The sequence below is a fragment of the Sminthopsis crassicaudata genome, chromosome 2 (assembly GCF_048593235.1).
Source record: "Sminthopsis crassicaudata isolate SCR6 chromosome 2, ASM4859323v1, whole genome shotgun sequence".
Classification (NCBI taxonomy): domain Eukaryota; kingdom Metazoa; phylum Chordata; class Mammalia; order Dasyuromorphia; family Dasyuridae; genus Sminthopsis; species Sminthopsis crassicaudata.
In genome coordinates this window covers 123,271,256-123,343,344 of record NC_133618.1, presented here as the reverse complement: position 1 = coordinate 123,343,344, position 72,089 = coordinate 123,271,256, and the positions used below count along the sequence as shown (strand labels likewise).

Genomic DNA, 72,089 nt, shown 5'->3' with positions numbered 1-72,089 from the left:
AAACCACAAAGAATCATAAAGAGTGGAACATATCAGAAATGACTGAACAACCACAGCAAATATATACATGATATCAAGTTTGTATGGCCCCACTAAAAATCACATTAAACAGCTACTTTATCCCAAGGGAATTTGCCCTGAAATATTTATTGTAAAGGTAAAATTTTTATATGCATAAAGGGAGAATGGAAGTTGAAGCCTTGTACTTTGAGTCCATAGAACAAATTCAATCAGTAGATGAAGTTGATACTTATAGATACCATAACATTCTCCAGGCAAATAAAGAATAAGGTTTTCATTAAGGTGAAAGTTGAGGTTGTATGTATCAATAACTTAACTGGCATCCTAAAATAAAAGTTTAATAAAAAGAAAACATTTAGAGCAATTAATACCTATGCCACTTCGATCTTAGCATATATTTTTAAGCACACTAAAAATGTATGACAGATTTTTAAAAAATTTACCATGCTAAAATACAAATAAGGCTCATCATTTCAAAGTAACTATAGACAGGATAATTTCAGAGAGACCTGGAGAGATTTACATGAACTGATGCTGAGTGAAGTGACTAGAACCAGGAGAACATTGTACACAGCAACAGCAAGTTTATATGATGATCAATTCTGACGGATATGGCTCTTTTCAATAGCTAAGTGATTCAGGCCAGTTCTAATGGTCTTATGATGAAGAGAGCCATCAGCACCCAGAGAGAGGACTGTGGGAACTGAGTATGGATCACAACATAGTATTTTCACTCTTTTTGTTGTTGTTTGCTTGCATTTTGTTGTTTTTTTTCATTTTTTTCCTTTTTTGATCTGATTTTTCTTGTGCAACATGATAATTGTGAAAATATGTATAGAAGAATTGCACATGTTTAACATATACTGGATTACTTGTCTGGGGGAGGTGGGAGGAAGAGAGGGAAAAAATTTGGATCTAAATAAAAAATTTAATAATAATTAAAAAAACAAAGACTGATGTTTCCCCCTGAAAAGAAGGAAAATAATTTAAAGTATTGTCAGAGTAAATTATAAACAGATTAAAAATGTACCTAAATATTTCTGAAAAAATGCCACCAGAACCCATTTCAAAAAGCAATAATAAAAGCTGACAAGTTATTTGTCTAGATTTGCCACATGGAACCAAAAGTCTTTTCTTTCGAGTTGGAGCCTATGAAATGACAAAATTCCAAAAAGTGCACACACACACACACACACACACACACACACACACACACACACACACACACACTTTGTGGTCAACACCCACATTGACAGAATCAATAGTAAATAGAATAAAAACTTATCAAATAAATGCTAAATCATGCTAATTTCTTTGTAGAAATCAAGAAGTTAATGCTACCAATTCAAGATCAGGCCAGGAATTATAGAATAGCTACCTTTAAGAGAAATATATTAATCAATACATATTTTATAAAGAAATGTTAGAAACTGGTTGCATCTTTGTAGGATGTAACATTTTAGGGCCTATTAAATATTTAGCAAGATATAGCCTGGGGTTGGATATATATTAACTTTGATAAACTAAGAGATCAAAAAAACTTATATTACAAATACAGACCTCACCCTTTGAAGATTCAATAAATAAAATTGACTTTAACTAGACCATTGTCATAGACCAAATTATTCTCCATAATTGCCCAACATAACATTGATCCATCAAATACTGTCATCACAAAAATACTTATATTTTTAAAGCTGTATGGTGCAAAGTACTTTAAAAATATAGTGAAATAGCAGAAGAAACCAAGAATATATAGGAACAGGATAAATTCCAGAGAAACTGAGGCAAGACAGAGATTGGAGGTTAGAGGTTAAAATTAAACATTTTAATAGTGGAGAGTTTGGACTGACAGTCAAATGGGATCCATGTTGACCTCCAGCTGGCTGAATTGGATTCTTGTCTCAAAGCATCAAGCAATGAGCAGGGGGTTCCAGAGACTCTTATAAGGCTCCAGAGATCAGGAAAACAAAGGCAAGGTGGGGGGCAGAGCACTGGTGAGCAGAAACTCCAGGAGGGACCATAACTTTTAAATTCTGACAGATTGGGGGTAAGGAAGGAAAGATCATAAATTCTGATAAATTGGGAGTGAAAAAGCTAGGAGCCAAGAAGTCTGAAACAGAAGATGCCCAAGCATCTGAGATAAGCTATCTGGAGTTTTATGACTCTTTGGAATGTCAGAGTGGCCAGGGCTCCGCAGCCCTAATGATATCAGTCCTAATGGCCAGGAAATAGGGTTGTCACCAGGGAAACTGAAGCAGAATAATATAAAATCCCAACTATCCTATCTACTGCGGGATTTGTGCTGGGGATACTTTCAGTGAACCCACTGAGAAATAACTTAAAACTACCCACTTTATTCAATTACAAAAAAAGTATTAATTTTATTCACTTAGAATATTTATCCATTCCAAAACATTCAATATAAAGGGAAAAAGAGGAGGATAGCAATTTCTCACAGTCATTTCTAACTTAACTACACACACACACACACACACACACGATGAAGAAAACTAGATGAATAAAATAGCAACAGCTATAATAATAAACATGTCAGTTGTTTACCATATTCTAGATGGATCAGAAAATTTGGGGATAGTTTTATGTGACTTAAAAGGGCATGGGAAATATGAACCATTAATTACTATACTCATTAGAGTTTTTTATTAGAGGATTTCCTGAAAAATTGAAACCCTGCAGAAAACATTACTTGATGTGCTTGCTAATCAAAACAATTCAATGAATGTGTTCTTTTACTGAAAAAGTAATTATCTGGCCTGTAACGTGCTCTCCTGGCAGTTACAATTACTAGTCTGTCCTAGACCCACCAGAGCACCTTTGACCACTGTCCTTTGCAGTGTGAGCTCTACCCGGCTCGCCTCCTCTGAGGCCTTCTAAGGTCTCTGGCCACAATCTCTTGAATCTATAGCTTAGTAACCGGTAGCGCACTCAAGAACAGCCACGTGTAATCTTAAAAGCCTTTATTATACCTACTCCCATAATGCCCTAACTGATGCCCTGACTTGTTGGTTCCCGAGTGAACACCTGGTCAGAAGACCCATGTGTTCACTACCAAAACCCTTACCTCTTTTGGCTACCCATCTTGGCTTGGCCACCCAGGCTGGGGAGCCAGGGTGAACAGCACGAGGTTAAAGAGGGCGGTTGCTGCCTGCAGTGGGCTTACATAGGGCCTGTGAGGTCACACACACAGCCAATCAGCGAGAGAGTCACCCATTACGAAGCTATCTCAATATGGCCAGGATCCCGCCCAAGGGCAGTCCTAATATCCACAGAAATTATTTCTGGGCCTCAATCTCCCGATGCACTGTGTCCGCCCATTTAAAGGGCCCTTACACTGGCCTACTCATTTGGGGTCAGAGCATTGTATTATAATCAGAGGAAATGCATTGACATTAAGGCTTTATCTCTGCATCAATTTGCCATCCAAGACTCAAATGGGAATAAGCAGAACTTTGAGAACCATAAGAGCCCCACAGATACTTTTCTTTTATTAAAGAGGAGCAAGTCACCAAAAAGCTAGTGTGGAGGCAGGTCATAGAACCATTTAGGACTCTTAAATAGTATTCTCTAGGGCTATTCCTTAAAGAAGTTAGACCATACTAGCAGAACAGAGAGCCTAACAGTACATTTTTGAGCACAGAGAAAGCAAGACTAGCCCCTTAAAGGGCTCACAAAGAGTGATCTTTGCTTCCTTTTTGTATTTTATTTATTTGGAAGGGGGTGGGGGTGGGGGTGAAAGACACAACACTGGTTGTTTCCCTGCAAAAGTACAACATGTCTCTTCATCAGATAATGCATTCAGCCACAGCAAACTGTGATTGAGTCACACACAAAAAAGAAGGAATTCAAAATCCTTAATCTATTGCTAGGGGTTACATGAAGTTCCCCTTCAGAATAAATTAAACTATGAACATTCTCTTGTCATTGAGAAGAGATATAGAAAATCCAGATTTAAGTAAGTAATTTAGGTGAAAGTATTCTTTTACAAAAATATTATAAAATCCAGTTTTATAGTGGTTGTTTCAGTATTTTTTCATAGGAAAGATCAGCACAGAATGTTATGGTTCTGTGTCAGTGATCTTCTCTAGGGGATTTAAAATATTTCATATAAAATATTTCAAGAAATACATAAATGTACACATATTTGTATATGTGAAATAGTTATATAAGTTATAGGGATGACAGAATCCCAGAGGTCATATTACCAGAAGTTAGAATATCTCAAAACTGGGAAGAGATTTTTTATATATACATATATAAAGTACTATTCTTTCACTTGAGGGAATTATGACCAATTCCACTTATAAGCATATGGTTCACAATGCTCAAAATATGAATATATTGTTACTTCTACTCTACTGTTATCTAGGGGCATGTCTCCTGTTAAGGCTTTTCCACTGAAGGTCTTTACAACTCTGGCCATGTCTCTCATCATTCCTCTTTGGCAACATAAATCTCCTAAACACTTTACCTATTGCTTTTCAGGAGATGATATCATTTTTCCTCTGCTATCTGTTATGTGGTATTCCTCCTACAGATTTCCTTGGCAGTCAAATGATGTTTATTATAATTTTTTGATACTTTGAATTTTGAGTTTATATTTAATCCTGAAGATAACAGGGAGTCATTGGGGCTTATAGACAGGTGCAGACATGGTTAGACTCACACTTTAGAAAAAAGAAAAAGCTTTTACAGTAGAGAGGCAGAGGGGGCAGGAAAGGAGAGTGAATGAACTTTATTCTCATGGGTTTAGAAACCTATCTTACCCTGCAGGAAAGAAGGAAGGGAAGGAAATACAAGAAGGGGGAAGGGTGTTAGAAGAGAAGTCGTATTGAAGAAGGGAGTGATTGGAAGCAAAACACTTTAGAGGAAGGATTGGGTGAAAGGAGAGAGAATAGAATAAATATGGGGGAAATACAGTGAACAATTGTAATTGTGAAAATAATTTTGATCTTTATGTAGAGAAACTTGCTTGAAAATTCTTTTTTATATATATAAATGGGGGAAATTAAAATATTAAATTAAAAAGAAAAAAAAAGTTGCCTGGAATGGGGACTGGAGGTAGGGAAATCAGTTAGAAAGCTAATCCAAGAAGTGATGACAGTCAAAACTAGGATTGTGGCTATATAAATAAAAAGAAGAGGATGATGCAAGTGATACGAAGGTTGAAGCAGCTATGTTTGTCAATAGATTAAGTTTGGTGGAAGTGAGGAATGGAGGATGATACTGAAGAGGCAAGCTTCATGGTGTCCTCTTTGGAAATAGGGGAGTTTAGATGAATGGAAAGTTTGAAGGGGAAAATAATGTATTCTATTTTGAATATTTTGATTAGAGATGCCTATGGTACATCTAATTTCACATGTCTAAGAGGTGATATTAATGAGGGCTTAGCCCCCTTTCTGATTTTCAACCCCCATTGGGAGTGACTTTTGATTTACAAGATCTGGTCAAAACCACCCTTTTGTATTCCAAGGAGAGAGATCCGGATCTGAGCCAGTTTGGGCTGTACCCAGCCCCCATTCTAATGATCTGCTCAGGTTTCCCAACCCCTACCTGGTGGGTTCTGGCCCTCAAGGAATCATCCTGGGACTCCACCCATAGGCCCCTTCAGGCAAATAAAAGAGCCAAGCTGGAATCATCTCTTGGCAGAGAGTTGAAACATGCAAGCAACATGCTTTGCATCACAGACTCTCTGTCCGCCACTTTTGGTGTATTTCTTCCTCTATCTAATATCTTTTACTAACCAGATTTTAACTTTACTTCCAAACCCTACAATAAACCTTTTTTTATCAGTCTAGGTTTTCGGGCCTGTAAATTCATTTACAGGGGACTCATTTAACTCTGTATGCCGAATCCAAAGGGGTTGCAGGGGAGCTCCATTTGACTCCCTGTACCCCAAACCTGCCACTAGACCTCAATTAATCCTAATTTTATTTAGGTATCCTTTATCTGGACCTCATCAATATCATATTGTATTTCAAAGAGAGATTAGAGATAAATATATAGATTTAGGAATTATCTATATAGAAATGATAACTGAATCCAAAGGAGTTTATGACGTCAACAATTGATCATGGTGTTGATTAGAATTCCTAAGTTTTCTTAAACCATATTTTATTTTAATCAGTGAAGATGCCTTTTCTCACATTCTAATCCAAAAGAAAAAACAAAACCTGCACATACATAATATATAGATATAGATATAGTCAATCAAAAAAAAATGTCCACCTTGACTACGTCTTAAAAGATATTTGTCTACATATTCTACATTCTGAGTTTTTTACCTCTTTATCAAGAGAGCATGTTTCATTATTCATCTTCTGAAATGCTGGATGGTCATTACACTAATAAGGGTTCAGTACAACAGTTATTTCATCACATTTATGTATCATATGGGTATCCATTCAGATTTTTGCCACCTTAAAAGTTTTTTAACATTTTTAGAATTTGTTTCAGTTAAGACTAAACCATACCTAAACCTATCCTCTTAATTTTCGCTTCTCTCCTTTCCCTCCTCTTTCACCATTGAGTAAAGTGTGTATATGTGTGTATCCTTCCTTCTACTGACCAGTTTTTATTTTTAAAAGTCCAAATATTAGTTGCTCCCCCTGATTTCCTCATCATTTATATAGCTGTCTACTTGTGCATCCTCATTATGGAAGACAACTTTCCCTAAACTTCCTTTCCTTTTCCCTAATCTTCCCCTTTCTCACAAGACATAATAGAACCATTCCAAGGTTTTGGCTAATTAGATTCCCTCTGTGAACTCTGAAGATGATAGGAATTAGGGAAGAAACATTATTTTCTTGCCATATTTTAGTGTAAATCATTTATCCTTGGTTAATTTTTTTTATCATTGTTCTTTCAAATTTATCTTTTTATGTTTCTTTTCACTCCTATGTTTGTACTTCAGTTTTTCTTGGCAGCTTTGTTCTTTTCATCAGGAAGTCTTTTAATTCCTTAAAGATTCATTTTTTTTGGTCTCTGTAGCATTATTCTCTCTCTTTTTTATTTTTTCTTATTAATTTTATAATTATAACTTTTTTTGACAGTACATATGCATAGGTAATTTTTTACAACATTATCCCTTGTACTCCCTTCTGTTCCAAGTTTTTCCCCTCCTTCCCACCACCCCTCCCCTAGATGACAGGCATTCCCATACATATTAAATATCTTATAGTATATCCTAGATACAATATATATGTGCAGAACCAAATTTTGTTGTTGTTGTTGTTGTTGTTGCAAAGGAAGAATTGGATTAGGAAGGTAAAAATAACCTGGGAAGAAAAACAAACCAAAAAAAATGCATACCTTCCGAATCCAATTCTTCCTTTGCAACAATAACAACAACAAAATTTGGTTCTGCACATATATATTGTACCTAGGATATACTATAAGATATTTGATATGTATGGGAATGCCTGCCATCTAGGGGAGGGGGTGGAGGGAAGGAGGGGAAAAATTCGGAACAGAAGGGAGTACAAGGGATAATGTTGTAAAAAAAAAAATTACCTATGCATATGTACTGTCAAAAAAATGTTATAATTATAAAAATTAATAAAAAAATCTCCCCCCCCCCAAATGCAAACAGTTTACACTCATTTCCCAATATTCCTTCTCTGGGTGAAGCTAATTCTGTCCATCATTGATCAATTGAAACTGGATTAGATCTTCTCTTTATTAAAGATATCCACTTCCATCAGAATACATCCTCATACAGTGTAGTTGAAGTGTATAATGATCTCCTGGTTCTGTTCATTTCACTCAGCATCAGTTGATGTAAGTCTCTCCAAGCCTCTCTGTATTCATCCTACTGGTCATTTCTTACAGAACAATAATATTCCATAACATTCATATACCATAATTTACCCAACCATTCTCCAATTAATGTGCATCCATTCATTTTCCAGTTTCTAGCCATCTTTAGCATTATTCTCAATTCTGCTGGGTAAGCTATTTTTGACTATAAGCCCATTTCTTTTGCCTTTTGAAATATATTCCAGGTTCTCCATTCTTTATACTAGTGTCTACTGTGTGTATTTGTGTGTGTGTGTGTGTGTTTTGTGTGTGTGTGTGTGTGTGTGTGTGTGTGTGTGTGTGATATCCTAACAAAAGCTTTTTTGGGGGGCTGCTTTCAATATTTTTTCCTTTCATCTGAAAGCTCTAGATTTTGGCTGTTAGGTTCTTGGGAATCTTCATTGGGCTTTCTTTCAAGGACATAACTAGTGAGCTCTTTCCATTTTCACTTCACCCTCTTGTTTTAAGAGATATGGACAAAAATTATTTTAAAATTCCTTGAAATGTGGTGTTCAAATTTTTTTTGGTCACAGTGTTCGGACAATTTAATAATTTTAAATTTTTTTTCTTCCATCTGTTTTCCATGTCAATTGCTTTTGCTATAAGATAACTTACGTTCCCCCCCCCCCAGCCTTTTTACTTTTTTAGTATTTATTTCCTCATGAAATCATTAACTTCTATTTGATCCCTTCAAATTTCCAAGGAGTTTATTGCTCAGGTCAGTTTCCTTAAGTGCTTTTATGTCATTTATAAAAACATTTTTAAATTCTTGCTTCATTTCATCCAGGAATTCTGGTTGAGTTTATGCCCAAATTATGTTTTTCTCTTAGACAATGTTTAAAGATATTTTGGAATCATTCTCTTCTGTGTTTATGTCTTAAGCTGCTTTGCCACCATAACAACACATCATGTTAGGGTTTCGTTTTGTTTGTTTGTCTTTGTCTATTCTTCCACTTACGTCATGATTTAGGATTTGCTATTAGGACTGGGCTCTACCACATTTCTAGAACAAAGATCTAGACTAGTCCTGTTGCTGTTTTCCTAGAATACTGACTATTGTGTTATTCCACAATTTTAGATATGATGAGAACCAGTTAGCTTTCAGTGTTTGCAAAGGGTTCTGATCTAGGGCAAAGTTCATTTGCTACTCTTCCTAATCTGAGATCTGGATTTGGGTCTGTTGAAATGAGTCAACTTAATAGTACAATTGACAGATGGTAGATGCTGCCTCTATGAGCCGCTTGAAAAGCGCTGTTAACTGAGAATGGCAGAATTTGTGTCTGAACCCCAACCCTATTGATGTTGGCTTCTTAACTTCCTCCTTTCTCTTACATTAATTAGAACATCCTTTGCAGGTTCCCCTTTTTACTCCATGATGGTTCTGAGACCTGGGCTTGGATAGTGGGCAATAAAGCTGCCAATTGGCACATGTCCTGATTACAGTGATTCAGTGTGGATTTGGAAGTGCCTTATTAAAACTCTGACACCTCCTTTTATTTTGAAGCATAGACTTTTCCCTAGTAATGGAGTATTCCACCCTTAAAACAATCTTTCAGCATATTCCTTCCCCCATCTCCTCCATTCTTTGATCCAGTGTAAGTGGCTTCTTTACTGTTTCCTAAACAAGACACTCAATCTCTCAGCTGAGCATTTTCTCTGTCCTCTGTTAGAATGTTCCTCATCATCATCTCTGTCTCCCAGCTCCCTAGCTTTCTGAAAAATCCCAGCTTCTACAGGAAGTCTTTCTCAGTCCTTCTTAATTCAAATGCCTTCCCTCCAGTGACTTTTTTCTATTTTTTTTCCCACTAATTTATGCATGGCTGCTGGTATGTATTCTCCTTCAGTAGATTGAGAGCTCTCAAGGGTAGGGGATGTCTTTTGCCTTTCTTTGTATAATCCATATTTAGTATAATACCTAATACATAGTAAAGGCTTAATAAATGCTTTTTAACTAATTTGAAAGGACTGAGGAAGAAACATATTACCATTCTCCTGATAGAAAAGTGATAAACTCAAGGTGTGGAATGAAATATGTATTCTTGGTTCTAGGTTCATATAGGGATTGTACATACTTCATACATATAGTCTATTTTTATTTTTTTCAGTGGGAAGGTGGGGAAGAAGTGGAAAGAGAAGGATTGTTTTTAAGTACTTATTTGGTGTTGATTAGTTTCAAAACTGAAAATAAAACTAGATAAGCAAAAATAACTGGTAATTTTTGGCATTATATATAGTCTCAGAATTTAGAAATGACAAAACAAAATTTAAAATGCTGACTCCTAGAGCATCTTGGTGGAGGAAAAAGCATTGAATCATAACAGTGCATTAGCTTCAGGAGTGATATCCATCTGGGATTTTTTTGTCAATTTAAAAAAAAATTAATATTTTAACTTTGTGATAGGGCAAGGTTCACCTGCTGAGGTTGCATTGTTTTTTCCTAACTAGATTCTCTAGCTATAACGGCAAAGTTGTAATTCCATTTTCTCCAGTCAGTTCTTGGACTGAGGGCAACTATAGGAAATGTGTGTGCACATATACACACACGCACACACACACACAACACCTGTGTGTTATTCCAAGGGACTTCAGTGATCTAGACAGAGATCCAAATGGAGATCATCTTTTGACAAAGAGAGATCAATAACATTAAAAATAATAATAATAATAATAATAATGTTCAGTTATATTTGACTCTGTGATCCCATTTGGGGTTTTCCTTGCAAAGATACTGAGTGGTTTGCCATTTCCTTCTCCAGTTTATTTTACACATGAGGAAACTGAGGCAAACAGGATTGAAGGAATTGCCTAGAGTCATATAGTTAGTAAGAGTCTGAGGCCATATTTGAACTAAAGAAGAGGAGTTTTCCAGACTCTGAGCCTGGTACTTTATCTACTGTGTCACCTAACTGTCCCTAATAATAATAATAATAATAATAATAATAATAATAATAATAATAGGTAGCATCTATAGAGCACTTTAAGGTTAGCAAATCACTTTACAAACATTATCTAATGTGATCCTAACAACAGCTCTGGGAGGCAAGTGACATAATTATTCTAATTTGTAGATGGGGAAACTGAGGGAAACAACTAGTAAGTAATTTGACCAGATTCACACAATTAATAGATATCTGAGGCTTGATTCAGATCTGTGTTCCCAATTCCAAATCCAACCTCCCATATATTGAGTCATTAAGCTATCCTCCAGAAAGTTGAGATAGAGCTTGTGACTTACCTAGAGTAAGTAAAACATTACCAGTGTTTCACTTGACATTTGAGTCTCCCTGGCTCCAGGTTCAACACTCTATCACTGAGGCATAACCTCAGAGGACAGAACTGATAATGGGGATGGAATTTGGAGTTGGTCAAATTTAGGCTTAGAAGAATTCCTAATGAGTAGAAATACTTCAAAGTAGAGTAGGCTATCTATTTCTAGAGATAATTGTAATAAAAATAATCATACCTACTATTTATATAAGTGCTTTACAAATTTTATCTCTTTTTATCCTCACAACCACTATGCTATTATTATTACTAATGTCTATTTGGACAAGAATCCCCTGTGACATCTCCAAATGGAGGTCATCAAGTAAAGTTAGCTGACTTTCATGGAAACTGTTCACAAACCCAAGAACTAAGACAATGTGAAAAGTTTTTTTTTTTAATAGTAACTGAACTCAAGCCCTTTAAAATCCAAAATCCAAATATCCCCCCCAAAAAAACAGTACATGGTAAATTAAAGAGTCCCATTGTAATTGAGCTTTAAAATTTTTTCTTAAAGTGCTTGTAGCAGCCCCTTTTTGTAGTGGCAAGAAACTGGAAATTAAATGGAGACCCATCAGTTGGGGAATGGCTGAATAACTTATGGTATTTAAATGTAATTTTGTTTTATAAGAAATGATGAGGGGGCTGATTTCAGAAAATCATGGAAAGACATTAGCTTCTGCTGAGTGAAGTAAGCAGAACCAAGAGAACATTGTGCATAGTAACAAGATTATGTGCTGATAACTGTGATGAACTTGGCTGTTTTCAACAGTGAGGTGATTCAAAGCAATTCCTATAGACATGTGATGGAAAAGGCCATTATCCACATTCAGAGACAAAACTATGGAGATTGAATACAGATCAAAGCATAGTATTTTCACCTTTTTGTTTTTTCTTTCTTGCCTTTTTTCCCTTTTGGTCTGATTTTTCTTGCACAACATGACATATGGAAATCTATTTCAAAAAATTGTATGTATTATTTAACATGTATAAGACTGCCTGCCATCTAGGGGAGGGGGTGGAGGGAGGGAAGGGAAAAATTGGATCAGAAGTGAGTGCAAGGGATAATGTTGTACAAAATTACCCATGCATATGTTCTGTCAATAAAAAGCTATAATTTTAAAAAATTGTATGTATTTAACTGGTATCAGATTACTTGTTATCTTGGGGAGGGGGAAGGAAAGGAAGGGAAGGAGAAAAATTTGAAAAACATAGTCTAACAAAAACAAATGTTGGAAACTATCATTACATGTATTTGGAAAAATAAAATATTATTTTAAAAATTTTGCCTTGATGATTTTCAATAACAGAGAGAGAAAAAACTGACAACTCCCACTCAGAGGTTTGTTTGCCAAGCAGGGTGAAGTTGGAACTAAAGGTGTGAATGATATTGAATGGACTTGGTGATTCATCTAACATGGGCAGGTCCCAAAGATCTATCTGTGAATGGTAAGTAATACCTTCTTCCAAGTTTCTATGTCCTGGTAAGATTGGGAGATGAAGGCTTCTTTTCCATTTACTGCTTCAGCCCAAATCCATTACAGTTCTATGAACATAGTTATTGCAAAGATAAAATGAAATAATATGTGCAAAAGCATTAGGCAAAGACAAAAAATTATTATAATCATTATTAAAATATTAAAGAGTCCCATAATTCATCTCATCTATCAGGTTGAACTCAAAACATTTCCTAAGCCCCAGCTATATTAAGTTCCCCAAAATATATTTTTAAAAAATAGAAGATGCCTTCCATATAACTCTAAGTTTAGATAGGGCATAGTCAAGAGTATGATATTCACCAAGGGGGAGATATGATACAGGACGCTACAAGCTCCTCAGCCTGGCATTTAAATCCTTCCACAGCATGCCTCCCGCCTACCTTTCCAAACATTTAACACAATGTTCCATTATCTGTTTCTATGCTTTTTTACAGACTGTTCCCTGAGTTCTTCCTCACAACCACCTCTTCAAATCCCTTCAAGGCTCAATTGAGGGAACACTTCCTACAGAAAGTCTTCCCTGAATCGCCCAGTTGTTACTCCTGTATCTTTCTTCATATGATCTTAAATTTAGTTAAATTTATATTTTTTCCCTTACCTACATTTTTGGTTTCCTATTTTCAGTGCCTAGTAGGATGTCTTGCATACAGCAGGTGCTTAATAAATGAACATTGCAAAGATTCAAAGCTAAGTGGGGTTCTCGGAAGAAAATTCTTACTGATTAGAATTTCATTCATGGTTGAGACAGGGTACTTTTCATGGTAAAGATGGTAACTGAGTGAAATTTTAAAAGGTAGGTTCCAAAGGACCTTATAAGTATAGTACATATAACTCTAGACAGTAGAAAGTAATTCTAAGTTAAGCTTCTTACTTAACAAATGCTCTCTTCTATCATTTTGCACCTTCCACTGTCCTGTCTTCCCCCTCTCTCCTCTACAGTTGTTTCCAATTTTTCAAGACTTCTTTTGGGGTTTTCTTGACAAAAATACTGGAGCGTTGTTGTTGTTGTTTTTTTAAACATTTCATTTTACATATGAGGAAACTGAGGCAAACATGGTTAAGGGACTTGTCCAGGGTCACAATACTAAGTATCTGAGGCCATATTTGAACTCGGATCTCCCTGACTCTAGGCCCAATGTTCTATCCATTGTGCCACTTAGCTGCCCTCTGCCTCCCCACATGCATTTAATAAACTCCAGTGTCTCTAGGAACAAATATAAAATCTAGTCTTGATAATTTCAAGCTTTTTGCAATCTTGCCGCTTCTTATCTTCCAAATCTTGCATTTTTTTTCTCCCTTCAAATTGGCTTTCTTGCTATTTCTCACATGGGCTACTTCATCTCCCAACTCCTTGCCTTGCAAGAGATGTCCCTCATGACTGGAATGCTAATTTTCCTTTCTTTTGACTAGCTGGCTTCCCTGGTATCCTTCTACCTTCCCGAAGACTCCTTTTCCAACCTACCTTCCCTTCACCATCCTTCAATGCTACTGTATCTTTCAGAGATTACTTTCTATCCATTTTGCCCATTTTGCATGTACATAGTTGTGGTATGTCCCCTTTTAGAATGTGAGCTTCTTGAGAACACAGTACCTTTTTTTTGCCTTTCTATACAATTTCATTGCTTAGCACAGTTCTTTGAACATAGAAAATGTTTAATAAATGCTATTGACTGACTGTCCCAAAATTATTAATAATCTCTGATGGATTTAGTAGCCAAATTTTGATCTCTCTGAAATATTTGATCTTGATAGCTGTAGTCATCCTTTCCTTCTTTCCTCTCTGGGTTTTTATGACTGCTTTCTCCTAGCTTTCTTTCTATCTGACTATTCCTTTTTGGTCTCTTTTGCAGACTCATCTTTATTCCACTCTGTATCTGTGAATTGTGCTCCCAAAGTTCTGCCCTTAGCTCTTTTGTCTCTCTACTCTCTGTTGGGGATTTCATTAGATCCCAGGGGTTCAATTACCATCTCTCACTTGCAGATGACTCTTAGATTCATATAGCCAATACTATCTTCTCCCCAGAGCTTCTGTCCCACATCACGAGTGTTAGTCATTACAAACTAGATATCCCATCTAGTTTAACTCAACTTAAAATATCTAAATCAGAAATCATTATCTTTCCTTGTACAGTCATATGTATTCCTACTTCCCTATATTTGTCAAGGGCACCATCTACCTGGGAAAGTCACCCAATTTTATAATATTGATGCTATCATTGATTCTTTATTCTTCTTTACCAAACATCTCCAATTAGTCCGCAAATCTTATAATGTCTAATTACACAACATCTCTGGTATATATCTCTTCCTCTCCATTTGTGTAGCCACTACTTTTATTCAGGCCTTCATCCTTTTAAACTGGATTATTGGTGTATTCACCTAATTGTTTCTCTGTCTCGTTCTCTCCCCATTTTTAAACATCCTCCACACAGCTGCCAAATGATTTTCCTAACCCATAGTTTTGATCATCCCTCCCCTATTAGATAAGTCCCAGTTACCTCCCTGTTACCTCTAAGCTAATATAAACTTTTTAATTTGGCACCAAAAGCGCTTCATAATTTGACTCCATTCTACCTTTCCAGATGATGGCCAGGAGGCAGGGGGTGACCTTATCTGGACCATTGACAGTTTCTTACCACTGGACTTAGATGACTCTGGAGGAGGGAGTGAAACTGATGATTTTGTGTAGCTCTGTCTCTTTCAAATCCAATTCATATACAAGTAACATCATCACCTTCATGTCATTGGTCCTCTTCAATCTTTCCAGACTTATTACAAGTTTCTCCCCTGCCACATGCTCTACAATCTAGCACATTATTGTTTTCACCATTTTTCCTAGAGAGTGTTCCATTATTTTTCTTAATTGGTTGTCCCTTATCTCTGGAAAACTTTCTTCTTTTATCTTTACCTCTTTTAACTCATAGATTCCTCCAAGAATCAGCTTAAGTCCCAGCTTTGGCATGAGGCTTTTGCTGGTTTCCTACTCACAAAATGCCTAACTATCAGATACTCTTAAAGAGTATCTCCTAACAGTTTTTATCTATACCTAACATTGTTTCCCTTTCATTAGAATGTAATCAGTCTCCTTGAGGACAGGAACTGTTCTATTTTTGCCTTTGTATTTTTAGCATGTGGCATATGGTAGACAAATAATAAATACTTGTTTGTTGAATTTTTCCCCAAAGTACCTTGACAACAGGGACTATTTCACTTTTGTATTTGAATTCCCAACACCCCGCACAGAGCTTGTTACATAGTAGGTGATTAATAAATGTTCATTGATCGAATGATTCATGATTTGCTTTAACCAAAAAATACTATTCCATGGTGGCTAATCTGATGATCAAACTTGAATTGATTGGTCTTTGGCCAACAGATGCACACAGCCTACTGCCAGGCCCATAATCAATCAAGGACTCTGATGGCAAAACCTTTGAGAACCCAGGATCTCTTTCTTTCTTTTTCACATTCACAAGCCCATGCACACACACACACACACACACACACACACACACACACACACACACACTCTCATTCTCTCTGTCTCTCTCTCTCTCACACACACAGTCACACACATCTCCCATGATGAAATATGAAAAATGGATTTACATATTTAGATCTCATAAACTCCAGCTTCATATTCTAATGCCACATCATAGCCCTGAGGTGATGTGAGATTTTTTAAAGTCTGTGCCTACTTTTTTTCACTATACTTGGATATGTCTTTTGCCACAGAGATCAGAAAAAAGATCTTTTTTGTGTGTGAAAAGGCAATGTACCCAGCATCCTGCATTCCAAACAAAAGGCAACTAGACCAATTGAATTTGGCAGCAAAATAAGCTTTGAAATGGACTCTTTCCACTAGCCCAGAAAAGGAATGAATTACTTCAGTTGCCAACTGCATTGTGAAGAAGCAAAATTAAGCACATTCATTGGTCTTTCATCTGAGAATTTTAAAATGCTGCATACATTTTAATTAAGCTTAAGAATAAACCAGTTAGCTGAAAATTTATTTCATTGTTATAAGTGGGGAAATTGAAGGACAAGGGTGGATTGATTGATAGTTAAGCTTAATCAGTGAGCCTCGAATACAACTGAGGAAAGGATGGTTTTGCCCCCTTGTGATTCAACAGCCTTTATCTTTCCCTGTAGAACAAAGTATCAGCTCCCTCACCAGGCTCATAGGAGGTCTCCAAGAGCAGAACCACCTCTTGAAGGTGAAATTATTTCGATGGCTCTCAGGCTTGTAGCATACATCATGTTAATAACATAATAGTCCATGTTAATGTTGGAAAGCATGGCAACTATGAAGCAATGAAATGTACTTTAGTCATTTTCAACTGAAATTATTAAACCCACTGAATTCCATGAGAGGTTGAGCTAGAGGTGAGTAATGAACACAAGAGTCCTTCCTTGGCTAGAGAATGGATGAAAAATCCCAAGGTTATCAGTGCTGCCTTTGGACTGCAGACCATAAATGTTTATGGCTCTGTTTCTTAGGCTAACTCTTTTTGCCCAAGTTCTTGTTTGATCTTCCTAAACTCCCCCCTGGTCACAAGGCTACCTCCCTCCTTGTTGGGAAAGAAGTTAAAGATCAAGCAATTCTGGGTCAAGAAACACATGGAATAAGAACACTAAGGGAAGCCAGAGATTTAGTTCAATTTTTTATTTTCTTTTTGAAATATAATCAATTTATTTTTCTATCTCTAATCAATAAAATAAAACAAAATGAAAAACGAAATCATCCCTATTAAACTCCAAATTATATCTATACAATAGGATGTTTTGAGAAAGAGCTATTTTTAGATTGGTATTTTCAAATAATTTTCCTTCAATATAAGTATTCCTCTTATCCTCATGCCAGTGAAGTCAGAGGCATAATCCCTTTATGGATATGCTTCTCAACAATAAAAATTGTTATTTTTATTTAAATATTTCAGTGTTTTCCAAGAACGATTATAGAATTTTTTTGCTTAGAAATATCATACAATGAATCCTCTTTTGAGGATATCCTGACATAATAGAAGGATAAGCTAGCCAATTTAACTTTTTTTTTTTTCATTTCAACTATAATTACATTATTTCTTCTATGCAAAGACTGGGTACCTTCTAAGTATTCCTCCCTCTATAATTCCAACCCTAACTTTCTATGATTCCATGATGAATTTATATAGCTTTCATACATAATATGAATAGTAACTCTTTCTTAATTAAGTGTAAACAAGATAACTCTTTAGTTCTTTTCTAATTCTGAGATTTTGTGTTATATCTTCAAGGAACCAAGTAAATTCTAATAGAAATGGAAATTAAATTTTTTTTAACTCTTCTGCTGAAAGGAGTGATATAAAGTCTAAGTATTATTTTTATTGTCAGTGGTATATAAGATATTACGTAAATAACTTTTTTCCAAATATTTAGATACTATTTGGCCAGTCTAGTGTACTTAACTTGAATTTGAATCTTGTTGCTCTCTAGTTTGACTTTGATCAAATACTATAAACTCTTAGGGGCTTGCTTTCCTTATTCATATAATAGGTTGAACAGTATGATCAAAGAGCTTAGATTTAGAGATATGTGGTTTCTTGAAGCTCTAAAAGGATATGAGTTTAAGACAGAGATTTAATTTTCAAAGCTTTCTTCAGCACTACCAAGATCTATAATTTTGTCATTATAGATAATCCTTTCACCAAAGATCAGAAATTTCTGCTTTTTATGGGGAGTTAGGAGCTGATTTTTGAGGGTTTTCATGGAAAACAAATATATCATGCTGTAGCCTACCTAGTGAGAGGACATTCAAAGTTAAGATAGGCTGGTTATGTCATTGTTGTTTGTCCTTTATTCTTGAAGAGGACCATGACATCAGGGAGGTGATGCTATGGCATACAACTGAATTGGATTTAAATGAGGGATGGGAAGGGGCAGGACACCTGCCTCACTTTACCCACTAGAGCCATATGGGTCCAGTGGCCAGATATAGATCAAGATAACTGCAGATGGTTCTGGTTGCAGTGAAAGAACTTGACCTTTTTAAGCTAAGGTCTTTAACAGCTCTCAGTTTGACTGAGGTCATACCAATTTAGTAATTAAGGTTAGGTTAGGATTGAGGCAAAGAATCTTCTTTTCCACCTATTCAAAAAAAAAATTCATAATCAATCAATCTTGGAGGGGAAGTCTCTCAGGATTTCTGGCTAAAACAGAATTGATTGCTGCTTATATTCAATCTGTATCAATCAGGATCCAAACAATCACCAAATGGACTTTGGCCTATTGGTGGTCAATCAATAAGAATAAAGAATGGTTTTGGTTTAAGGCATGGTCCTTAAGAAAGAAATCTATCTAATAAACCCTAACATGTATTGAGAGGGTTCAGAGATCCAAAAGAAAAAAAGAAAAAGCCTTTAAGAGCATCTGTAGGTAATTGTATGATACCCTTTGTGGCCCAAAGGAGAGGAGACATTATTAAGCTAAAGATGCAATCCAAGTAGGATACAAACTCATTACCACCATTATCATCAGCTTTGGTACATCTCATCAATACTGTCAGTAGCCTTGGCCCCTCTGAATGGATGTCTGGCAACTCCTCCCAAATCCTCCTTTCATTTTTTTAATTAATTTTATAATTATACATTTTTGACTATATATGCATGAGTAATTTTTTTATAACATTATCCCTTGTATTCATTTTTCCAGATTTTCCCCTCCCTCCCTCTACTCCCTCCCCTAAATGACAGGCAATCTCATACATTTTACATGTGTTACAGTATAACCTAGATATAATATATGTGTGTAAATCCAATTTTCTTGTTGCACGTTAAGTATTGGATTCCGAAGGTATAAGTAACCTGGGTAGATAGATAGTAGTGCTAACAATTTACATTCACTTCCCAGTGTTCCTTCTCTGGGTGTAGTTGTTTCTGTCCATTGATCAGCTGGAAATGAGTTGTATCTTCTTTATGTTGAAGATATCCACTTCCATCAGAATACATCTTCATACAGTATTGTTCTTGAAGTGTATAGTGATCTTCTGGTTCTGCTCATTTCACTCAGCATCAGTTCATGCAAGTCTCTCCAAGCCTTTCTGAATTCATTCTGCTGGTCATTTCTTACAGAGCAATAATATTCCATAGCCTTCATATACCATAATTTATCCAACCATTCTCCAATTGAAAAGGGCTGCCACAAACATTTTGGCACAAACAGGTCCCTTTCCCCTCTTTAGTATTTCTTTGGGATATAAGCCCAGTAGTAGCACTGCCGGATCAAAAGGTATGCACAGTTTGATAACTTTTTGGGCATAGTTCCAAATTGCTCTCCAGAATGGCCAGATTCTTTCACAACTCCACCAACAATGTATTAGTGTCCCAGTTTTCCCACATCCCCTCCAACATTCATCATTATTTGTTCCTGTCATCTTAGCCAATCTGATGGGTGTGTAGTGGTATCTCAGAGTTGTCTTAATTTGCATTTCTCTGATCAGTAGTGCCAAATCCTCCTTTTAAAGAAGAATCAGTCCAACACTTTCCACCACTTATGTTCATCGTCATGCCCCTGCTCTGGATACCTTTTCCCTCCCACTTTTCAGCTTTATTTGGTCTGTTGTATTCCCCCATTAGATTATAAACCCCTTGCTTTATAGCAGGGATTGTCTTTCTTATTTTTATCCCCAACACTTAAGAACACAGTGGGTGCTAAATAAATGTTCATTGCATTATATTGTATCCATTCCTGAGCCCATAATTAATGCCTTCCCAGATTGGTAAGGCCTGCCAGAGCTTGTGCTCTGTTAAAAACAGTCACCTGCACATCCCAAAAAAGGCATCAGAGGAGGATGTTAGAGGGATTTTTTTTCCTAAAGCAAATCAGTGTTAAAAAAAAAAAAAAAAACCTTCCATTCCACAAGAGAAACAATACCCATTTGTCCATACACTTATTTTTTTCAATGAACAAAAATGTATTTTTCTCCCTCTCTTCAGAAAAGAAAAAAGAAAACAAAACCAAAAAACAAACTCCTGTAACAAATATAGAGAAACAAACTCCTTCACTGGCCACATACAAGAACACAGTGGGTGGCTAGATGCACAGTAGATAAAAAGTTCTGGGTCTGCAGTGTGAAAGAATCATCTTCCTATGTTCAGATCTGACCTCAGACACTTCTTAATTCTGTGATCCTGGGCAAGCCATCTAACCCTGTTTTCATCAGTTTCCTCATCTATAAAAATGAGCTAGAGAAGGAATGACAAACAATTTCAGTATTTTTGCCAAGAAATCCCTAAATGAGGTCACAAAGAGTTGGACATGACTGAACAATAACATATGCCTCAATTTTTATCCTGAACCCATCACCACTCTGTCTTGCTTCATCTGTGGCCTTCTAGAATCCTGGTTAGTCTTTACATTGACCAGTGTTCCAATATTGTTTGTCTTTATAATATTGTTTTGCTTGCATATATTGTTCTCCTGATTTTGTTGACTTCATTTGCACCAATTCTAAGTCTTCCTGGATTTCTTGGAAAGCATCCCTTTTGTCATTCCTTATTGCACAATAGCCAAGTTAACAAATATTTATTAAATGTTTTCTATGGACCAATCACAAAGGAGTTTATAGTATAATGGATTCTATTACATTCCTATAGCATAATTTGTTCAGCCATTTCCCCATTTATTTTCCAATTCTTTGCCACTACTAAAAAAAAAAAAAAAAAAAAAAAAAAAAAAAAAAAAAAAAAGCTGTTATAAAAATTTTTGTACCTATTGGTCCTTTTCCTTGATCTCTGAAAACCCAAAGTCTCTGGTATCCCTGGGTTTAAGACCATGCACAATTTAGTAACTTTCAAGGCATTGTTCCAAAATTCTTTTAAGAAATTTTTATCATGATCCAAGACAACTCTGAATGATTTATGATGAAAAATGCTATCCATCCCCAGAACAATAAATGATTTCTGAATACAGATTGAAGCATACTTTATTTTTTATTATTTTTTTTAATTTTATAATTATAAAAAATTTTGACAGTACATATGCATGAGTAATTTTTAATAACATTATCCCTTGTATTCATTTTTCCAAAATTTCCCCTCCCTCCCTCTACTCCCTCCCCTAGATGACAAGCAATCCCATACATTTTACATGTGTTACAGTATAACCTAGATACAATATATGTGTGTAAATCCAATTTTCTTGTTGCACATTAAGTATTAGATTCCGAAGGTATAAGTAACCTTGGTAGATAGACAGTCGTTGAAGCATACTTTAAAAAAAAAACTCTTAAAAAATTTTCCTGAGGTTTTGGGTTGGGTTTTTTGGTCAATGTTTTCTTTCCCAACATGACTAATATGGAAATATTTTGTGTGACTACATATGTATAACCTATCTGGAATTTCTTGACTTCTAAATGAAAGGAGAGTAGGAAAAGAGGGAGGAAAAAATTTGGAACTCAAAAGTTTTAAAAACAAATATTAAAAATTGTTTTTATATGTAACAGGAGAAAAATAAAATATTAAATAAAAATTTTAAAAGAATCAATTCATAGTTCTACCAACAGAACAGATGTGCCTATTTTCCCAGACCCCCTCCAATATTCCTCATTTTCCCTTTTTTGGTAATCTTTGCCAATCTGTGGGTATGAGAATAGAACCTTAGAGTTTCTTTAATTTTCATTTATCAAATTATTGAGTTGGAGTATTTTTATACGATTGTTTATACTTTGGATTTCTTCCTCTGAAAACTGGTCATTTATTAATTGAGAAATTGTTCTGATTCTTATAAATTTGAATTACTTCCTCATATATATTGGAACTGAGACCTTTATCAGAGAAACTTGCTGCAAAAACTGCCCCCCCCCCAATTCTCTGATTCCCTTCAAATTTTAGCTGTATTCATTTTGTTTATCCAACATCTTTTTAATTTTATAGAATTAAAGTTCATTTAAATAATTAAAGTGTTCATTTTATCTTCTGGGATCCTCTGTATACCGTGTTTACTCATGAACTTTTTCAAAGATCTGAAAGGTAATTTCTTTCTTGTTCCTTTAATTCATTTATGTCATCCTTTATGTCTATCATGTATCTATTTAGAGCTCATGTTAATATATGTCTGTCTATGCCTAGTTTCTGCCCCATTGCTTACCAATTTTCTCAGCAGTTTTTAATATTAGTGAGTTTTTAGCTTTGAAATCTGTGGTCTTTGGGTCTATGAAATACTATGTTACTGGGATCTTTTGCTTTTCTTTGTGGGGTACCTCATATTCCACTGATCAGTCTGACCATATTTTAATCAGTACCAAATCATATGTATTATAGTTAAAGATTTGGAATTGTTAGTCCATTCTTTCTTTTTCTCATTACTTTTCTTAGCATCCTTGAGATTTTGGTCTTCCAGATGAATTTCATTATTATTTTTCTTCAAGCTCTATGAAGCATATATTTTGGTAGATTGATTGGTATATGGCACTGAATAAGTAAATTGTCTAGAGACTTATTAAGGAAGGCAGATGGGAAAATGCTATATATAGCACTTTGAGGTTTATAAGTTTCTTGGCTCAAAACAACCCCGTGAAGTAGGTTATACAAAAAATATTATATCTTTTTTATAAATAAGCATACTGAGGCTCAAAGAGATATGGCTTGCCACTTGTCATACAACAAATGTGGGAACCAGCAAATAAATCTATGTTCCCACCACACCACATCGCCTCTCCTATTTGCAACCATCTTTTGAACCAGTTATAATAAGCAGCACAGTGAGCATTTCCTAAATCTCTCCAAAGAGCTTGCTGATTCCTTATTATATAATAAGGGTAGGCAGAGCCACTTTTTGCAAATTACTGTGGTTTTCAGGCTGAGAATCGCAGCCTCTTAAAATTGTATAAGATGAGTAATAATTCTGCCTGACTGAGTCATCCTTGGCTTTTTCTTCCTTATAGCAATGAGCACCCACCTGGCTCACAAGCTTCCTTTCCTCTTCATTCCAAACCATCAGCCTCAGTGACATCATTATTTATGTTTATGGTCCTTCTTGCACACTGGACTCTCATTTTAGTGATTCTTCTAACACCCACATTCAGCCCCATCATAGCAGTGTAACACTTTAGACCCTTCACCTTATTCAGAAGTGCTGTATCTCCAGCATCTTGAATTCTGGTATTAACCTCTTTAATCACCATCGTCCTTCTCCTACTAGCTATCTCCTGTTGACCTCCTCTTTGCTCTCCTTTCATCTTCTAGCTCTTCCATGTATCCCCTTAAGTCACCTCTGTTTTGCCTTTACTTTCTTGCATAGATATTTCAACAACCCATTTAACATTTGTAGTATATGATATGAGATTTTTATTCTTATTTTTGTCATTTTGTTATCTAATATATATACATATGGATATATATACAATTGTTGAATAATTTTCTTCTTATGATTTGGATTTTATACAATACTAGTCTATACTATAGTCTGGATACTAATTTTTAGTTACTTACTTTGTCTCACCAAACTATTTTTAATTTTTTGTCCAGCAAAAGTAAGTAAAGTAAACTGAAGATACCATTTCATGGTATAATATGAGATTTCGCAGTTCAAGTCCCTATAACTCCTAATTTTTTCATCTAATTCTCCTTGATATTCATCTTACTTTTTTCCTCCATACATACTTTGTAATAACTAGTCCTATGAAGTAGCCTACTGATATTATCATTTATAGTGCAAATCTATAAATTAATTTGTGTAATATTGCCATATTTGCTGTTTGGCTGCTTTTAACCATGCACAGTTTATCTCCAATTTTTTAACCTTGCTTTTATAATCTTTAAAATTTGTGTGTGTGTGTGTGTGTGTGTGTGTGTGTGTGTGTGTGTGTGTGTGTCTATGTAAAAGAGAGAGACACAGAGAGACACCTATTGCCAGAGCTAATTCAGTAATTGGGAGGCTCCGAAGGAATGTGTGGAAAAGAAGAAGTATTATGCTGAATACTAAACCAAAGGTCTACAGAGTCATTGGGCTGACCTCATTGCTGTTTGCCTGTGAAATCTGGGCAATATACCAGCACCATGCCAGAAAACTGAATGGCTTCCATTTGAATTGTCTTAGGAAGATTCTGAAGATCACCTAGCAAGATAAGATACCAGACACTGAAAACTTTCATAAACTAAACTGCCAAACATCCCAATTCTACTGCAGAGAGCACAACTCCATCGGTCTGGCCACATCATTCAAATGCTAAATGTATGCTTGCCAAAAAAAAAAAAAAATAAAAAAAATAAAATTTATGGAAAATTCGCATAGGACAAGCACTCACAAAGTGGTCAGACAAAGCAATATAAGGACACACTTAAGCTTCCCATTACCTATGGTATATAAATACCCAGCACCCAAATATTTAATGATCCTCAGGCTAGATGGATTTCCCATTTGCTATGGAAATCAATATATCCTTTTTATGGATATTCCCTAGGAGCAAATATAATTGTAAAAGGAGCTATATATAATTGAAATGATAATACATCTTGGTTGAATATCATTTCTATGCTAGTGTTTAAAAAACTTCCTTTTGCTAATTGTTACATGGTTACATATATAAAAATGTCTCATTTCATTCATAAGCCTAAGTCATGTCTGACCCAGAATATTTGACATAACCAGCAAGATTTTTCTGGAAGACTGTGGCTGACCTTATGATTAAAGAGTAGAAAAGATAATACAAAGAATTATTGAATTATTGAATGGCCTGGTTTTGGAAATTGACTCTCTTTGGCCACTGTACTCATCGACATATATTGATTCCTCTCAGGGGGATAAGAGAGTGCATCTACTGATACAATGGATTTTTAGGAATATTGATAGGAAGAATAAAGATATTGCCAGGTCTACTTTTTCCTAGGTATCACTGATAGTCCTAGAAAAACTCTATTGTCAGAATAAGGAGAAATAAACTATTCATGTACATATTTGGGCTTTTTAGATTTTCCTGAAGTGAATTCACTACTGAATGTAAGGACTAAATCTGCCCTTTAGCCTAAAATTGGGAAGACAGAATTGCGTAATCACAACTCAATTATTTAAAGGATTGTCATATATAAGAAAAATCAGATTTGTTTTCTCTGTAAACCAGGAGTCACAAATACAAGTTGAGTGGAAGCATATTTATACTTGATTTAAAGACAAAATTCCCAACAATTACACATAACTACACACGTAGAAGTACCATCGCCAGTCCTGAGAACAATGAGACTCTCACTTCTTACTCTTTCATAAACAGTTCCTCTCAAGCCTGGATTGGGTTCAATCGTGGTGGGGCATGACCTTTGAGCAAGGAATTCATCTTTTATGACTTTTTAACCCTCACTTAGTAGCACCAGGATGGGAAAAAAAAATGACTCAGATCCTTAGTTTAGCTTAGGCCTTGGGTTTCCCCAAAAGGCCAATTTGCATCATATGTCAGATATTCATCTTTTTTTATGCCAAAAAATGCGTAACAAGAGACTAGCTGGTGTGGCAAAAGCAATATCTTAAGGCCTCACTTCTTGCAAGCTGTGTAGGACAGTTTTTTCTGAAAATGTATTGAAATCATCCATCACATTTGAAATGCAATAGTCCCACAGACTCAGACTCAAGCAAATCCAAGTAACTTCCTGATAGTCTAAGTACAAAAGCTACTACAAAAGGATCTAAAGTCCCCCCTCCCTTAGGCCTCTGTCCAGTAGATAAACATGGCCAACACAAAGGCCCAGAATTGAATCAATGCTATATCCTTACTGATATCCTTTTTCCTGCTAGTTAATTGAACTTTTTTTTTTTAAGTAATGGTTAGACAATCTATGAGAATTTTATTTCACTCCAATTCTGAACGTGAAATACCAGAGGGTACTGAATTAGGTGTGTAGTCACAGAAGTCACATAAAAAGCAGAATGAAATTAGAATCCAAATGTGAATAATCAAAATTTAAGCTTTTATGTCATAAAGAGGTCAAGGCTAAATTCACATTGTGCATGAAACAAAGGTATATCTTTGATTGCTTAGGGAGCAGAGAAGAGAAAACAATCACTGGTATTCAATACAGGAACTCCAAATTGTAAAAGATTAAATTCTAAAAGTTTGTTTTTATTCAATCATTGCTTTCTTATAACTTGGGGCATATTTTCTTATAGGAACGATGGAATAAGTGTTAATGAAATTCCTATGGTGGTATGTAAATTCCCCAAGAAAAATAAATTCCATAGTTTCTTTTTGTGACAAAAGTTATCATGTGTATAGTTCTGCTGATTCTTGCAATACTCTGAATAGCTAACCTTAGCCAGAAAGAGATGAAATTTGAGTTGGCTTACCCACTTTAGCTGGATTTTGTGCCATGCGCATGCTTCTCTTTTGTAGTGTTTTTAATCATTTGATTTTTAAAAATGTGTTCTCTAAAAACATTCAAGAGCTGTAGCTTCTACAAAACATAATCCAATCCACTTTTAGAGATATTTCAGTAGGTTTTAATTCTGGGGAGTCAAGAGTTTAGGGATCATACAAACCCACAATGAAATGAAATTGGTTGCACTGAAGTATAAATGGAAGCTAGGGTCAGGAAGAGTCATACATAACTGAACAACAACAATCACCACCACAATGGGAAGCATTGTCATAAGTAAAAAATGTCACCAAAACCCGATGAACCACTGCTGGGAAATGGTCTTAGTCATCCTCAGAAAATAAGCTAAGACCTTGAAAGGGAGCTGCCAGCTGAAAGACTCATATTGACCTCTATAGCAATAAGTCTAACCCTTATACTTCTCAAAAATTTAGTGCTCTCCCAAAGAGCTTTTATTTATGTATGTTACTTCTATTAAAATAGACCATAATTGACATTAAAATATCTTCATATTGTGATAACAATAATTTTGACTTCATGTATTCTCTGAAAGATTCTCATGGATTTCTAAAGGCCATCAGATCATATTATGCTCTACAATATAACATAGACTTCATGAAGTTGGAAGAACAATGTTGTTTTTTTAAGTTAAAAAAAGTTACTAACTCTTCTTTCATAGAAAAATGTTTCTCATAGGCAAAGTAATATAGATGGGAGTACAAAGGAAAAGGTAATTGCTAGGAATAAAAACAACTTTTTCACAGAAACATATGAAGGTATCTTCACTAGGCCATAAAATAGCCACCAAAAGTGTTTTGATGATTTCTTTTTAATTTCTAATGAGGCTGTAAAACATGTTTGTTCAAAGGAAATCAATGACCCAAACATTTGATTTGCAGGAAATTTTTCCAGAATTACAGACATTCCTAAATGAAGATGGAAATTGTGACATGACTTAAAACTATACCACATGTTATGGAAGGTTAAGAAATAGATCCAAGAGCTGGAAATAAACATACTTCAATACCTGAGAACTTCCTAGATTTAGATCCTCCTGAAAAGCTAAAATTCAAGGTTAGACTTGAATAAAAAAAGAACTTTATCCAAAATATACCTAATATCCAACATGATAAAAATGTGATCTTATAATAGTCAATTAATAAATACTCACTATTTAACAAGTATCAAAGAGAGGAAGTGGTTTCCCTGGGATAGCAAGACCAGTGTGCAGTATTGACTGGGCTTGAAACCCAGGCTTTATAACTAGAATTTAACTTTCTACCCTGGACCCATTTTGTCCCTTTCCTATAGGCTAGATAATGGATTTTAAAAGGCTTTGGGAGAGCAGACTAAATTGGCCGTTTATATCATTGTTTCTATAAGAAGATGTGTTTTGAGTCTTCCCTCAACTTCTGTTCTACAGACAGGTATAGGAAATTCACCTCTATCCTGTCATGGTCCTGGCTACAATATCACCTTCATGGTTGAAGGTGAAACTTGATTCCTCATTCTCCTTCAGATACTATCCCATAGTTACTAATCCAGCGATGTGAACAAGGGAGCATTTTAGTGGCAGCCAGAGGAGAGGGAGGATAATGGAGGCATCCAATCACTCAACATCCACTAAGCATCCACTAAGTGTCAGGATATGAAATGCTTGCCATATTCCAAAATTGGAGTCAGCTTCCTTTTAAGATAGAGAGTTTCTATCACCCACGATATACCAGCAGAAGTTGAAGGTCTTCTTGCCAGGGATGTTGTAGGAAGGGCTTTGGCTCTGGAGTAGGTGGACCAGGTGACCCCTGAGGTAACTTCCAGCTTTGAGATTTAAGTAAGACATGATCTGGCTGCCTACCCATGCTTTATAGAGATAGGTTATCATAGAACGTGGAACACAGAGTGTGCTCCACTATCAAGTTTTTAGATGATCGTGAAAACCAGGAAGCTTCTCATCTACTGTACTGAAGCATCTCTTGTTAAAAATGTTATTTGTGAACAGGAAAGAAGCCCATAAAGCCTTTCACTTGTCAAACTGTTTTCATATATATTATTTCATTTTGTCCTATAGTGGTAGGTAGATCAGGTATTTTCATGGTTCTATTCTAGATGAAGAGAATGACTTAAATGAGATAATAGAGCTAAAGGTTTAGCTGGGATAAATAAGAGAGATACCATTTTTCTTCTAGGGGTATGGTTGCCATTTTAATGCATTCACCATGCTGCCACTAGAGGGAGATTAGAATGGCAACATCTGGCATTAGCTCACTAACTCTTCATAATCATCTGGCTAAACTGAGGCTTGTTCCATTTACTCTTTGCCCTTCCTCTTCTCTGTGTATACACCTTCATGTATTCACAAATGGATTCAGTAGACCATCCTGGGGTCTACCCAACAAGCAGAATTGCAATGGCCCAGTCCCACCTTGGGTTGGGAAGAATTACTGGAAGTACTCACAAGAGTTACTCTGATTGATGGGACATCTACTTCCATATCATTTTAACAGTCATATAGACATGGAAATACAGTTAAATTAAAGTCCTAATATACTGTTTGGATCACATAACTAAAAGCATCATGGCCTGGTGAATAGAATTGACTTGGAGTCAGCAAATGTAGGTACAAATTCTGACTCATCTAGTTTGTCCACTGTATATATGACCCTAAGTAAATTAGTCCTGAAACTCAGTCCTGAAATTCATTGAATTCAATTCAGATTCTAGCTCAAGCTGAAACCCAGTGAGGAGCCAACTTGGGACTCTATTCCATAGGCCCCCTTCAGCTAAATCTTTCATTATAAAAGAGCCAAACTAAAACCCTCTCTTTGCAGAGGTTCCAAACATACCAGCCCTATACTTGGCATGCTAAAGGTCTCTGTCCACTGGAATACTCTTTCCAGTGCCACTCTCTCTTTACCCTCACCTATTTCCTAACCACACTTTATGCCTCTCTTTCAGGATTTCTAACCTTACTTCCAATCCCCATAATAAACCCTTTTATCAATTTAGGTTTTCAGATCTGTAAATTCCTTTACAGAGAATCTCTGCACTGCCAGAAGGGAGTCCCCAAAACTCCCTACACTTGTGCCAAATCCCAAAGGGTTGCAGGGGAGCCAAACCTCTCCATTTGGTTCCCGGAACCTGCCACTAGAACTTATCATTTAACTCCCTAACCACCAGAAACCCAAAATGAAATTAAATCTAAACCTCATCATTGGGACTTTTTTCACTTTTATTTTGTTTTTGTAGTGTCTGGTATGTAGTAGGCATTTAATAAATGTTTACTAATTAATTGTTAAATTACTTGTCTAAGGTTCACACATCAGAGATAGAATTTGAACCTGGGTCCTTTGATTCTGATCTTTCTCAATCTGGCTCTTTTGAAACTTTATCTCAAATTACTTCCCTTCATTGTTTCTACTTTCCATGGTCCTACATGCTTTGTTCCTTTGCATCACATACATTTCCATACTGGAAATGGTCTCTCCCATCTCAAGTGTTGACTTGTTCAACTTGTTTCAAGACACAACTTAGATGACACTTTATCAAGGAAGACTTCTGGTAAATCCACCCAAACCAGGGCTTTTTTCCCCCTTCAGATTTCTCCAAGTCTATATAGCGTGGAACCTTCCTTCACATATCTTGTACAGTACTTGCATGAAATTTTCAGCTAGATGACACAGTGGATGGAATCCTGAAGGCCTGGATTCAGGAGGACCTGAGTTCAAATCTAAGATGTCAGAGTCAAGATTTCAAGATTTCAACCCAGGTCTTTTAACTCTCAATTCAGCCCACTTTCCCCTAGCTTCTAATAGCCTCTCATAGACCCAACAAAGGTCAGAGTTTTATTTATTTTTTTTTTTTACTATTCTTAAAATAAATCTTTAGTTTCTTGGGAATTTTTATGTTTTGTTTTGTTTTTTTTGTTGTTTTTTTTTTTTTGGTTTTTTTTTTTTTTACTAGTAACTACCTAGAAACTGACAACAAATAAGAATAACAAAACCAAAAAATTTCAAAGGACCAGATGATTTGAAATTGAATTGAATTGAAATTCAATTGGTGAATTGAAATTGAAAGGACAATTTTCACAATAAAAATTGTCCCTGAAATGTAAAGGGAGAAACAGAACCAAGAAAACAATTTATTCACTAACAACAATATTATAAAGAAAAACAATTTAGAGAGATTTAGAATTCTGATAGATTCATTAACCCACCTTTGCTACTGAAGATCAGTAAGAAAGTATACTTCCCACCTCCTGGACTCAAGACATAGAAAAAGATACATTTTCAGAAAAAGCTGGTGTGGAAATATGTTATGCTTGAGTATGCACATTTGTTACAAGGGTTTTCTTTCTCTTTCTCTTATTTTTTTTCCCAATTTGGGGGTGGATGGGAGAGAGAAGAAAACTTCCAACAGAGTAGCTGAATTTCAAAACAAAAACAAAAATGAGAGTGTTATTGAAATATTTTTAAATAAACAGAAGCAAGAAAAATGCCAGAAAGAATCAAGAACAACTTTAAAAGTTACATGATGAATTTATTTTAAAAGCAAACTGATATAATAGAAATTTATAGTTTGATTTACAATATTTTTTCTATTCTACTGGATCTATGGAAATGTTCCTTTTAGTTTTGTGTTTAGGTTTAAAATGAAAAATACACTTATTAAAAAAAAATGAAGGTAAAAGCAGTGAGGTAAGCCTACTCTTCTTTTATCACTACTACAATACTCTCTTCTAGAGTAATAACCTAACCTAACTCCTATTTAATTATTTTCTTGTCTTTCCTAGATACCTCCTATGTCTATTAAAGGAGGTTCCTCTCCCTCACTTTCTTTTTGTGTGTAAAGCCCAGAAGATGCAAATACCTGCTAATTAGTTCTGTGACCATCAAGAAAGTTTTCTCCTCTGTAAAAAAAAAAGGGGGGGGAATTATAAGGAGTTTATTGGTAGGAAGAAAAAATTCAATATTCTGAATGATAACATTATTTGTGAGTACAAAAGAAGAAAAAGAAATATGAACCCAGTGATTGGGCAACAGTTGAACAAATTTCTATATATGAATGGGAGAGAATTTGGAGTCAAAAGTTGGGGTTCAAATTTCCACTCTGCTACTTACTGTATGTTTTTGGGCATGTCAATGTTTTGGGCACTCAGTTTTCACAAATGTAAAATGTGGGGGAGGAAGAAGACCTTCCAATTTTAAATCTCTATATCATGGAAACTATGAACACGAATAAGAAGAGAGAAGAGAAATATGAGATGATTTGTATGAACTGACACAGAATCAAGAAAATAGAGGCAACATATCTTTGTCAATGTAAATAAAATCAGCATGGAGAAGCAACAAAATTGATCAAATATAAATATCAAGATCAGTACTATGCCAGGCAAATTGATGGACACATCCCTTCTTTTGCTTAACAATTGACAAACTACTTTTCAGGGAATGTTCTTTGTAAGAAGGGTTTCTTGGGTAATTACTGTGAAATGTTGAATTCATTAAAATAAAATGCATCAATAGCTTAATAAAATTAAAGAATTGTATCCAATAAGCTTTGATATGTAGATTTTTTATAGATAAATCTAAGAGGTACTTAAAGATGAAGTAAATTTTGATAATCCTAGGAGAAAAACTGAGGTGGAGACAAAACAAGTCATAAAGATAATTACTGAAAAAACTCCTAAGGTGAAAATGGTTCATCTAAACAAGGACCAAGGACCAATTGAAACCTGGGTTTCAATTCAATCATTTTAGGATTCAAGATGTTTTCAGTGTGAGTACCCGTACACCAAAACTTATCCCACCTCCTCTATAATTTAATAAATGATCTTTCTGTGCCACATTTCTCAAATATATAAAAAATTGAGCTAGATTTACAAGCATACAGTCAAGTTATTGCCTAATCGATAAATGATCAAAAGTTTAAACAGGCAGTTTTCTTTTGTTTTTGTTTTTAACTTTCTTTATTGAAGCTTTTTATTTCCAAAACATATGCAATGATAATTTTTCAACATTAACCCTTGCAAAACCCTCAATTTTTCCTCCTCTTCCCCTCACCCCTTCCCCTAGATAGCAAGTAATCCAATATATGTTAAACATAGTAAAGAATATATGTAAATCTAATATAGGCATATATATTTATACAATTATCTTGCACAAGAAAAATAAGATCAAAAAGGAAAAAAATGAAAAAGAAAATAAAATTCAAGCAAACAACAACAACAACAAAAAGTTAAAATGCTATGTTGTGATCCACACTTAGTTTCCATAGTCCTCTCTCTGGATATAGATGACACTCATCATCACAAGATCTGACCTGAATCATCTCATTGCTGAGAAGAGCCACGTCCAACAGAATTGATCATTGTATAATCTTGCTATGTACAATGTTCTCTTGGTTCTAGTTCTACTTATTTCACTCAGCATCAGTTCATGTAAGTCTCTCCAGGCTTATCTGAAATCATCCTGCTGATCATTTCCTATAGAACAATAATATTCCATAACATTCATTATACTATAAATTATTCAGCCATTCTCCAACTGATGAGCATCCACTCAGTTTCCAGTTTCTTGCCACTATGAAAAGGGCTGCCACAAACATTTTTGTACATGTGGGTCTCTTTCCCTCCTTTAAGATCTCTTTGGGATATAAGCCCAGTAGAAACATTGCTGGATCAAAGGGTATGCACAGTTTGATAATACTTTGAGCATAATTCCAAATTGCTCTTCAAAATGGTTGGATCAATTTGCAATTTCACTAACAAAATATTAGTGTCCTAGTTTTCTCACATCCCCTCTAACATTCCTCATTATCTTTTCCTATCATCTTAGCCAATCTGACAGGTGTGTAATGATATCTCAGAGTTGTCTTAATTCACATTTCTCTGATCAATAGTGATTTTGATTTTCATATGACTAGAAATAGTTTTAATTTCTTCATCTGAAAATTGTCGAACAGGTAGTTTTCAAACAGAAATTAAAGCTATCTGTAATTATATGAAAAATGCTCTACAGATCATTATTGATTAGAGAAATGCAAATTAAAATAACTCTAAGGTTATCAGAATGACTAATATAACAGAAAAGGAAAATGATAAATATAGGAAAACCAGGATGCTAATGTACTGTTGGTGATATTGTGAACAAATTCAATACTTCTAGAGAGCAATTTTGAACTATGTCCAAAGAACTATAAAACTCTACATACTTTTTGATCCAGCAATATTAATACTAGATCTGATTCCTTAACAGATTTTAAAAAGGAGAAAAGAACCTATTTGTACAAAAATATTTATAGCAGCTCTTTTTGTGGTGGTTAAGCACTGGAAAACAATTTGGGAAGAAACAAGTCTGTGGTATATTATTGTAAAGAATATTATTGTGCTATAAGAAATGACTAGCAAGATGATTTCAGAGAAACCTGTAAAATTTACATGAACTGAAAGAGAATGAAGTGAACAGGACTGTTAAACACAGCTATATCCAGCATTGTATAATGAAGAATTATGAATGACTTAGTTATTTTCAGCAGTAAAATAATCCAAGACAAGGAAAAAGGACTCATGATGAAAAATCCTATCCTCCTCTAGAGAAAGAACTCTGAATACAGACCCAAACATACTACTTTTCACTTTTTCTTTTTTTATTCAAGTTTTCATCTACAAAATGACTGATATGGAAATGTTTTACATGATGTTACATGTAACCATATACCTTTATCAGATTGCTTATTGTCTCAGGGAAGGGAAAGGAGGAGGAAGGGATAGAAATTTGAACTCAAAACATTTTTAAAAGAATGTTAACAATGGTTTTTACATTAAGGGAAAATATTATTTTTAAAAAGTTTCTGTGGTCAAAAAGTTCATTTCCCTTTAGTCAATATGATAATATCACCTAAATCATAGTTAGTTTAACCTTGGACACACACAAAGCATTTTGTTATCACAAAGAGTGATGCAGTCCACCATGGAAATTGGAATAAAACTTTTCTATATTTCTAAGACATCCAGAATTTGTGTTCTGAGAGGAAAGCCTTCAAGAACCCAGGGTCACCTAGATGTATTACAATGAAGGATCACATGAGTACTTTAGAAGAAGGGAATTAACTGGAGAGGATTAGCTCAAATTAGCATTCACCTGGCATATAAAATGTAATGGGATTGGTATACTTTATCTGTGATCTGAATGCTGCTAACATAACTTCACAATTGAGAAAGCAATGAGAAAAAATGATAGCTTTCAAGCTAAAAAAAAATTACTGTTTTTATATTATTTTAAGACAAAAGGGCAAACTCATCTCTGAACAGATATAATAATATAGTATATATAATAATACTATATCATATGACTGAAGGCATTTTATAAACATTACTTCAATTTTTTGAAAAATGGTAGGGTGTGAGATTAAAAGTGAACTAGTTTTCTTCTGGTTACTTTCCATTCTCTTATAATTTTTTATAGTATTATATGTAATCTTTAGGTCATATGTCCAAAGTGAATTTATTCTGAAATGTTGATATATTAATCTAAATCAATGACTTTCTTCCAAAATTGCTAAAATCTCTTAATTGCCAGATCTAATGACCTTTTCTCATTTCTCATTCTACTTAAATTGTTTCAAGTCTTTGACACTGTTGGCTAAGTGCCTCTTATTTCCAGTTTATCCTGTATATAACTTATTTATACATAGTCATTTGCACAATGTCTCCCCATTAAATTGAGTTCTTAGATAGAAGGAACTTTCTTTCCTTCCTCCTGAATGAGATGAGGTAAGATCTTTCAAGACAGTTGTGAAAATTGAGTAAGGCTTCATCTACTTTAGAGTTTGAGTAGACCTGAAGAACTTTGAGGATTGATTCAAGGACATAATCAGGTTCCCTTCCTGCTACCCTACAGTCTCCTCCCTATTTCAGTCAAATATGGGCAACTATGTACTTATTGGTCAAGTTCAATTTCGTGGGTAGATCTGGCATTTAGAATCTAAGACTCTCAGCCAATGAGGATGAGGGTCAGTGGTGGGAGGGGGTGTTTTGCGTAAGGGATTAAAGGTGCTGTCCTGCCCACAGGAGGCAGGAGGCGCTTCCTCTCTTCGATTGTCTGCTCGAAGGGTGGGCTGCCCTTCTCCCGAGAATGTAAAACAAACTTTGCTTTTCTCTAGAGCTCTCTCCAGCTTTTTTTTATTAAATGGTGACCCCTCACCATTTCTGTACCACACACTCTTTTCCTCCCTCCCTCCCTTCCTCCCTTCCTCCCTTCTTTCCTCCCTCCCTTCCTTCCTTCCTCCCCTTCCTTCCTTCCTTCCTTCCTTCCTTCCTTCCTTCCTTCCTTCCTTCCTTCCTTCCTTCCTTCCTTCCTTCCTTCCTTCCTTCCTTCCTTCCTTCCTTCCTTCCTTCCTTCCTTCCTTCCTTCCTTCCTTCCTTCCTTCCTTCCTTCCTTCCTTCCTTCCTCTCTCTTTCCTTCCTTTCTTTTTTTCTTTCTCTTTCTCTCTCTTTCTTTCCTTTCTTTTTTTTTTTTAGTGTCCATAGCATTTAGCATAATGAGTGTCTTAGAGTAAGTGCTAAATAAATGCTTATTGATTGACATGCCCAGGAAGGGAACTGACCAAGTCTCTGCTAGGCTGAAACCAGAGAATTCATATTGTATATGTTCTAAGCCCTGGCTCCTGTTCTACATACACACATATACACCCACATATGTATACAAAAATGAGCATTAATCTATGCCTTGAGTGCTTTCCTCTATATTGCCTTGCTAATCTTTTTAATCATTAGGATAAGAAATAACTGTATAAATTATAGTAAGAACACATAGTCAAACGCAACAACAACAACAAAATCTGTCTATAACCAAGCTATGATGTAGTCCCTGGAAAATTCCTGTATTAGATATGTAACTAAATCATTATAAAGTGTGTATCTTAAGTTTGTGACCATAATAATCATATCTATATGTTAATCTTTATATTAAAATGTGGGTATTTACACTGGGTTTCTGATGGAAAAACACCCTGTTTTGTGTGTGTGTGTGTGTGTGTGTATGTGTGTTTTTTGCAACAGCCTGCTTGAATAAAAGAGAACTGATTTGTGTAATAGTAAGCCTTCCCCCCCCATAAGTGAATCAAGAAAACTATAAATAATTTTGAATGTTGTGCTTAGGGTCTCAGACTGTACTGGGTGAATTGTAGACCCCATCTTAGTTTCTTTTAATAAAATGTTGGGTTTTTTGTCCAGAAAGGATTCCCAGTTTGTTTGTTTTTTACTATATATGTGTATATGTTTGTATACATATATGTACACATACATATGCACATATGTCTAAAAATTGAAGAATGATTGAAGAAATTATTGTATATGAATGCAATGGAATAATATGCTTTAAGAAATAATATGAAGAAATCAGAGAAGTATGAGAAGACTTGTATGAAGTTAACCAAATTAAAAAACCATGAAAACAATATACCGAATGATGTAACAAATAAAGTCAACATAAAGAAGAAAGAAGAAGGTGCCAAAGGAATGGGGGAAAAATTGATAATAAGAATGGCTAAATGTATTAAGGTTTGCAAAGCACTTTGCATGTGCTAACTCATTTAATCTTCACAACAACCCTGGGAGGTAGGTGCTATTATGATTATCCCCATTCCCCATTCCAGATGAAAAAACCTAGGTAATAAAAAGGATAAAGTGTTTTTGCCCAAAGTCACACCGTTAGTAAGTGTCTGGGCCAGGCTTTGTCCTCAGGTCTTCTACATTTTTGGGGTACACTGGATCACTTAGCTCCCAAGTGACCAAGAGAACATCAACAAATACTAATCTATGTGACTATTATTGAAAGCCTTTAGAAGAATTATTTACACAGGAATAGAAAGCATTCTAGAAGAGTATATTAGTAGGAAACAAGTAGGTTTTTGCACATTATATTAAATAATGGACCATATCTTAAGCATTTCACAATTTGTTGAAATATATTTGATATATGAATCACACCTGACTTCAGTTTTCTCATCTAAAAGATAAAGGGGGAGTTGAGTGATACTGAAAACAAAGCACTGGCCTTGGAATCAGGAGGACCTGAGTTCAAATTTGGCCTCAAAGATTTGATGCTTACTAGGCAAGCAGTGTGACCGTGGGCAAGTCACTTAACCCCAATTGCCTCTCGGAAATGAATGAATAAATAAATAAATAAAATGGAGTTCGAATAGTCTCTAGTCAATCAAAAAGCATTATTTTAGATTTACCATGTGGATTACAAAAATAAAAAAAAAATTGATTTGGTCAAGTAAAGCACTGTCTTATATTATTACTCTTTTGCAACAAATTCAAAATATCAAGATCCTCTTAAATTCCTTGGAAGATATAAGAATCAAAATAATCCTTTTCAGATCACTCTCTGACAATAAACAGTTGAGTTACGTCTGACTTTTTACAATCTTTTTTTTTTTTTTTTTTTTTGGCAGAGATACTGGAGTGATTTGCCATTTTCTTCTATAGTTCATTTTACAGATGAGGAAACTGAAGCAAATAGGGCTAAATGACTTGCCCAGGGTCCCAAACCTAGGAAGTATCTTAAACTAGATTTGAACTCAGGTATTCCTTAATTCGAGAGGTGCTTTAGCCACTACACCACCTAGATGCCCTTAGGCAGTTAGGTTAGGCATAGGCATAAAACCCAGAGCTATGTCCTTACTAAAGATTTTCCATGACAGTGATGAAGGAGATCTAGCAAGAAAGTTTCCTTCTCTGTAAAAAATATTTAGGGTGAGGAGGGTATGGACTAGTCAATGGGAAGAAAACTGATCCAGTGGAAATATACTAGATTTGGAATCATGAAGAACTATCTTGACTCTATTATTTCCTATCTGTGTAACAGCAGGGAAATCAGTGAGTCTCTTTGGGATTCAATTTTCTTATGTAAAAAATGAGGGAGTTAGAGTGGATGGTCTCTATTCAATCAACAATCATTGTTGTACATGACTAATATGGAAATGTGTTTTATATCACTGCACATATATGATATATCAAATTGTTCATTCTCTTAGAGAGGAGAAAATATGCAATTCAAAATTTTATTTAAAATGAATGTCAAAATTTTTTCTGACATGTAATCAGAAAAATAAAGACAAGAAAAAAGTGTTGTATATTATGTTATATATTATAAATATAATATATACAATATTAGATATTTGTGTTTTAGACACACAAACATATAGACATAAAAATATAAATACTTGATGTTTTAGAAGGAAATGTATTAGCAGCTAAAAGACATTAGAAATAAAAAATGGCCTTGGAGTTGAGGCAGGAAGGAACTGGAGATTCAGAGAATTGGAGGGTGTGAGGAGAAAGTATATTCCAGAGATAACAGATGGAGGACCTTGAATAAAGAGCAGTTTAATTTGGCTAGAGCACAGTGTACATGAAAGGGAGTAAAATGTTAATAAAGTCCAGGTTGCTAAGGGTTTTAAGCGCTAAATAAAGGGAGGTATATTTGATCTTGTAGGTTATGGGGGAGCTATTGGAATTTATTAAGAGAATGTTGTGAAACCAATTGATAAGTAGAAGCTGGTTTTGCTCTTAGCAGCACCTAGGGTCAAAATCAGCCACTGATAAGAACTGGCTACTCTATTCTGAGAAAGTCACCTCTCAGTGGTTCTTAGACCGGAGTAAAAGAAGAGTAAATGCAGTAATTTTGATGACCTGACTTGCCAGAGGGACTTTTCTCACAAGGAGTTTCCCCTGCAGGGATGAAATCTTAAGTCTGGAAGAAACAAATAAACAAACAAAAACGTGTTGAAACAGAAATAGACACAAAGTATCAGAAAGATAAAGTGAATCCTTCGGTTATATAGATAATTAAGGCTTGGGGTTTGTTGATGTTAAAATTGTCTTTTGTTTATAATAAAACATATTTTTTAAAAAACCAATCATTTCCTTTTGCACTGGAGCTGGAAGAATCATAGAAGTCATCTAATCTAATTCAATGTGTTTCATAAAGGAAGAAAGTATTATGGCTCCTCCTCTGAGTAGGATAAAACCTAAAGTAGAAAGAATGGGTCATGTAAAAGTATAATGGAAATTCTTTATCTGTGTAATCATCATTCATTGGAAAACCATTGTCAACTTTTAGTATTATTACTTCTCTGCCAAGTCTGTTACAAATTTCAAAAACTTGGTTTTCTTGATTTTTTTCCTTTTTCTTTTTTTTTTTAAACAAGGAAATGATGAACGGGGAGGAGAGGTAGAGATTCTGAAATGAAGGTGATGTAAAAACAAACGGTCTCAATAAAAATGAGATTTCTAAACCTAACTCGTTGGTTCCAAGCCCGAACCCACTCCCCCAACCCCATCTCCCTGATTACAAAAGTAACAGAAATTGCCTCCAGCTCCAAGACTTTGCTCTCCTGAATCATTTTAGTCCCGTAAATCCGCAGCTGTGACTTCTTGCCAACTCCCGATTCCCCCGTTGTTTTTATAGCTAATGAATAATCCCTTATAAATAGGCATCTCTGGCTGAACATGTTGACCAGCCATTAACCGTGAAGGCGCTGTAATTCAGGAGGCGGAGGGCACAGAGGGGGTGGGGATGGAGCTGTCAGCTTTTGCTAATGACAGATCTGTCTTCAAATGAAGGCCAGCCCTTTCTCATGTGATTCCTTGCAGGCGCTCCGGCCGGGGCGGGGTGATTCATGGGCCTCTTGCTCAATCAGCGGGAGGGCTCTGCGATTGGCTGACGGGAGGAGCTGCGGCCAAAGCCATTGGAGGCGAGGAATTCTTTTTTCTCTTCCTCCCAGTGCTCCAGTCCTCGCTCCAGACGGTCCTCGGTCTTCTGACAGTTAAGAGCACACAACGGCGCGGCTGCTGACCATCTGCGAGCTCCCAGAACCCCCAGCCTCCCTCCTGCGGACTCTGCGTTGTTTGGATCCAAAGGAAGGTGAGTCTTTTCCTCCTTTTCAGAAAAAAGGGACCATCCACCCCCGGTTTAGACCCTCTGGAAGCCTAGATTACCTGTGCCTCTGCAACTGAGTATCCTAGGGAAGGGTTTGTTTTCGAGAGGATAAGAACTAGGCGTTCTAGCCGGCGTAGGATGGAACCCAGGCGAGGGTACAGCCAAATTGAGGGCTCCTTTCAGCGGGAGAGATGGCGGTTGTCTCTTTTTCTCTCCGAGGGGACACCAGTGCTACAGAATAGTTGTTTTGCTGTCCTGCGTGGGTAGTACGTGTGAAGGAAACAAGCCCATAGACCTCTCCAACTTGGCCCTGATTTTTTTTTTTTTTTTTTTTGAGTGCACCTGGGATTATGATTAAATGAAACGAGGCTGATGATACCTGTATTACGCCATGCAGGCAATTACTGAGAATTGTTTGCGTGGGCATCTGCTGAAGGAAATATTTTGTTTTACCTAACAATGGGGGAACTTTGGGCAATTGGGAAGGTTTGTGCCAATTGCTGGGGGAAGGGTGATTTCAGAAATGGGTACCATCAGAGGTCTTGAGAACAGGTGTGTTTGCTTTAAGATGGGAAGGAGCGGTGTTTGGGATTGGGCCAGTTGCTGTTAAAGGAGTGACTACCTTGTGATTGTATGAGCGAGTGGTGGGATGCTGTGGAGTATGACGATATTCCATCTACATAAAGGTGTGGATCGCTCTGATAGAGATGGATTCTAAATTGATAGTAGGTAGCAAGGAAGGGTCATGGAAACACACCCCTGTTTCAGATCCAGCACTGCCCAGCTAGCTGATTGTGTCTCTTTGAACTACAAGGGCCTTGTCTCCTTTTTAAAGATTTTAGATCAGATGACCCAAAATCTTTTCTGGCTCTTATCCTGTTAGCTTAGCAGTTTTATTGGATGACAGAAAGGGACAAACTGTGTCATGGGGCCTACTCCCATTTCTCTAGTCAGTGAAACCTACTTACAGGTCTGATACTCTGTTGCAAACATATTCTCCAACAGGGTTATTTTGAGGCTTAAATGAGATCATAAAAGCACTTGGCAAATTCTAAGATATTACCGCGACAGCAGATTGTAGCATCTCTGTTGGTATGTTTTGCTGCAAACTATCAGAGTGTGGGAACTGGGCCCTGGAGATTATGTGGTCTAAATCTCACATTTTGCAGATAAGAGTTATGCATTTGAGAATTAAAGGAAGAGGCAAAATGTAAGATTGGATGGGCAATGACATGTTTTGGAGGAGGGAGGAGAAAGGCTCTGTGGTAATGTATTCTGGGGAGGGCAGAAGAGAAGTAAAAGCCGGCGAGAATAATGAAATGCGTAGTAGCAGCAGCAACAACGAAATGTTTTGTTGGGCCCGGCCGGACCTCTAATTCTTAGAGTCAGAGAGCCCATGCCCAAACCCAGCAAAGGGATGTCCACGCCTTCCTTACCCCAGCATCTGCTCCCCACCCATCCTAACTAAGAATTTAGAGGAAAAGAGGGTCCGCAGATCTTAGCGGAAGGCGCAGAGAAATCCTCCCAAGGTTTAGGGCGCTTTGAGATCTCTCAGCAGAAGGAAAGGTTGTGGGCAAGCCAGGTGAGGAAGCGGGTGGGGGCGGTGGCAGGAAGGACCACGCCCGTTAATTGATGGCAGCTCCTAGAATGAAACATTAGAGCGCCTTGGGTGCGGGCTGATGGAGGGGAGGGGTTTCGAGAAATAGAAACGGCTTGTAGAAGAAGCTGGAAAGTAGGAGGAATCGGGATCTGGGAGTGGAAGGATTAATTTAAAAGAAAGATGGGGATGAGTGGCAAGGTCCTTGTGAATGGGAAAGGAAAAAACTTAGTTTAAGGAATCTCCCATGGTAAGGATGGCTTTGGTATGATGAAGAGATGTGAAGAGACGTGACTTCGAATTCAGTCTCATACACTTAGGAGCTGTGTAACCTAATTAGGCAAGTCACCTCTTTAAAAAAAAAGACCCGAGAAGAGATGGACCCGAAATTTTTTTTTTTTTTTTTTTTTTTTTTTAGGTTGGGGTTAAGTGACTTGCCCAGGGTCACAGAGCTAGGAAGTATTAAGTGTCTGAGATCGGATTTGAACTCCGGTCCTCCTGACTTCAAGGCTGGTGCTCTATCCACTACGCCACCTAGCTGCCCGACCCGAAATTTCTAAGGTACCTTTCCAGCATGACTGATTTTAAATTGAAGGAGACTTTAAAGATATCTTTTTAAAAAATTCAGTATATTTCAGTATAATTGATTTTTTAAATTGCATATGTTAGATACATTTAAAAACTTTATTCTGAGAAGAGTTCCATGGATTTTGCCAGATTGTCAAAGTGGGGTCCTGATCCGGGATTACACAGGTAATACATAAGAGACAGGTTTCGAATCAGGATCTACTGATTCCTACTCCATCCGTGGTCTTGTTTCTCAGATAGCAGTTTGGGATTAGGGGATGGGCGAGAGGCTGGAGTTAGACCCAGTTATGTATTGAGTCAGAGATCTGGATAAAGGAAAAGCTTCTGGCCTCTAGGAGATCTTGAGTTAATAGGATTGGGATTGAAGCCCTCTCCACTCCAGAGATTCCGCCTTAGTTCATTCTCTTCTCAACTATTTGGATTGTTGAAGCAGGGTTTTGATTAGGCTTCTTTACTCCAGAACCTCACCTGTCCAGTCCCTTCACCACATAACTGTCAGGCTGCTTCTATCCCTCCGACTCCAAAGCTACTGGGCTTTTTGTTTTTTTGATTCTAGAATCAAATACAAATTCTGATATTATATGCCCTTCACCTAATAGCAGCACTTTTAATCTTTAACTATCTTTTAGTTTAGTTTTGAAGTATGCTTCATATTGGCCTACCCTTCTCTGTGCTTTCCAGATACAAAGACATTCTTATTTCATCCTAGAGGCATTGGAAAACCACTAGGTATTTTAGAGCAGAGGAATGGCAAGGTGAGATATACTTTTAGGAAGTCATTTTGACAGCTGTGTAGAGGATGGATATGGGAGGGAAGATACTGGAAGCAGTGGAAATTGGCAGGCATTGCTGGTTAGTTGACACAAAAGCCTGAACTCATCTGGTGCCTGAGTGAGTGGGAAAAAAAAGGCAGATGGGACAAATATTATGGGCACGAAATCATCAAGATTGAATTTGGGGAAGCAGAAGAAAGGAGTCAAAGATCACCCCAAAGTTTTGCATTTAAATGAATGGATCAATGGATCAGAAAGTACAGATACTAATATTCCCACTGAAAAATCACTTCACTGTAACAGAGAAAACAGATTTCTGCAGCCTTAATGAACCTGTGTGTGTGTGTTTATATGTGTATGTGTGCATGTATGTATGCATACCCCCACATTGGAAGCTAATGAGTTTCTTGAACCAAATTAGTGAAAAAAGAACCAGGCTTGTGACCAGCACAGAAAAGGAAATGGGCCAAAGAATTTTAAGTACAGTAATCCCTTCCACATTGGCTGGAGATGGAGAGAAGGGTGGAATTAGGGGGATGATACCCCATCTCCCCCATCTGGAAATCCACATAAAATATTTTGGCCTTCCCTTCATACCCAAGAAGTAGTCTGACTTATTCTTTATTAGTTGTGTTTACAATTCCTTATTGTAAAATGCAGCTTTTGCAAAATTCATCCCCAAATTCTCATTTAATTTTTTATACTAACTTTGAGTATTATCAAAAGCATGATGTGGAAGGGATAGCTATAACTCTAATCCTAACATGTAGTAAACTTTCAAACAAATTCAGTTTAACAAACATTAAGAGTCTTCTTCCTAGCATGGCAGAATTTGGGTCACTGGGTAAGAAATAACATGTAAATAAAGACATAGACTTTGCTGTCTTGGAGCATATTAGTCCAATACATTTACAAAAAAGATCATAATACAATTTAGAGATACAGACTTGGGTAGACACTTCTGTCATACTCCAATACATGAAGCTTCCCATAGATTCTCAATTTCTACTCAATATATCTTTTTCTGCCCAATAAATCTGGGCTTCTTAACCTAGGATCCCTGAAGTTGGTTTTGTAGTTGTTACTGTTGTTTTTAAAAATATGTCTAAAAACTATATCAAACATAGGCAACTTACCACATATGGACTCTCAGTATATATATAACTGGTTTTCATGTGTGTATGTGTACATGTACACATTTAAAGACATTATTCTGAGAAGGGGTCCCTAGATTTGACCAGACTACCAAAAAGAAAAAAAAAAAATTAGAAACTTTTTATAAATAAATCTTTGTTTCAGACCGAGAGTGTAAAAGCAAGAAAGCAAATAAGCCAAGATAAGGATGCTAAAATAGAACACAGAAAACTCCTAGGCTCACAGTTTGGCTTTGTAGGCAGATTCCCTAAAGACTTCCCAGAGCCCTTGATTCAATGTCTCAGTTGGTGACCAGGCCTGGGAGACACTCCCTGTGCAGTGTCAGTTCCCTCTGCTCCCAACCCTTCCTTAAATAACAAGCTAGCAACATGTAAGAAGAATTAAGAAGTTGCTGCATAATAAGAGAATCTTGCATATTTTTCTTTCTGAACAATAAAGAAAATTCAAATTTTTTTTGCTAATTTTTTGGTATTTTTTTCTTTTAAAATTTTTTATATATGTATATGTGTGTGTGTGTATATATGTATGCATAGAGACAGAAACATCCCTCTATAGCCATATATACACAAATATTTGTAGTGTGTAAAATATATATGAGTATAGATTATATATATAGGTATACATACTTATGTATATAAATTTGTATACACATTTATATATATACATTTTTGTCTTTTTTCAGTCCTGTCCAATTTTTGTGACCCCATTGAGGTTTTCTTAGCAATGATACTGGAGTAGTTTGCCATTTCCTTCTCTAGCTTGTTTTACAGATGAGGAATTGAGGGAAATAGTATTAAGAAACCTGTTCAAGGTCACACAGTAAGTGTCTGAGGCCAGATTTAAACTTGTGAAGAGGAATCTTTCTGAATCTAGGCTCAGCAAAAGTGAAAGAGATAGAGATCTACTGCACTACCTGACTGTCCCATATAGAAATTTTATCCACCATAAATATTTGTGAATGTACTATATATACACCTAGATGCCTGTATATACAATACATATTGTATTTGAATATCAATATATAGACATTTATCCATATGTAGCTGTTATTCAGTTGTTTATGTCCAACTCTTTGAGCTGCCTGCATCTATATATAGTACATACCATAAATATTTGTGAAGGGTACAGAGAGTGAGTGAGAGATAAGAATGAAAGAGAGAGAGAGGGAGAAAAAGAGGGAAGGAGAGGAGAGGAAAAGGGGGAGGGAGGGAGAAAAGAGGAGAAAGGAGAGAGGAGAGAGAGAGAAATGACATTCCGTCTTCCAGAATGTCTCCCAAGTCCCATTGAACTGGGATAGAGCAAAAGGTCTCAGAACTTTCCTGCTATATTTGTTCCAGAGTTTTTGTTTGTTTGTTTGTTTCTTAGTTGGGGCATAGATGTGGGAGGAGGAGGTATCTAAGGACCCAAAAGCAGAAGAGAAAGAAGACAATGTGTAGCATTAAAAAAAAAATGCCTTAAATAGGAGATGGTTCAGAAGAAGTCACAAATAAGCAGTAAAAAAGATTTGTAGCTTTCTGTACAATCTTCTTTTTCATTTTTCTGTGTATATGAAAATGCTTGAGTTTGTTAAGTTCTGAATATTGAAAAAGTTTGTTTTAAAAATTAGTTTTTTTAAAAAACTAGTGTTACAAGAAAGTCTGGAATAGGGATAGCCACAGTAAAACTCCCTTAGAACCAATTTTCAGCTTTAACTTTGCCATTTACCACCTGGATGATTTTGCCTTATTGATTTGAGTCTCAGTCTCTTCATCTATAAAAGGGGGCTTGCACTAGAAGTGCTTTAGAATGCTCTCTAATTTTCAATCAATTATTCTCTTATCCTTAGAGACCCTCTTACTCCTTTCTTTTTATATATAGTTTTTATCTGTGATTAATGAGGGAGCTAGCTGGAAAGGACCAGAAGCTCTCAAACCTGTAGTCTAACCCCTTCATTGTACAAATGAGAAAACAGGCCCAGAGTGGTTAAATGATTGGTTCTACATGGAGTTGGTAGAGGCTAGATTTTAACCCATTTCTCTGACTTCAATGCCAGGGCTCTTTCTCTTGGACCACAGTATCTCCATTGTATGTTTTCTGTATGTTAATTTGATTTTAAACAGATGGGATTTAAAAATGAATTCTCCTCCAAAAATACTTCCCTTAATTATGTATTTTTCAATTCTCATTGAGTAAAGATTTATGCCCTAATAATGATGACAGAAAATAAAGAGGTTTTGTGAAATCTGTTCCAATAATAGCTGATGAGGTAGCACATTAAGATTTGCAAAGCACTTTACATAACTGCTTCCTTTTAGCTTTATAATGTTCCTATAAAGTACTAGAGAAATTATCTTGATTTCATAGATGATTTCACAGTTCAATAATTTTCCCAGGGTCACACAGCTAGCAAGTGTGAAAGTCTGGATTTGAATGCAAGTCTTTTTGGTTCTAGCCTTAGTGTGCTCTTTTCTCTCTACCATGTTTTCATTTAAACCTCAGACTGGATTTGCCAACATCAGTTCCAATGTCCACCTTCCTTGTTGCATGGCAACAGTAGCAGCATTAAATATTCAAAGCACTTCTCCATGCAAAGTTATTGGGTGACCACATTATAGTGCTATTAAATGTCTAGTAGACTCTGCTCCATGTGAAGTCACGTGTGTGCCCCTGTCACCTCCTGTAAAATTAAAGATCCCATGCAGCCAACCACAATCATAGAATGCTAAAGGAGATGCTGAAATATTACATTAACTATTTGAGTTACCTGGAAAACAAGGAGGTGGCTTGAGTTTAGTTGCCAAGTTACTGAGCTAGCTGACTTTGACCCTACCTGCTAAGTTATGGGATTCTGCCAAGAGGGAGGACCCAGGCCACCTTGACCTTTGGTGGACAATAAGTTTTCTGCCATGTTGCAGAAATGTCCTTGTTGAGCAAGAAGCAATGATTTATAATCTTGGGAATGGGTATAAGCTAGAGGATCACAGCCAGTGGCTAAGTAAGCAGGGATGTCTGAATGAGGGGCTACTTCATTTATCTCGCTTCTGATATTAAAGGGCTCATATGCTTTGAGCTCTTAAAGACAGCCATGATACCTACCTTTTCAGTATGTTTATTCCCTAGTCTCCTTCTCCGCTTATTTTACAATTATTTAGTGTTGGCCTACATGTAATTCTCCCAACAGTACTCTCCTGCCCCCATCTCTTCATCTCTGTCCAGCATGCTCTGTCCTCTCCACTATACCTCTCAGTTTCTCTGAATTCCTTTAAAACTTCTCAGATCCCACTTTCTGTGTGACTCATAACTGAGCTCCCTAGCTGCTGTTGCTGCTAGCTGTGTTATGCCATTTGGGTCTAGTCTAATTTTTCCTGACCCCGTTTGGGGTTTTCTTGGCAAAGATACTGGAGTGGTTGGTCATTTCTTTTTCCAGTTCATTTTACAGATGAAGAAACTGAGGCCAGCAATGGCTTTCCCAGGGTTGCACAGCTACTAAGTGTTTGAGATCAGATTTGAAGTCAGGAAGAGGAATCTTTGTAACTCTGGGCCCTCTAAGGATACTACACAGGCTACCTCAAATGTAGAATACCAAAGAAAACCCTAGTTAAATGCCCTTTCCCCATTTATTTGTAAAATACTTAGCACAATAAGGGGCAACTAGGTGGCTCAGTGAATAGAGCACCAGCCTTGAATTCAGAAGGAACCGAGTTCAAATCTGGTCTCAGACACTTAACACTTCCTAGCTGTGTGACCCTGGGCAAGTCACTTAACCCCAGCCTCCAAAAAAAAAAAAAAATAACAATGCTTGGCAAATATTAGGTACTTAATAAATGCACTCTATACACTATGCTATCTAGTTACCCCAGTGATGATGGTACAGGCTTTAAGGTTTGCAAAATGCTTCCTAAGTCTAGACTCATTAGAATATAAGCTTCTTCAGTGCACGTTATTTTTTTCCCCTTTCTTTGTATCCCCTAATCCATAATAAGTATTTAATAAATGCTTGTTGATTGTTGATTGACATGGATTTTTTACTTTATCAACATAGGTTACTTTTCTAGTGGTTTATCCATACCTTTCTCATCCTCTCAAGTTTTTATCCATGATGTCCTCCCTTAAGTCCTATGAAAGCCCATGACAAGCATACTTAGGCTGGGGCCTTTGGTTCCCTTTACATACTGAAAACACCAAAAGAGGACAGAGTTCTGCTGTCTATTTCTTGTTCTTTCATTTCATATAGTCTACCTTCAGCAAACTGTCTGCTCCTTGGGGGTAGGAACTGCTTTTCACTTTGACTATTTACCCTCAAGGCCTAGGACAGTAATTTACCCCAAAGAAAAGACTTAATTAAATATTTACTTGTTGGACCAAAGCCGAAAGTCAAGGAATGATGGAATTAGCTGTGGCTTCATTAGATAAGAAATGACTTCTTCTCTTCCTGGGATTATAAAATCATGGTACAACAGAAAGAACATTGGATTTGGAAATAGGACAGTGTGTTCAAATCTTGACTTGGTCATTTACTTTCTTTGTGACTGGGAAAATCACTTAGTTTCTCCAAGCCTCATTTTCTGCATCTGTAAATTAAGAGGGATTCCTTTCTAGCTGTAGATCTATACTCTTATGATCCTTTAAATTGTACATCAGAGGAAAGGAGAAAAAAAACCAACAAGTAAACCAAGGACAAATGAAAAATGCTATGGGTTGATTTCACCAATCAGAGTACTTACTCTTGGTGCATATCATAGAAATTAGTGCTGGACTGGGAGAAAGTCCTTCTTTCTACATCTCAGACATCCCCGAATGGGGACAATGGGGTATAAGGGTCCCCTTTTCTTCTCAGGGCTCATCTACAGAGGAGAGGAGATCTTCCTATCGAATCTTTTAAGAGGCAGGTTAGGATTTTAGCTGCTTAAAAATATTTATTTTTAAGAAATTTCCATTTCCTTGGGTTACATTAAATTAAAGTTTTTGCACAAACAAAACCAACAGAAACAAGATTAAAAGAAGTACAAAACTTGGAAAAAATCTTTATAGCTAGCATTTCTGATAAAGGTCTCATTTCTTTTTTTTTTTATAATTTTTTTCACAGTATATATGCATGAGTAATTTTTTTAAATAATATTATCCCTTGTATTCATTTTTCCAAATTATCCCCTCCCTCCCTCCACTCCCTCCCCCTAATGACAGGTAATCCCATACATTTTACATATGTTACAGTATAACCTAGATACAATATATGTGTGTAAATACCATTTTCTTGTTGCACATTAAGTATTAGATTCTGAAGGTATAAGTAACCTGGGTAGACAGACAGTAGTGCTAACAATTTACATTCACTTCCCAGTGTTCCTTCTCTGGGTATAGTTATTTCTGTCCATCATTGATCAACTGGAAGTGAGTTGAATCTTCTTTATATTGAAGATTTCCACTTCCATCAGAATACATCTTCATACAACATTGAAGTGTACAGCGATCTTCTGATTCTGCTCATTTCACTCAGCATCAGTTGATGTAAGTCTCTCCAAGCCTCTCTGTATTCCTCCTGCTGGTCATTTCTTACAGAACAATAATATTCCATAATATTCATATACCATAATTTACCCAACCATTCTCCAATTGATGGACATCCATTCATCTTCCAGTTTCTAGCCACTACGAAAAGAGCTGCCACAAACATTTTGGCACATACAGGTCCCTTTCCGCTCTTTAGTATTTCTTTGGGATATAAGCCCAGTAGTAGCACTGCTGGATCAAAGAGTATGCACAGTTTGATAACTTTTTGGGCATAGTTCCAAATTGCTCTCCAGAATGGCTGGATTCTTTCACAACTCCACCAACAATGTATCAGTGTCCCAGTTTTCCCACATCCCCTCAAACATTCATCATTATTTGTTCCTGTCATCTTAGCCAATCTGACAGGTGTGTAGTGGTATCTCAGAGTTGTCTTAATTTGCATTTTTCTGATCAGTAGTGATTTGGAACATTTTCATATGAGTGGATATAATTTCAAGTTCATCATCTGAGAATTGTCTGTTCATATCCTTTGACCATTTATCAATTGGAGAATGGTTTGATTTCTCATAAATTAGGATCAATTCTCTATATTTTGGAAATGTAAAGGTCTCATTTCTAAAATATATAAAGAACAGTGTCAAATTTATAAGAATACAAGTCATATCCCAAATGATAAATGGTCAAAGGATATGAACAATTTTTAGATGATGAAATTAAAGCCATCTATATTCCAATGAAAAAACATTCAAAATCTCTCTTGATTAGAGAAATGCAAAATGAAACAACTCTGAGATACTATCTCATACCTCTCAGATTAGCTAGGATGACAGGAAAAAATAATGATAAAGGTTGGAGGGAATGTGGGAAAACTCAGACAATAATGCATTGTTGAAGGAATTGTGAACTGATCCAACCATTCTGGAGAACAATTTTGAACTATGCCCAAAGGGCTATAAAACTCTGCATATTCTTTGATCCAGCAGTATTATTACTGGGTCTATATCCCAAGGAAATGATAAAGGACAGAAAAGGACTCACATATAAAAGAATGTATGTAAAAGCTCTCTTTTTGGTAAGAATTAGAAAGAGAGTAGATGTCTATCAGTTGGAGGATGGTTGAATAAGCTGTGGTATAAGAATGTAGTAGAAATATTATTGTTCTCTAAAAAATGATGAACAAGCTGATTTTAGAAAGGCCTGGAAAGATTAACATGAACTGATGCTGAGCAAAACAAATAGAACCAAGAATACATTGTACACAATAACAGCAAGAATATACAATGATCAACTATGAAAGGCTTGATTCTTCTCAGCAGGTCAGTGATCCAAAACAATACCAAAAGACTTTGGACAGAAAATATCATATGCATCCAGAAAAAGGACTATGAAGATGAAATGTAAATCAACACATGCTATGTTTACTTCTTTTTTCTGTTTTGTTTTTCCTCTCCCATGGTTTTTCCTGTTCAGATTTTTCTCTCCCAATATGATTCATAAAGTAATATATATTAGAATAAATTGATTAATTTAAAAAAGAATTCCATTTCCCTTGTTCTAAACTTGGAGCAATAGGGAGACAAAACTGATTCAGACTCGGGAAAGCCTTTCTGACGACTAGAGCTACTATTGCTTCAGGCAGTAATGAGTTTCTCCATCTGTGGAAATGATTCAGATACAGGTTGGATGACCACTTTTCAGTGGTATAGCAGAAAAAATTTCTGCTCAGCCATAGGTTAGACTAAATAGGAATTATTAACCTTTTTTCCTCATCATCAACCCCTTGGACAGTCTAGTGATGCCCATTGACCATATCTAGGAATGTTTTTGAAGGCATAAAACAAAATATACAGGATGGCTAAAGAAATCACTTATATTGAAATATAGTTCCCAAATGTTTAAAAAAAATTGTTACAAATACTGTAAATTCAGGTGTGGTTTGTTGTCTATATTCATAATTGAAAAAATTCTAAATTTCTTCTTTTCTTTCCCTTTCTTTTCTTTTCTTTTCTTCCCTCTCCCTTTCTTCCCTTTCCCTTGTCTTTTCCCTTTCCCTTTCCCTTTTCCTTTCCTTTTCAAAATTGGGGTTGAGTGATTTGCCCAGAGTCATATAGCTAATAAGTGTTAAGTGTTAGAGTTCAGATTTGAGCTCAGGCCCTCCTTATTCCAGTGTTGGTGCTCTATCCACTGCACCATCTGACTTGTCCCAATACTAAATTCAGTTAATGAAATTAAAGATTAAAAAATGTAATTTTCAACCCCAATCCAAGTTCATGGATTTCTTGAAATATATCCATGAACTCTTTTGAATGAGGAGTCTGTGGATCTTGGATTAAGAATTCAGAGGACCATCCAACTCCAATATTCTGTGCTCTTCTTCTCCTCAGGGTCCTTTGTATCTCTTTATGGCATGCTTTTCCCTTCATGCCTAACCCCCAAGCTGTCAGAACCTCTGCTACTACTACCCCAGAATTGGGGATTAGTTGTATCATGGGCCTCTACATCTCCAATAAGTTGTTGCTAACAAAAGTGTCCCCTCCTTCCTTCCTCTATCCTCTCACCTCACTAAAATTCCCATTACCCCAGTAGATAGGCCATAGCCTAATATGAGGAGACTCACAGATTATAGGCCTCATAGAACTAGAATCAAAAGGATACATTTTAATCATGTTTGCTCTGCTTACTTTACTCTGCATTTGTTTTCACCATACACATAATTTCTTTTTTTTTTTTTTTTTTTTTTGGTGGGCATTATTAATCTTAATTTTTTTCATCTTCATAGCTTCAATTTTTTTTTATTATATATATATATATATTTTATAATATTATCCCTTGTATTCATTTTTCCAAGTTACCCCCCCTCCCTCTATTCCCTCCCCCCGACGACAGGCAATACCATACATTTTACATGCATACACATAATTTCTTACCACACAATAATATTCCATTATTCACATACCACAATTTGTTTGGCCAAACCCCCAGTTAATAGACATTCATTTTGTTTCCAACTAAAAGAGGGGGATCTTTTCTAAGTGAATATCTAACAGGTAGAATTTTTGTTATTGTTACTAAATGAATATTCAGTCACCATGATATACAAAAACTTGGAAAAGAGAGGCAGAAAGATGGGTAAAGCAGGTTGAAAACAGAAAGGAAGAATGGTGAGTATAATTTTTGAGTAAATAGTGGAGGTTGTTTTGGTTTGGGTTTTTCAGCTGTTGTTTTAATATCTCTGTGGAAAGCTCCACTGGGATTTTCTAATGGTCCTAGAAGACTATTAGTGAATAAGTCATTAACATGTATAGTCAGTCAGTCAGAAAAGTTCTTACTATGTGTTAGGCACTGTATTAAGCAGAGGAGATAACAAGAAAGGTCATCTCTGCTGTCAAAGAGCTTATGTTCTAATGCAGGAGACTGCACATCCTTAACCAAGAACATGTAAGAGATATACAAGTTGAGTGGAAAGACCTTCTCAGGGTGGAAAAGAGGACAGGAAAAGGCCTCCTACAATACATTATTTTAACTGTAGTCAGATATTTAGTTAATATTTGTTCAATTAATACAGATCCATGGATTCTACTTAGAATTTGCTCTTCTTGTCTCCTCATAACCTAGAAGACTTTTTAAAGGCTATAACCTGTTTATCATCTCATCTGCCAGGTCTAATCAAAAAGGATGGACATCAAGAGCTTGCCTAGCAATGGACTGGATATCTTGTCCAAAGATCAATCTAACTAAACTTAAAAAGGTTGACCAAATTCACCCCAGGGTGCTGATTTTTCTCCCCACCCCCACCCCCCAATCTCATAAGTTGCAATTCTGAAAGGCTTTCCACTAACTTATAGAGGGGTTTTAATCTGCTTCAGAGGGTTTGATCACTGATCCCTAAAGTAGTGAAGAAATGAATAACTATATTAATCTCCATGCTCTTGCCAACTCCCTTTTGTTCATAACAGTAAAACTGTAGGTGATTAAAGTGGTTAATCCATCTACTGGCAAGAGATAAAGGACCTTTAAAAAAAAAAAAAAAAAGAGATAAAGGACCTGTGTTTACTATTTTTGAGAGAGGGCATATTGGTGGTGTAAACATTGGAAATGACCATTATTTAAAAAGTAATTTTGTCATGTTTTATTTAGGATAAGGAACTGTCTAAGGTATCACTAGTCTCCCAATCATTCTCTTTCTCTCCCTCTCTCCCCCCTCCCCCTTTTTCTCTGTCTCTCTCTGTCTCCTCCTCTCCCCCTCTTCCCTTCTCTCTTTCTGTCTCACTCTATTTCCCCCTCTCCCTCTCTTTTTCTCTCTCCCTCTCTTTTTCTCTCTCCCTCTCTTTTTCTCTCTCCCTCTTTCTTTCTCCTCTCCCCTCTCCCTTTCTTCTCTCTCCCTCTCCCTTTCTTCTCCCTCTCTCCCTCTCCCCTTTCTCCCTCCCTACCCTTTCTCTTTTTTATCTCTCCCTCCCTTCTTCCTTTCTCCCTCTCTGTCTCTCTTTGTGTTTCCCTTCCCCGCTCTCCTTTCCCTCCCTCCCTCTCTGTCTCTCATTCCCTCCTTTCTCTCCCTCTCTCTTTTCTCTTCCCTTCCCCTTCCTCTCTCTCCTCTCTGTCTCTGTTTGCTCACTATTTTTTTCAAAGACAAACATTAAACATCCCTCTCTTCAGAGTTTACTCTGTCTTGAAGAAAACATATACCTATATAAGATATATAACACATAAAAACTGGTTTTGGTAAAGAGGACATTTGAAATTTTGGGGATAGGACAGTTAGGAAGGAAAGAAGAAACAAGCATTTGTTAAGCGCCAATTACTAAGTGCCAGTTCTAAGAACTTGACAGAAAACTAGTTTAATCTTCATAACAATCTGTGAGATAGGTCCTCTTTTTATCCTTATTTTACAGTTGAAGAAATTGAAATAAATTATATTACTTGCTCAGGGACACTTAGTAAATGCTGGAGGCTAAATTTTAACAAGACTCTAGGAGAAGGTGTGGTGAAGAAACTGGAGATTAGTAGAAACAATTGGGCATGGTTGACCTAGAGAAGAGAAGACTTGGAGAGAATATGATAATCATCCTGTAATATGTAAAGGGCTGTTGTATGGAAGAAGGATTTTAAGGATTCTGCTCAGTCCTCGAGGGAGGAACTAAAAACCAAGGCTTGAAGCAGGAGTGCCCTTTCCTTAATAATCTGAACAGTTGAAAAGTATATGAGCTACCTCAGGAGGTAGTGGGCAGCTCCTTCTCTAAGAGTTCTAAGCAAAGGGCTAGATAGGATGGAGGTGCTGGTTAGTCAACATTTCTGTTGTGAGGGTAAAATGGCTCTATAACTGTGGTCACTGGGCCATATCCCCAATTAGTAGGCCATCTAGATTTGGGCTCCCCAGCCACTGGCAAGATTCTCAATTTATTAGTATACTTGACAAGGTAAGTGGTTATCCAAAGAGAATATTGGGCATTTCTGTGTGGAGACCTCTCTTTATGACCAATGGTGCTGGTCCTTCAACCAATGGTATAGATGCTTATATGGGGTATAAACATAAATAAGACTGTGCTCCAACAGGGCTTGAGAGAGCCAATTGTTAAATTTTCAGTGTAAGCATTTGCATCTAGAAAATGAGCTACAAATTAAGGCTTACATTATTATTTTGTTGATTGTCTAAACCTAAGAAAATAATGAACAAAACATTAATAATATAGATTAAGCTCAAGTGTATCTTGAATACATTGTCCCCTCTGGAGATTTATACCAGCATACCCTGCCACAGCTATCCTATGACTATAACACTCCCTCCTCACTTAGGCCTTTTAGAATCCCTCATATCCTTTAAGCTTCATTCAAATGCCACTTTGTATGTGAAGCCATTTGTGATTTTTCACTTAACAGTTTTCTCTCTCTACTCAATTACTTTTTATTTATTTTTGTATATACGCTCTATTTTCTCAATGGGATTCAGCAAATATTTTCCTTAATTATCTACCATGGTAATTATTGGAGAAATTATTTTAATAATCTAATACTAAGCAGTTATTAAATTGGGATCCAGGCTTTTCTTCTCAATTTCCTTTTTGTGGCCCAGCTCTTGTCTCTGAAGGACATGGCTAATTGAAGAGATTATCTTTACCCTCAAGGAACATAACTTCAATCTTGAACAGGACCACACTCAACTAGGAGAACCATTTGTTTAGACTTAGATTGTAAACAAAATCCAGACTGAGTGCGTTCTTACCCTGCGGAAAGTAGTCCCTGTCCTTGTATCCCCTGCCCTTAGAGTTTAGGGTGACACAGCAGTTCATGAAACAGAAAACCAACCATAGTGATCTGAATGGAAATGGATTCCCCTGTCCAGAGTGCTGGAGGTGCTCATGATCAATCCACATTCTCAGCTGAAGGACTACTTTAGCCTACCTCCTCATTAAATATCCATCAGTCAAGATTGAGTTACTTGTCAGGAGAGTTCTCTGTCAGAGGTACATACCCAATTTAGGATGTTTCAGAGACTCTCGTGCATGTCTTTGGTTAGAGAAAAACCACTGATCACCAATTTGTTAGGTAGCATAATTAATAAATTGATTATTAATTATCCAGGAATTATCTCTCTTAGATCCCAACAATTTACATAAAGAGAAGGAGTTTCATGAAGAGGGAAGTGTAAGCCAGTCTGATGGGAATGTTGAGTGAATCAGAGGGAAATAATGGAAAATGAGTCTAGAAGACAGTTTAGAGTCAGACTGAAGGATTTTCAGTGTCAAACAGAAGAGTAGGAGGAAGCTCCTGTGGCTTCTGTAGCAGCTGTGTAGAGTTTCCTCCTATTCTTCTGTTTGATATTGAAATAGGTATATGTATACCTATATATAAGTATATATATGATATATACATATATAAGTATATATATATATATACACACATATAAGTATATATGTATGATAATGTCACATATATAAGTATATGATATATACATATATTAGATGTTGTACATATTTGTGTGTATGCATGTATACCCATCATACCTATGTATATACATGTATAAGTATATATGCACATTGTATGATCCATGCAGCTTGGTGGTAGAAATAGCATGTATATGTTTGTGTGTTCACATACACATTAAACATACATTATATAACCTATATAACATGCGAAGTACGTGCTATATATACATACAAAAACATTATATAACATATCTACATGTACTTATTTTGTGTATGTGTATATGTACGTGTGTTGTTGTCTGGTTGTTTTCAGTCACTACTGACTTTGTGACCCATGTGAGGTTTTCTTGGGCAAAGATACTGGAGTGCTTTTCCATTTCTTTGTTCAGCTCACTTTACAGATGAGGAAACTGAGGCAAACAGTTTATTTAGGCTCACACAGCTGGTAAAGCTTTAAGGCCAGATTTGAATTCAAGAAGATGAGTCTTATTAAACTCAGCTACCTGTCTCTGTTTACCACAATCCAAACAAGGTTAATTGTCATTTTTAAAGGGTTTTCCTCAAAAGAACATCAAAAAAGTTTGTGTGTCATGTTGCACTCAAGGTAGCCAGTGTTTGCTATTTTATTTTTAAATTATATAACCATCTTACTTCTTCCTGATGACACATGAAAGTTTAAAAAATGTACATGACATATAAATGTCCCCCCCTTTTCTGTGATTTTTATGACTTTTTTTTTTCTCCTCCCAGATCAGCTACCATGGGAAAAATCCGCTTGGGATACTGGATCTTGGCTCTCTTTATTGTGACCTGGAGTGACTTAGGCCTCTGTAAGAAACCAAAACCAAGACCTGGAGGGGGATGGAACAGCGGAGGAAGCAACCGCTACCCAGGCCAGCCCGGTAGTGCTGGAAGCAACCGATACCCTGGCTGGGGGCACCCTCAGGGAGGTGGCACTAATTGGGGTCAGCCCCATGCTGGGGGTTCCAATTGGGGTCAGCCCCATGCTGGGGGTTCCAACTGGGGTCAGCCCCATGCTGGGGGTTCCAATTGGGGTCAACCACATGGCGGATCTAGCTGGGGTCACAGTGGTAGCAACTACAACCAGAAGTGGAAACCAGATAAAACCAAAACCAACATGAAACAAATGGCTGGGGCTGCCGCCGTTGGGGCAGTTGTGGGAGGAGTTGGTGGCTACATGCTGGGGAGCGCCATGAGCCGGCCCGTCATGCACTTTGGCAATGACTATGAAGACCGCTACTATCGGGAAAACCAGTACCGCTACCCTAACCAAGTCATGTACCGGCCCATTGACCAGTACAACAACCAGAACAATTTTGTGCACGACTGCGTCAATATTACCGTGAAGCAGCACACAACCACCACCACCAGCAAGGGGGAGAACTTCACGGAGACAGATATCAAGATCATGGAGCGCGTGGTGGAGCAGATGTGCATCACACAGTACCAGAACGAATACCGAGCTGCCCAGTACAGCTACAACATGGCCTTCTTCTCGGCCCCACCCGTGACCCTCCTCCTCCTCAGCTTCCTTATCTTCCTGATTGTGAGCTAAGAAGCTTTCCAATGTTTACTCTCTTCATGTTTATTCTCTTAATCTTTGCAGAGAAGGGAATCCTTCAGTCTGCAAGGGCAGCCCAAATAGCAGCAGTTTCTCATTTCTGTGTCTGTCTTATCACCCCTAGGTTAAGGCCCTTATCACCCATGAGCCCTGGGGAATGTATACAGTCAGTCCCAGAGGCCAGGCCTCCCTCCACTCTCTCCAAACCATTCTGATCATGCGTTTGTCAGATCAATGCCACTTTTGTCAGTATCCTTTCCAAGGGAGGAGATTATTGGGAAACTTCTGATCCATTCTGGTCTTGTAGCGGATTGAGGCCAAAAGAGAAATGATTTCAAAACATTTTCCAAACAGACACAACCATGAGTCCTTTTGCTTGCTGAAATGTCACCTAAATAAATGCTCCTCCCTGCTTGTAGTTCATTAAATTAGTAGGTAAAGGATTAGCGAACTTACACTTGTTAGACAACCCCATTTCTTCTTTGTCTTATCAGCTGTGATACCATAGCCAATTAGATGGTCTAGGAAACTCATTCATACATTTCAATACACCCTGATGCATTTTCCTCTTCCAACAATTTTCATCATTTGAAACAAGACTGGAGAATCTTAGGCAAACCATAGAAATCCCTCCATAGTGTGGGACCAGGCTCTAGCTGCTGAATCAAGCCCAGCTATTGCCACAGAGTACTGTGATATTCTCTTGGAGTGTATAATGGGACATACTCGGCAGAGGCTGCACCAAAAATAGATCCCGTTGGGAGGCTGGGTCTGTTTGTCTGCGGTGGAATGAGCATAATTGTGTAAGCTGTGTCCTGTGCTGGGGAAACTCCCAAGTGCAAAGTAGTGTTGCTTTTGTTATCATTTCAGGCCATTTTTGATATGTACATATTGTTCAAGCTCAGTATAAACCATGTCTACCAATGCATTCTACCCAAGGAGGTGAAAATGCAAAGCAGATACTTCCAGATAATTAAGGAAGCTCTCTGAAATATCTAAGGTACCGGCAGCACCTTGCTGGATTTATTTACCCATATGTCCACTGAAATGCCAGCATTGAATAAGGTTAAGGCAAGGGCTGATTGATTAGTCCAGAAGAACCAGTTAACATATAATATGACTTTTAGAATTTAAGGTTTGATGACTTAATAAACAAAAGTTGCACTTACAGCTTCTCCCTCCACCCCTAAGATAAAGCAGAACCAATATTGGATGAGCACTTAGATTAAGAGAAAAATCCTTAAAATGGAAGAATTGTGGAAGAAATTGTGCTTTTAAAAAATTAATCCAGTCCCCCAAAACATATCTCAGAAAAGGATGGGAGAGAGGCAAGATGGCAGGGAGATGATCTGTCTAAATGATTTTTGTTTAAGTTGTGAATAAGTCATTCTCATGGAATAAATTATTAGGTTTTCATTATCATTATTCTGCATTTCCTTGTAACATATAGGTACTCTTTATAAAAATCAGTAATTATTGGATATGGTAAAGTAGAAATTCTGCTCAGAACAATTGTCACCCAGAGTAGTAGTATCCGTTGTGTTATGTTTCTTTCCAAGATTCCAAATGCCTATTCTATGGAAAAAGCATTCTTAGGCTTTTAGCACCTGAATGGACTCCTGCATGAGTCCACAACGCACAGGGGAAAATGGTCTTCGAAATTTGCATGCACTTAGTAATATAAGGAAGTTTTATAGATTTGTAACTTCGCACGTACTTGTTTTGATGTATTAAAATTTATAAATGTTTAATATCTGACTAAAAATAAATCAGCAACAGATGAAATTAGCTTTTTTTTTTTTTTTTTTTTTTTTTGTAAAATCTCTTTCTTACTGAATATTAGTCATTGATTTGCTAATGGCTCCTTTTTGGAAGCCCATACATAGCTTCTGGAACCCTTTTAATATTTTGTACTTCAATTCCTCCTTTCATAGAAAACTTTTTAGAGCATTTTTCTTTGCCTTTGTGATAATACAGATAAGATAATCCCTTCTACTCCACAACTTTCCCCACTGCAGTTTCAGCATTAGAAATTATTTAGGAATTTTGAGGGAGTTTTGCAGAAGCTGCAGAGGACATGCAACATCAGCAGATGACCTAGAGTGCAGGACCAAATACTTAACCCAAATTTACATTAAGGTACAGCAAACACCCATAAAAGAAAAAATTTAGAATTCTCCAGTAAGAATAGAAAACCAAATCTTTTTACACAGATTTTCCAGATTTGGGGGAAGATGCCATATTCCTAAGTTCCTCAATGTGAAAGGAATAATTGTACTCTGTCCTTAATGCTGGACAGCCCAGGCCCACCTGCTAATAGTTAATCTTCTGGTGATGAATCACTGTGTTCTTAACAAGGCTGATCTTTAGCTTAAAGATAGTTCACTGTCAGGCTTGTTCTTGAAGCCTCTCTTGTCTGGGAGCACTTGCTAAAGGTTGTGCTTTGGCAAATAGAGCCTGTAAGACCTCAGACTCATCTTTATACTATAATGAAACATCAGAGAAAGACTTTTAGAGGAGGATCAGATGTATACACCAAAATAAATTGATAAAGAGGACTCTTAAGTAAAATGCAATTATCAATGCATAGATGATATACTCAAGAAATTTGTTGACATCATTAATAATAATGTTAAACTGCATAGGATCTACTAGAGATTCCCTAAGCTTTCCACCAGAGATCTTCCAAAGTAACATTGAACCATATTCTGGACCCAGCCACTCAACTGGTCATGTTCAATTGCTTTTCAGTCATACCTTCATTTAAGGGTTTCTTGGTTAGGTTTGCTGTTTTCTTTACCAGTTCATTTTTATAGGCGAGAAATCTGAGGCAAACGGGGTTAAATGGCTGGCTCAGGTTCACATAGCTGGTAAATATCTGAGGCCTGATTTGAACTCAGGAAGATGAGTCTCCTGACTCCAGGTCCAGCATTCTGTCCACTGTGCTACCTACCGATCCCCAAATGGTCGTAAGCTTCCATAATTATGGTAGCTACTCTATACTTCTCCATGTTAACAGCAAGAACAGCACAAGTTTGGGGCATACGTTTTGCCTAAAATATATGTAAATTAAGTCTTCGGCATTCTCATGCTCTAGCATTTCAGAAAGAAATGAGGTAGGCTGTTATCGCTGAAGCTATGCTAAGGCTGTGATCACCTTGTCCTTTTATTGATATTTACTAGTCTTCCTTTTAATAATATCTTAAGGAATTTTGCTAAGAATTAAAGTAAAATTCACTGGCTTATCATTTGTGGTCTTCCATTATCTATTTTAAAAAACAAATCTTCAATCCTCTAATCCTTCTCTTTTTCCTCTTTCAAAAGATCACTCACTGTATCTTTACATCAGCACCCTAGAAGATTGCTTGATTTGGGACAGTTGACTTGAATTCATTTAATTTGGTGTCATCTCCCCATCAGCCATTTATATTCTGTCCTTTGGGGGCAGAATTCAACCTCGGTTGAGAAAACAAAAGGAAAGCTAGAATATAAGCTTTCAGTATGGCTTCACAAGTCACTAGTCTGGTCTCCAACATGTCAACGATCCACAGTGGATAGCCTTCCCCTTCCTTGAGTAAAGATTTTTACATTACGCCCTTTATGGAAGGCATGGTTGAATGATTCCCATCTCTGACAATAGAGGTATCCCTAAAAAAAAAAGGATCTGAGGATATGAGGTATCGCTCATTCTATTTCTCACACTTCTTTCTCACATACAGCACTCTGTTCTAAGAAGTCTGTACCTTCAAAACAATATTTGAGGACTCATTCTAATTCAAAAACATTCCATCACACCATCCACTCAGCAACCTGCCCATTTATTTGAAAACACATTTGAAATTCAAATTCCCTTTTTGGTTCTTACTACTATACCAGCCTACTCCACCTTTCCTCTGCAGCTTACCAAATATGGGCTGTGACCCAGCAACTTCTAGTTCATTCCCTCAATAACTAAGTTCCATGGTGGTATTTGTGCCACTGGACTGTGATAACTCTGGAGGAGAGAGGCTGGTGACTTTGCACGATTTTGCCTCACTTCAATTCATGGGTAAGTAAAGACATCATTCTTGTGATATCATTAGTCCACCACCAAATTAGCTACACAGATCATCCATACTTGTGTTTTCTAAGTTAGAGATCCATGCTATCTTCACATGTCCAGAAATCTGAGAAAATAATATTAAATTCAAGTATTCTCTCATTCCTTGTCATCCATCTTGCCACTAATATCCAATCTAAACCCCAAATAACAAAATAATATTCATATTACAATTCAGTTTTTATTTGTCGATAATTTGAAATCCATTAAACCCATATCTAACAAAAAAGTACCTTACATAGTTTTAATGTAGAAAAAATTTTAAAAACCAGCAAAAAAGACTAGTAAGAATGATGACATTTATAAAGCCAAAAAAAAAAAAAAAAAAGAATTGATCATCATATAGTGTTGTTGTTGAAGTATATAACGATCTCCTGGTCCTACTCATTTCACTCAGCATCAGTTCATGTGAGTCTCTCCAGACCTTTCTGAAATCCTCCTGCTGGTTATTTCTTACAGAACAATAATATTCCATAATATTCATATACCACAATTTATTCAGCTATTCTCCAACTAATGGGCATCCACTCAGTTTCCAGTTTCTGGCCACCACAAAGAGGGCTGCCACAAACACTCTTACACATACAGGTCCCTTTCCCTTCTTTAAGATCTCTTTGGGATATAAGCCCTGCTTAGTAGCACTAAATAGTAGCACTGCTGGGTATGCACAGTTTGATAACTTTTTGAGCATAGTTCTAAATTGTTCTCCAGAATGGCTGGATGTATTCACAATTCCACCAACAATATATCAGTGTCCCTGTTTTTCCACATTCCCTCCAACATTGCACATTATCTTTCCCCTTCATTCTAGCCAAGCTGTCATGTGTGTAGTGGTATCTCAGAGTTTAGACTCTACTTTTAAAAAGACTTTTATATTGTTTGATTTTTTTCCTCCTTTTAAAAGAATTGTAATAAATTCCTCTTTACTAGACTTCTTATGCTTCCAAGACCACTTAGGTTGTGGAAAGTGCTTAGAAAAAAATCCATTTGGAGGACATTTATCACCAAAGAGTGGGATATGGTAATAGCAATATTTGTTTTACATAGGCTGGCTTGATTCATTATTATTATAATAAATTATATTAACAATATATTATTATAATATATATTATATATGTTGTAATATATAAACAATTATATACCATATTATAAATGTGTTATATAATATTATTATATTAATATTCCTATTCTATAATGATGATAATAGCTAACATTTATATAGCACCCGTCAACTATGAACCAGGCACTGTGCTAAGTGCTTTATAAATATTATCTCATTCAGTCCTCACAATAATCATGGGAGGTAGATGCTACTATTATCCCCATTTTATATTTGAGGAAACTGAGGCAAATAGAGGTCTAAGATCACATAACTAATAAGTGTCAGAATTTGAATTTGACTTCAGACCCTGTTATGTTATTCTTTTGCCTTTCTTTGAAAGTAGGAGGCCATCCTCAAGAAGAGCAGCACTCAAAGTACTGACCTCTTGAGGTATAAAGAGAGCCCATTTCATAGAAAGCTGATACTCCTGAGGTTTGGCAGGATTCCCACTCCCTATTGAATTCAAAGATAAGGGGGAGCAGCTAAAATCTAATCTTAGTTAAGTTATACCCTTTTAATCTTATAACTTATTTTTAATTGATGTTTATCATCCCCAAGTATTTCATTGCTTTCTGGTCCTGAGCCTTGCAATTTGTATATTAACTTAGAAAACTACAAATTAACATCATGTTGTATTTTTTATTTTGTTAAAAAAAAATTTCCAACACTAATGCAATCTTGGCTATGTTAAGAGGAGGGACATATAGCTTCTAAGAATATGAAAGTGATAATCCACTTTGGTCAGACCATATGGAGAGTTCAGAATTCAGTTCCAGGCACATATTTTATGAAGAACGCTGATGATCTGGTGAATGCTCAGGAGAGTATAACCAAAATATTGAATTCCAAATCATGGCTTATGAAACCTATTGAAAGAATTGGGGGATATCTGACTTGGAGAGAAGACTTAGGGAAACTTGAGAGTTACCCTCAGAAAGTTGATGGAAAATTTTGAATGATGGGTAAGTACAACTAGCAAAGAGGCAAATTTAAACTTGATTTAAGAGAAAACTTCCTAACAATTTAGAGCTATTGAAAAGAAGAAATGGCTACCTCAGGGAATTGTTGAGTATGTCAATTAGTCAATAAATATTGAGCACCTACTATGTGACAGACACTGGAATGAGTGTTAAGGATACAAAAAGAAGACAGTCCCAGCACTCAAGGAGATTACATGCAAACATATGAACCCCTTAAGAGAAAGGCAATGTGCAAACTATATACAACCAAGACATATGTAGGAGAAATTGGAAATAATCAACAGAGAGAAAGCACTAATAATAACTCAAAAAACATTTATTATAATGAATTATGTTAAGTAGATTTATTATAAATGTAAAACAATATAGACAATGTATTAATAAAGCAATATAAATATAATAAAACAAGTAAATATTTATGTGGTATTTTGTGCCAGGTACTTTGTAATTATTATTTCATTTGATTCTCATAATAATCCTGAGTGCTATTATTAACTCTATTTTACAGGAAACTGAGGCAAACATTAAATGTCTTGCCCAAGGTCACTCATCTAGTAAGTGTCTGGGGTTAAATTTAAACTCACATCTTCCTGAATGTGTTTCCAGTGTTTCATCCTCTGTACCACTTAGCTTTCAGGGGAAATTGAAAAAGGTTTCCTGGAAAGGCTGTGGCTTGAAGGAAGCCAGGAGTCAGAGGTGATGGGATTGAACATTCCACTCTCTGATTCACTAGAGGACAGTCACTGAAAATACTGGAGCTTGAAGATGGAATGTCTTGTTTGAGGAATGGCAAGGAGGCCAGGAAAACAGGTCTTTCCCAGCAATTTCTCCTCTAAAAACTCTCAAAGTACTTCACCTCCCAAAAGTTTCCCATATATTGTCTAATTCCAAAAGAGAGTCAAGGTTTCTTATGCCATCTTTTTAATATTCGTGGAGCCCCTAATGCCTCCAAACACAAGGAGTTCAAGTCTGTCTTCTCAAGATATTAATTAAATCTCATGTACCCTCCTCCAGGCTTCTGACCCATCATTGTAAGTCCTGGCAGCCCAAATGGATTCTTCATAATGTAAGCAACTGGTATGATGTTGTTGCTGAATTATTTTAGTTGTGTCCAACTCTTTATTGACCCCATTTGGGGTTTACTTGGCAGAAATATTGAAGCGTTTTGTCATTTCCTTCTCCAGATCATTTTACACATGGGACAACCAGGTGTTATAATGAGGAGAGTCCCAGTCATGAAGCCAGGAGGAATGGAGTTCAAATTTGTGACTTTGAGAAAGTCACTTCACTCTGGCCCAGTTTCATCATCTGTAAAGTGAGGGTGAAGGAAAAGGCAAACCACTTCAATATCTTTGCCAAGAAAACTCCAGGATGGAATCACAAAGAATCAGATACAATTGAACAAAATTTGGAATGATTTCTATCACCACTCACTGGGCAGTAGATGCAAAAAATAAGTTGGCACAACTCAACTCTATTCATTTTTTAAGGAAGCTCTATGACATCAAACACATAAAACACAGATACCCTCTCATCCTTTCCTCTGCTCCCTTTTTCTCAGTTAAATCCCAGCTATATCCAATTCTTCCTATAGAGAATGTATGGTCAAGTTCTTTTTCCAAGATGTAATTTCCAGTTCATCAGTGAATACTTTTTGTTTATTAGATGAAATTTGGCTCCAAAGAGGCAGAGAAAACAATTAGACTATGTTGCTTATAGATTTTCTTGTTTGATATATTTCCCATAGAAAATCTCCTCGTGCCTAACTTAAGATCTTCTTAATTATATCTCACAGTGAAAAGGCTTTTTGAGACTACTTAGTTTGATTTTTCAATTCTCTCTATCCACCCACTTTGCAGATGAGGAAATTGATCTGAGGGCTTAAGAGATTTGCTCAAGACCAGAATTACTAAGGCTGTAAGGGGTGCTCAGGAAGACTAGTACCTCTGGTGGAAAGGCTTGCTGAGTCTCTTTAGGGCTTCTCATGTACCTTTGATACTCACCTAATTCACCCACTCTCACTGGTGGCTTCAAGAAGTGGTAACATACATAATGACCATACCCTAACAGGCTAAACCAGGTTGAAGGCAATCAATACTCAAATATGTTGGTGAATTAGACGTATGTCTATCCCAAGCACATGAAACTTTTCCCTAGAAGAATGGGCAGATGAGAATGATTTATTCCAATGGCCATGAAGGCAACCAAAGCAAGCATGTAAGGCTTGGTCAAATATCAAAGCTGCCAAGGTCATCCACTGTATCCTGGATTGTTGCCAGTCATCTTGATTTTATTCTATCACTGGACTTTGCTGACTCAGGAAGAGAGAGTGGACCTGATGACTGTGCAATTCTGCCTCACTTAAAGCTAATTCATGACCAAGTCAATACATCACATGTGATGTCTTCAGTCCTCTTCAAAAATAAAGGACAAACATCAGCAGAACTGGGCTCAAATGCACACCTTCCCTTGCTCTTTCCACCATGCCCCACCACATCGTTTCAGTATAAAGATATTAGGATGAGTCCCACTGAAAACTTAATCCATGCTTTTTTAGATTGGTCCTTTGGGTATGTCCCAGGCACTCCCATTGTTCTCTGTCATGTCACAGGTTCATAAAATTTAGTTTTGAGAAAAACACCACTTGAACATTGGAAACATTCAATTTACATATAAAGAAGCTGGGTCTCAAAAAAATATGGTTGTTCCCCCAAAATCATATATAACAGAAGTGGGATTTGAAACTAAATCTCCCAGTGAAAAGTATCTGTCCCTGAGAACCCAATTTAACCAAGGGGGTGGCAAGCTTTGTTATTAAAAGACTGACCACCAAAAGATTGTTGTTTTTTTTTTATTTTAGTTATAGCTAGACATAAAACTATCAACTAAGGCATGAAAGAGCGTAGTGTTCTATATTAGTGGGGGTTGTATCCAGACTACTGAAATCACAGATCTTAAGTATTTGAGTCAACATACTTATCTACCCCATCAGGTGAAATATTTCACTGCCTTATCTAATTTTGGATTCAATAGATATCTGGGAAAACTTAAAGAGCACTGGTGTGGGAATCAAAAATTCTGGGTTCAAATTCTGCCTCTGATACAATTAATTGTGTGATCATGGGCAAATCACAACCTCAGGCATCTTCCTAGGGATTATTTCCTGAGTCACCAGACATTGTCATTTGAAAATCCAGATCTCTTTTGCATGTTCACGTCTTTGGATCAAATCCTAGAAAGATATCAGCACCTAGTTACCATCACTTCATTATTATTACGTGTTGTAAAACTGTAAAACAGCTTTTCCAGAAAGAATAAACAGTATTCACACTGCTTTATCGGTCACACAGTGAACACAGGCTGGGTCTCAGAATATTAAACTGTTTAAAAAATGAGCTAAATCACTTCTCTGGTATCAACCAGATAACTTGCTGATGTTTGCTTTTCTCATACTTCTTGATTTGTACTTAGAACTTAGGGAACGCCCTTCACCTAAACAGGCTAAAACTTACCAGCTATAAACAGGTTTTGACCTGCCAAAATGGTTTTGAAAGTTGTTGTTCGTCCTTCAGTCTGGAAAAGGACAAATGAGATCACATGTGGTGATGTCTTGACTTGCACATGAATTGGATTTAAGTGAAGCCAAGTTGGGCAAAATCATCAGGCTTGCTCTCTTCAGGGTCTTCAAAGTCCAGCAGCAAGATGAGGGTTAAAGTGGCAATGGCTCAGGATGTGGTGGGTCTCTCAGAGTAGTCTGAGGCTCCCAGAGGCGCAAACACAGCAAGAAACTAGTGTCAGAAAAGCCAGACATTCCTTACTCTAAATCCAACACTATCCAGAAATCCAGGCTGCCTATTTTCTCCCTGACAATGTTCTTATTATTTGCATAACTGGAACAAAGACATAGGACAGAGAACAACAAAAATAACTCAGATTTCTATAGTCTTTTAAGGCAAAGGGAGCTAGATGGTATAGCAGACAGAGCTCTTATATTTGATTTTGGAAATAGTTGAGTGTGAAGGCAGGGCAGGGAAAAGCAGGGAGGTCTCCTTGGTTGGACCTATACTTTAGAAAAATAATTTAGTCAAGATGGCAGAGTAGTAGGAAACTGGACAGATGAGATCTCAACAAAACTCCTCCAAACAGATTTAAGTTAATATATCAGACCAAATTTAATGGGGGAATCCAGAAAAAAGTCACAGCAAATTATTTGACTAGCTCAGTCCAGTCAGAGGGTCTGGGGATACTGGGGATGGATCAAGACAGGAATACTTAGCATGGAGCACTCTACTACCCAGGGAGAGGCTGTGCATCAGGGCAAGAGGAAATCTTGGATCATACAGAGTACCACCAGACTCATACAGAAACAGTACAAGAGGGACAGATACCAACTTAGCAGCCTTGCTTCCCACTACTCTGGATCATAGATGCTAGGTGGACTGAGAAGACTGCAATAAGGTATCAGAATAACGAACTCTGGAACTACTATTGAGAGAGAAAGAAATTCAGAAGCAAGCTATAGCATGTGGCCAATCCCATGAACAGAGCAGTATTTCAGTTATATCTAACTGCAAAGGAATAACTAGAGCAAGAATGCCAGGATAAAGGGGAATCTTCAGTTCTATCATCCTGAACCAACAGAGCTTTCCAGCTGGCTGACAGGGACTGTCCATAGTGTTCTACTGTTGATCAGACCAAATCCCAAGAGCTGATAGAGCTCAGACCAAGGGGGCATCAATCAGACTTTGCTCTGGATCAAATCCCTTTGGAAACCCTGAAAGCATGCAGCTCCCTAGTCTTTTTCTGAGATGATATCCCAAGAAAACATTAATGGGACCAGACTAGAACTTCCTTCCAGAAGTGTGACAGTGCCCAGCCCTAACATTAAGTCCTAAGTCAGGAAGTAGATTAGAAGAATGTGCAAAGAAAAAATAGAATCCCACCATAAAGAGCTATTACTTTATCAGGAAAGCTCAAAACACCAACCCAGGAGAAGAACATTTATAGAAATTGCCTCAAAGAAAAACCAGTTTAGACACAAATTCAACTAGAATTCCTTGAAGAGAAAGTTTTAAAATGTTTTTATTAATAAAAATGAGAGCAGTTGAGGAAATCATGGGGAAAGAAATGAGAGCTAGAGAGACAGAATTGGAAAGGAAATTAATTAATTAAAAATTTCCCAAGCAACAAATTCCCTGAAAATTAGAAAGGATCAAATAGAAGCCAATGACAATAAAAGAAGAAAAATATTAAAACAAAGTCAAAAGATAAAAATATAGAAGAAAAGAAAATGTAAAGTATGCCATATTTTAAAAACTGACTTGGAAAATAGATTGAGGAGAAAAAAAATAAAAATCATTGAACCATCTAAGTATCATGACCCATCCACTCCAATAAACCAAGAACTTTTAGGGAGAAAAAACTGCCCATATCTCTTAGAACTAGAGAGCAAAGTGGAAGTTATTAAAAATCTACCAACCACTTCCTGCAAGAAATTCTAAAAAAAAAAAAAAAAAGGAATATCATAGCCACAATCCAGAGCTCCTCCACCCCAACAAAAAACCAACATTGCAAATAGCCAGAAAAATACAAAAAGTTACATGGAATACAGTGGAGGGTAGACTAGAACAAGTTTCTTAAACTTTTCAATATGGACATCCCTAGAAAGTATACTGCCAAAGTAAGCTAACTTATCCACAGCATTCAAAACTTCACTATTTGCAGAAACTTTCGGTTCCACATATTCGTGGCTGATGGAGTACCTGTGTTTCCTTGATGTTAATTGTTAGGCCAAAATCAGCAGAGAATTGATCCATACTTTGTTGCATCTCAGCTTTGGATGTTGTATCGAGTGCACAATCATCTGCTAACAAAAAATCATACACCAACATTCCCTCCACTTTAGTTTTGTCTCATAGCCTTTTCAGATTGAAGAATTTACCATCAGTGTAGTAGCTGACTTAGATTTCACATTTGTCCCCATTGAAGGCATTTGACAACATGATTGAAAACATCATGCTAAAAAGCATGGGAGCAAGCACAGCGCCTTGTTTCTCTCCATTGGTGACTGGGAAAGCTCAAGAGCATCGCCCATTGTCCAGAACCCAGGCAAGCATCCCATCATGAAATTGACATACTATACTAAGGAACTTCTCTGGGCAACCAATTTTCCATAAACCCTCACAACTGACAGTATCAAAGTCATTGAATACATTGATACATTGAATCAAAGTATCACTTAATCCAGACCTCTGTTCTGCTCCTGGCATTTCTCCTGGAGTTTGGGGCAGTAAACACTATTACTTCATGGGGTGTACCAGCAGGATAGTTCATCCATCTCTAAGAAGGCAGCATTCAATTCCATCAAAAGTAAAGTACAATCTAAACTTAGAGAGATGCAGGATTCTTGGCTCAGTAAGAAAGCAGATGGAATTCAGTTTTTTGCTGATTGTATCAATCCAAAGTGTTTTTATGATCTACTAAAGGCTATTTATAGTCCAGCAACATATGGACCATCTCAGCTACTCAGTGCTGATAGTGACAAACTGATCAGTGATAACGCCATATCCTGGAGAGATGAACTGAACACTTCCATAGTGTCCTCAACAGACTGTCATTAATCAATGCTGAAACTATTAACTGTTTACTTCAAGTTGAATCACTCCCTCCCTAGCCAAAGTTTCAACTGATGAAGAGGTTTTGAATGCCATTCAGCTACTTTAATGTGGTAAAGCACTTGCTGCTGATTCTATTCCAGATAAAATTTAGAAGGTGATGGGTCCTTTGCACCTACAAAAGCTTAAATTTTCCAGATTATATGGTAAAAGGAAGTTATGTTCCAGTAATTCAAGGATGCCTTCATTGTCCATCTTTATAAGTAAAGGGAATAGATTATCCTGTGACAATCATGGAGAAG

The 72,089-nt window shown here is 36.6% G+C and overlaps 1 protein-coding gene across 2 annotated transcripts; it reads left to right on the top strand.

Moving 5' to 3' along the window:
* Positions 1–40,490: 40,490 nt before the first annotated feature.
* PRNP (prion protein (Kanno blood group)) lies at positions 40,491–60,777 on the top strand. Of its 2 annotated transcripts, XM_074287169.1 has the most exons (3): positions 40,726–40,872; positions 42,903–43,045; positions 58,161–60,777. In XM_074287169.1, exon 3 carries the CDS (start codon positions 58,171–58,173, stop codon positions 58,984–58,986), a length of 816 nt encoding a protein of 271 aa, XP_074143270.1. In that variant the 5' UTR covers positions 40,726–40,872; positions 42,903–43,045; positions 58,161–58,170; the 3' UTR covers positions 58,987–60,777. The 2 variants fall into 2 exon arrangements, with proteins under 2 accessions (XP_074143269.1, XP_074143270.1); XM_074287168.1 differs by lacking the exon at positions 42,903–43,045 and having other exon boundaries at positions 40,491–40,872.
* The last annotated feature ends 11,312 nt before the right edge of the window (positions 60,778–72,089 follow it).

Excerpts from the sequence above, each read along its gene's own strand:
- PRNP (XM_074287168.1), top strand. The coding sequence starts at position 58,171 with ATGGGAAAAATCCGCTTGGGATACTGGATCTTGGCTCTCTTTATTGTG.